Here is a 71,892-nt window from a genome sequence, read left to right on the forward strand (position 1 = left end):
AATCAATTTGACAAACTAGGAGTTTTACTTCAAAAAGAATTCGAGAGCAGAGAGAATAGTTGGGCAACTTTAGGTCAATGGAGGTAAAGATGAAACTAGATATAGTGATCTTAATTCCAAAGATTAAGGGTTTTTTTTCTCTTCAAATTAAGATGGTATATATATATAAAAAAAAAAAAGTGTACGGTGTATTGTGAATGATGATGGTTTAGGAAGTTTGGGGTTGTGTTTCTAATAAAATGTCAAAATAAAAAGTTAATAGGTGTTGTATTAAGTAGGAGATGTGTATCTAATATTTTGCAATGTGTGAATAAAATTTCTCTTTATTAAACCTACTTGTATCATGAATTCTTCCCTTTTTTAGAGTGTTCTGATAACCTGGGGGACAAATGTTTTTGTTTGAGCCCAAAAGTGACTTTGGGCTAGGTCCAAGAAGGACAAGCACCATGAACTAGCGGCCCAAGCTGGAAAGGACTCGCCTCACGCTAAGCGGGAAACCAAATGGGGATTCCCGCGAGAGCCCAAAATGGAGCCCATGACCCGAGGCGGTGAACAGTAATCATGAAGATTCCTTACCCACGTGACGATTGAAGGAAACAGCGAAGGCTTCCCTGCAAATAAGGGAATATGTTGGGCATATAGGACCACGCGATCACCTTTTATTGTAGAAAAGCAGGAATCTATCATCATGACTATATTAGTGCGCGACCATGGTGGAATTCTCGCGAGGATGAGCTTAAATAGTATACCCCAATTGCCTGCATCCAATAATTAAGGGGTCGGCTTTACTCTTATTCTAAGCATATCCAGATTAATTAAACAATTAATCTGAGATATTCGCTATGACTCCCAAGGTAATGCGTCTACAGGTCATATACTCCTGATCTAGACTAGAATATTCTACATTCTTCCAGCAAGAATAGCCTATATAAAGAGGCTAGCACGAAAGAGCAAATGACGGCCAATCAATCAATTAATCTCTACGATTATCCAAGCCTCCCCGGAGCATACTCCTTCTCTCCTATCGGTGATCACACTCCAGTCCCAGTCTCCTCGGGAGCCGACTGTTGGCGCCGCGACCACAACAGTGACGTAACCAGCCAAGTAAGGGTAACGCCCTCGCAAACTAGTTAAGCTAAAGTCACGCTTTAGCAAGCTCTCTCTACTTCCCGGTGATTTCGCTATGCTCGACCTACAACGTTGAGTATCGACTTGGTGACACAAGACAAAGTCCTCTAGCACGAGGCACAAAAGACCCCCACGACGAGGTTGGTGCTCTCCTCGTCTACAGTCGTTCGAAAGAAGTCAGGTCAAGGGACACCCCCCCCGACGACCGCACCCGACGGTGCTGGCACGCCCGCGCAAGAAAAGATAATGTTGACCAGCTATAACAAAACTGGAGCCGAACAATTTTAAAGGTTGAGAGTTACACTTGTGTATTTGGAATATGTTGTATTTTCGGATTTCAATTATTTATTGTGGAGTTGTCACGATTTGGGGAGCAGAGTGGCTCCAGGAGAATAAGGTTGGTTTAGTAGGAGTGTTGATGTGTTTTATACAAGTTTTGGGTAGTTCATTTTTAGGGGTGACTCTACCAAATTTTCGGTAGAGTTATTCCTAAGGTGGGCCCCACATGGCCACCTCAGATTTCAGGGTGAATTTTGGGGCAAGTCCTGTCATAATTTGGCCAATGAATTTAATGTTGCAGAGACAACATATAGATAGAGCAGTGCAACAAGCTTTCATGTCATTCTTCAATTTCAAATCCTATACAAAATGACTTCAATATATGGCAGTAAGAATTCCATTTTAGTACCAACGTTGTCTTTCTGCAACTAAAGGTTAGGAAGGATTAGCAAAATAACTGCATACTTGAAAGAAAGAGCGTACACCGGCTAAGTTACACGACACTAAACCAATAGTTTATGTCTCTTGATTGTGGATTCCAGCTGGCAATTTATAGGCTTCCATCATCATATAGTTTTATAATTTAAGTACTCCAATGAAAAAAGTGTAGATTTATATTGAAGTAGAAATAACTGACATAATTTTAGACGATTAATTTGACTCAAAAAACACAATTCATGGATACTAGTGAGATACAGATACGTAGCAAGAATACAACATTCAATTTAAATGAATGATCTATAATCTTATCCAGACGTATCAAATTACCAGAATAGTTCAAAAGGGTAGTCAGAACACTAGACCATAGAATGTTGAGAAGAGAAACCCATAGTTATAATCCCCATATAAAAACCAAAAATGTGTTATAAAAAAAAAAAACCAAAAATGAAGACGTTGTAGTGGGCGGGTTTCTTGGCCCGATTTTCAGCGGGCGGGTTTCTTGACCCGATCCGTTTTCTGAGTTAATAAGCCTCTGAGTTAAGAAGTCCCTACAGAGAAATGGTGGGACCCAAAACACACTTGCTTCCACTCCTGCTCCTCCTCCTCTTCCTCTCCGCCCTCTCCTTCTTCTCCTACCACCACTCCTCCCTCCTAATCTCACTTTCAAGCCCTAACCCTAACCCTAACCCTAACCTTAATCTCACTCTCCACCCCCAAATTCCCAATTTCACCTTCATCATCAAGGTCCTCGCCTACAACCGCCTCGACTCCCTCTCCCGCTGCCTCCGCTCCCTCGCCGCCGCCGACTACCTCTCCGACCGCGTCCACCTCCACCTCCACATTGACCATTTCCCCCTCTCCGACGCCGCCGACGCCGATCGCAAGCTGCAGGAGTCGCGTCGCATTCTGGACTTGGTCGATGGATTCGAGTGGAAGTTCGGCGACAAGGTCGTGCATTACCGGACTCAGAACGCGGGCCTCCAGGCCCAGTGGCTCGAGGCCTGGTGGCCCAGCTCCGATCACGAGTTCGCGTTCGTCGTGGAAGATGACTTGGAGGTGTCGCCGCTCTATTACAAGTTTCTCAAGAGTCTGATTGTGAATTACTATTACAACGCCTCCAATTCTCGTCCTTACATCTATGGAGCTTCGCTTCAGCGACCAAGGTTTGTTCCAGGTACCATCTCCTTTTCATTTTCTTTTATTTCAATGGCTGGTAATGCTGAATATATGATCTGAATTTTGTAGATTACACTAGAATATGCTACATCACAGTGATCTACATTATAGATTTCAACCTACAATTTTTAATTTCATAAAGCCTCTTCGGTTAAGCAGTTTCTTCATTGCATTTGTTGTGCTACGAAGTTTCGATTACACTCTTAGCTGTTGATGTGTTATGTTGACTTCATTGCAAGTGCATACATGTAGATAGAAAATTATGCATATGCACGCACACATCCTCATCTTTCTGCATTTGCTATCAAACAATAGCGTAGGAGGAAGTAAGCCTTGATGGTCGAAGAGCAATTACTTGAATTCAATATTTTACTGTTTTTGTAATTTAATTTTTAGTTATTTATTGATTTTATTATCAGTTGCTGAACCGATTTCGTTTTCTTTTTGGCTTCTGTTAGTGATATTGAATGAGATCAAACCCCTAACCATTCTAATCATAACCCGTTTTCCCCACCCTCTGTCATCATTTTAACTTACCCCAAGACCTGACCTTTTCCTATATAATTCCATGTTATATATTAAAGAATCCCCATGCTTTTCTGCCTTTCATTTATTGGACCCCTTGATACTGGGTTTGATCGTAAACTAATCAAAACTTTGCAAATGAAAGTCTCAATTGAACTTTTTTTTTTCCATCATAGAAACTGATTGTTTCTTCATTTGGTGTTGCTTATAGGTAAACACGGGAACAAACTACAATTGGATGACGGAACACGACTCTTTTTGTACCAACTGGTTGGCACTTGGGGTCAGCTTCTGTTTCCTAAACCTTGGAAAGAGTTCAGGTTGTGGTACGACAAACACAAGGCCAAGGGCATTAAGCCAATCCTCAATGGCATGGTACTTTCTTTTTTTTTTTTCTTTTTTCCTTTCTCTTTTGAAGAAGAATTGTGTGTGCCGATTTGTTTCTTGGTCAATTTTTAAATTTGACTTCTTACTCGGTTGAGATGTAAAATTTATGTGCAGGTAACAACTGGGTGGTATAAAAAGATGGGAGAGAAGATATGGACACCTTGGTTCATTAAATTCATTCATACTCGTGGCTATTTTAATATCTACACCAACTTTTTACATGAAAGAGCGCTTAGTGCCTCTCACAGAGATGCTGGTGTCAATTATGGGAAGACAGCTGGGCCTGATTCACATATATTGGATGAAAGTTCTCTTGATTTGAAGTTTTGGGATATGCAACCGTTGAGTGATCTCAAGTGGTATGATTTTTGTTTCAGAGAAATATTTCCTGAAAGAGTTGTTGTGAGCCTTGATGAACTTGGGTCCATTCTTGATTCTGTGCAGAAACACAACACCATTATTGTTGTTAGCCTGTTTGGGGCTAAAGAGATGGTAATAAGAAACCTACTCTGCCACTTTGAGACTCTAAATATGCTGAATTATGTACTTATTGGCCCCGAGTCTGAACTCTTGTTCGATCTGGCAAGAAGAGGACATCCAGTGATCGCTGCGAACCGCTTTCTGGACAGTGTAGGAGCACATAAATTGATTTCTATGAAGCATTTTCATGTGCACATGATCAATGAAATATTAGTCAAGGTCTATGTATTACAGAAGTGTTTACAATCTGGGTACAGTTCCTGGGTGGTGGATGGGAACATGCTTCCAGTCAGCAGAGATGCATTTGTCGAGTCTGATCACTCGTATGATTTCTATATAGGTAGAATCTCAGAACTTTTCTTTGCCAGTGGATTATCTTCTACTCGAAAGGTTTGGGATGATGATTTTATATCAAAATTCGCAAAAAAAGTGATCTCTTTTCTAGTTAAACGACAGAGCATAAGTTTCAGTTATGTAATGGCAGAGATTTTGGAACAGAAAAAAGGTGTGAGGGTGAAGAATCTTGATGAGACAAGCTTTGGTGTTAGGATCGATAACAGTAGGGTCAATCAATCTTTAGGTGATGGAAAGCAGGTGGCTTTCTGGTCACATGATATGGCTTCAGATTTAGTTCAACAACGGCTTCAGGAACTGGGTGTTTGGTCTGTGGATGACGACTTTTCTTGTAAGGCTGTTATTTGTCACCAATCATAACATCTGGTAGCAGTTATACACGAATTGGATTATTGTTTCATTGTATTCTACATTCTATCTGTAGCTGTTTGCTTTTGTAGTGTTGCAGCTCTTATTGTATTCAAACCAATTTTCCCCAGATCCATTTATCAATTAACAGGAAGATAGTGATTTTTCAACACCATATGATGTGATGATAAGCAGAACAAGGACCAATGGTAGTGATGAAGGGTCTTTTGGGGCATTGAATTTTGATTTAGAACATCAACTGTCGATTTTTATTGTTGCTTCACAACTTTCCAGAGCACAATGTGCGTGTGATACACTACAACCATGCAATTATAAGATACCAACACAACCTATTAACTTTCACCTCTTAAATTTTACTGAAAAACAAAACACAACCTAGGATGTATGATCCAATTACACTGCTTGGAAACCAGGCTTGTTGATCTGAAACCAGCTTTGAGAAGGAAACCAGCATTGAAAACTGATAATGCTCCTCTGCAACCAAATAGCGAATCCTGCAACGTAATCTTGTCCATAAGAAAACTGAAAGTCTAAAAATTGCAACAGAATGTGACAATCAAATTACTGCAAAGACCTGGTGCCTGTACCGACCTGCGAAGTCATCCGGTAGGGCAAAGCATCCTGCTGCGAAGAATGGCCTTTGAACTTTCACATGCCGGTTCTCAAAATTCTCTTCGGCAAAATATGCCCAAGAAATAGACAACATCAACTCTCATCAGTAATTAACTAATTATGCATGTTAGAACCATTAGTTCTAGGCAAAATCCCTCCAAACTCTTTCCACCTGTTTAGTGCTCAAACAAGGTCTTGACAACACACAGCCGTTGCATCCTTATCTCCAGATTTCAATGCACTGCCAAAGATGATGGCACTACAGAAGAGCATGTCCACACCATTAATTAGTCGAACATGTGGTACACCAGGAGGCTGTGGCCTTGTTCTGAAATTATTTGATGATATGGCTTTGAGGGAGCATACATACTGGTTTCTGGAGCGCAGGGCCTTCTCCAGATGGAATGCAGCATTCCATCAAGCATGTGGCTGAGTTCCTTTCCATTATAGCTCAAACTTCAAAGAGAACTCTAGAACTATACAAGGATTAAGTGCCGTAAAAAGAATTTACAGCAAACATACAGGCCAACATCAAAATTACACTTCTCACAATTCATCGACAAGGTGACAAATACTGACCAAGAAACTTCTTTTCCTTTCCAAACTCATTTACTCATTTCCTTTTTCCTTTGAAAAGTAGAAACCAGAGTTAGAAAAAGAATATCATTTGAGCCAAAGAATTCAACAGAACCCAACATGATTTACATTAACATATTATCATTTGATACTAGAAAATCAAATAATCTTTGATCCCTGAGTATAATCACCCCTCTTTCTCTACACCAGAACTAGAACTCATTCGTTCTTCTGAAAAGGCAAAACACTAAAAAAACCAACCCAATTGAATTTAAAGCTTTAAATCCTATGAACAACCGAAAATGATCCTCAAATTTCATTCTTTAAACAGTTGTGCAGATACTCCACATTAGATAAGCAGCCAAAAAAACAGATGAAACTTCAGAATCCAACATATTCTTGATTACTTTCAATCCATTTACTCAATGTATAAGGACCCAGTATATGACCAGCAAGTCAGCAACCAAATATAACCGATTTAAAAAACAAATTACTGCGCTTTGTAATATCTATTCTCATATTGCCGAAATACTTATAAACACAATTACTCAGCTTTGTTGTGAATGCATAACAGCAAAGTGGCATTATATTTAACAGAGGCTGATCCTCTATACAAATGAGATTACAGTAGATAAACTATACTTGTAAGTTTCTGTAGTAACAAACCTCTTCCTAATACATTTATGTCATAATTGTTACCATGTCATACTACCATGACACTGCTGGCCCAGTAATTTATATTCACACCATAATACAAGCCTCAAGTAGAAATTACCTAGTTTGAGATCAACTGGAAGACCATACGCCATAGTTATCAGAATCTTTGAGGTGTGTTTACCTCAAGTATCATTCTTCTTTTTCAATTTTCCAGGAAAGTTAGTTTCCAAAGCTGCATCTACTATTTTTTTTGAAAGGGGCTACATCTACTATTATATGTTCTTATTCTTGGTGGGAAAAACAAAAAGAAGGAAAAAAACAAAAAAACAAGAAGCCTTCCATTTTTTACTTTTTTGAACAGTAATTGAATATACAAAACCTGTTAACTCTTTTCGTATGAGCCAAATGCAAAGAATTCTAACCAGCAAAAAAGAAATGCTTGATAAAGTTCTGTATTATTTTTTATTTATCTATCTATCTATCAAAAGTCTAGATTTCAATCTATCCTGAATTCGGTTCCATACAAATAACTACGATCTAGCAAATATTGGCTGCGTAACTCATAAAACATATACCTTCACTCCCAACAGAGATGAGAATTAGATTATTTTTAGAACATTCTGAGGAGAGAACACCGGATAAGGTATCATCTTGCATGTGATTTCTTACACCATATTCAAGAAATATCAAACACACAGAAATGATAATTGTGCACCACAACATCAATACAAACATAAACTAGCCACCAGAATTTAGGTAACCATCAGTAGTTAACACACACACACACACACACACCCACACCCACATACAAGTCAAATCATATAATAAAGATAAAAAAAGGCTAAAGCGCTTCACGAAGTAAACAGATTTGCATAGTTATAGTTCTACTGTTTATTCTTTTTCCTTTTTCAGAAGCAAATTAACACAGTCAAGGACTTCAATATCACCAAGAAATCATATGTTTTCAACTGTTGTTAGTGACTGATATATAAACATAACTACGAACTTCAAAAGAAGCTGAAACTTAAATAACCCCAGTCCTAACCTTGTCTACAATGGTGAATTGATGTCCTTTCTCCCTACACTACTGTGCACCCTAACCTTCAGTAACAACTTTTTTCCTAACATCTACTCCACCCATGTGTCAGAAGAAAGAAATGAGTTACGGGAGGTGAGCGACCACAGATACCTAGACGCACTGTCATAGTTGGTTAATCTTCATCATAATCTTCCTCTTCCTCATCTATCCTCCTAGTCAAATTGGCAAGTTGCATGGGATCAATGGCCATCTTTTCCATGCCTGTCAAAGGCCAACCTAGAAATTCCACATGCTTCATATCAGGCGTGAACTGTGATGATTGATTAGCAGGAACAGGAACAGGTACAGAAACAGGAGCAGGAGCTGGAACAGGAACAGGAACAGCGGCTGATGTAGTTGCTGAATCCTCATTTTCATTCAAGTCCACATTCAGATCAAAATTGCGAGCTGCTGTTTCTGCACTATTGCCACCGGAAGCGTTTTCCTTTGACCCTTTATGCTCTGTTGCATCATCCAGCAACTCAAGGGGCTCATCAAGCTTGTCCTCATGCTTATCAACGTCCAAATCATCTTCATATTTCTCATTAGCTGCACTTATCTCCCTCCCTGCTGTCCGACTACCACGTGGGCGACCTCTAGGCCTGCCCCTACCCCTTCCTCTTCCTCTGCCACTTCCAATGGTGTTACCAGCATCATGCACCATCAGACTCGTCTTGGACTCATCATCAGTATCAGTGTCTTCATCATCGGCAACCGCTTTCCTCCCCCTCCCTCTGCCTCTACCCCTTCCTCTGCCACTTCCAACAGTATTACCAGCATCATTCATCATCTTACCCCTCTTGGTCTCATCATCACTCTCAGTGTCTTCATCATCGGCAGCCACTTTCCTCCTCTTTGCAACCGGACATTCCTCCCCAACAGCATCCGAGCCCCCTAGATCAGGAACCTTACTGACAATATCCTTCAAGAAATCAAAAACACTGAAGGTCTTGACACACTGTTTCAAATGCAGAGAATTCATGGTCTTGGCTCCCCTCTTGAGGGTTATGTCATAAGTCCGGTCACATAAATCCTGCAGAAACAGTTCCAAGGCTTTCGAAACCAGGAGAGGCACAGCCAAAGCTATCTTCCCAACATCCTCATCGGTTTGCATAATCTTCTTAATTCGAGCCGCGGGGAAACGAGTATCAAGCTTCTTCCTCATAGTGTCAAATTCTGAGCACCAAATCAGAAATAAGCCCCAAAAAAACAAAGGAAGTTAACTATTCTAAATCAGGACTAAAATCAAATAAGAAATTAACAAAAGCAAAGCTATTGCAAAATCAAGCCCTAGGAAAACACCAAGACTAAGAAGATTCCATACTCCTCTAAAAAACCGACATCCTAATAGAGTCTAATAGCTACATAACCATCTATGAGATTGAAAGATAAGAATCAATTGAAACATAAACCCTAGAGCCTAAACCCTAAATTAATACTCTGGAAAGCGGTAGATAGGAAAAAGAGGAGAAACCTGGAAGAGTCCGTCAGCGGTGGTTAGGGACGATCGAGAAGAAGAAGCGCACGAGAAGAAGAAGAAGCAGAGAAGTGATTAAGAAGAAGAAGAAGAAGAAGAAAAGTCATGTAAAAGAAAAAGGAGGAGGAGGAGGAAGAAGTATAAATATTTGTTGGGCGGTCAAACGACAATTTTTATTTTCCAGAATGAATGAATGGGGGAGGTGAGGTCATGCCTGATGTACGGTTTGGGCTCGGGTCTGTTTGACCTGTTGGCTGTTGCTTTGATTTTGATTGGATCCAACTGCACTAGTGTTTTCTTTCCTTTTTCTTTTTTTGGAAAAAATCATTTAGTGCTGGGCTACACTTTAACAAAATAAAAAAAGGGGAAAGAACAAAAAAGGTCAGAATGGAGTAGGTACTGCCTTAGGTAATGATAAAAAAAACTCCACCATATTTGCATATTTCCACTTCTGTCCTTTTACATTTCGACCCTGTTACTTTTACCTTTTCACTTTCATAGTTTCACTTTTACCTTTTTTACTTTTACTGTTACTGTAAGTAAAATATATATATATATATATATCTTATATAATTAAGCCAATTCTTGAGGGAATCGTTAAATTTTTGAAATACCATATATGCCCTCACATACTATAAATATTAATAAACAAATTATTTCTATATGAGGATAAGATAGTCAATAGACTAAATTATATTTGAAAAAATTGCAATACCTCCCATAAAAAAGGAGAAGCTTCCCCAAAATTAAGAGAGAAATTGCAGTAACTTTTTTAATTTAAAAAATAAAAACAAATAAAAGCCAATTGACATGTGTGGAGCACATGTTAAGGGGCTAGTATTAATTACGCAAATAGTGCTTAAGGTTAAATTTTTTAAGACCCTCAAATTGCCCCTCCTAATATATAACTCTATGGCAAATGGATTAAATAAAAGAAGGGCAAAATTGTACCTATGCAGCGGAAAAGAAGAGGATAAACACGGTTACTCCCAAACGTGGTTGAACACCGGAGAAACTGCAATACTATCAAAATCGACTCAAAGATTGCAGATTCACCTAATTGTCATTGGGTAATTTTGAGATTTTGTTTTCCAGTGATTTGGGTGTTTCATGAGGTCTCCTTGATTTATGTAGGTCTCTGTGAAGAATTTGGATGGTCTCTGGACCGGGTCAGTGAAGAAGGAAAACACAGACACAGGTGTGTTTATTGCTTTGAGTCTTAAATGTGTTCAATATTGCGTGTAATTGTGTTTTGGTTGCTTTTCGGGTGAAGGTATTGTATTGTTCTCTTCTTATGTTTATTTCCTTTCATTGAAGTGCAGATGCAGCACTTTGGCACATTTTGATGATTCTTGATACAGATGATAATCTATAAGTAGTAACGCCATTTTGTTCAGTTACTTGCTTAGTTTGATGCGCATTAGAAACCTGTGCTTACAAGGCATCTTCTTGGCTTCACCGCAGACTTTGAAGCTTTCCAAGCATACACTGCACTCCATTCCTTCGTCGGTGACGACTATCACCCTCGGCATGCCTTCTATGGATGCCTATGATGACCATCGCCACGGTAGGCTGATCAGTGAATACAAAATAATTAAAAGCTAAGATAAATTAGATAATGTCGATGAAGATGTTAATAATAATAATAATAGAAGAAAAATTTTAAAATCTTAATGAAACGTATCTTCCGCTACAATGTGGGTCGAATTAAAGACTCAAAATGTAACCCTAAATCCCTATGAAAAATACAAAATCCTAATTGAAATGGCTTTTGATGAAATTGATAGGTCAAGAGCGGTTCATCATATTCTTGAACTCTTGAAAGTTAACGAAGCCATCTCCATCGGCGTCAAATTTGGTGATCATGGTGGCACATTCCCCGACGGAGCACTTCTGCCCTAAGCCTAAGCGGTTGAGCACCTCATGAAGTTCACTAGCCGAGATCAGGCCGTTCTTGTCGAGATCGAAGACATCGAAGGCGTCACGGATATCCTTGCTTGACGCAGATCCATTCATGAGTTTTGTGAACTCCTCCAGGTCGATGTGGTCGTCGCCGTCCTTGTCGAACTCGGACATCACAGCCTGCACTCCCTCCGACTTCACCTCACACCCCAGCTCACACAAAACGTTCTTGAGCTCATCGCAAGAGATGAGTCCGTCACCATTCTCGTCGAACTTGTTGAAGACCTTCTGTACCTCTTCCATGGGTACCACCATGCCGCTGCCACTTCTTGAACTTCTGAAACTCGATGACATCGCTGAGAGAGAGTACAAATTTGATTTGGTTTCTTCTTGCTTGTTAGGAGTGTGTGAGGGTAGATATCCCACTGTTCCTATTTATAGGGCTTGATTTCAGTAATTGGTTCTGTTTGGGTTTCCTATAAGGAAAAGGGAACAGTTTCCTAATTCAAAATTAAAAGACTTTCTTGAAGGTAAATACTTTTTCTTGGTCGAAAAGAAAAAGGAAAGACGTTTTTCTTGACCTAAGAAGGCTCTGCAATTTAGGGATTCTCTCTCCAAAAAAGTATTTGATTACAACACAAACCCTTTCGGGATTCAGCATACTTTGTGCCATTGGATTGCGCTGTGATTCTTCCACCCTTCTAAAGCAAAGTGGTAATCTCTATTCAAGATTTTTTACCCTTATTTTACGTACAGATGAATATTACTAGTATGAGCGAGTAGTATCATGGCTGTAGTTCGTGTAAGATTTTTGATGAATCTTATACCTGATTCTTTTTGTTTTATTCTTTCTTTATGTTTTCATTTGGGATTGTCCCTATCGACCACTTGGCTGTCCTCAAAACTAGCTACTTTATTATAAAAGATATCAGGACTGTAATTTTAACCTTACGAGGATACATATTCCAATCTTTTAAGTCCAAACTTTTTGTTGACTTCCCTGTCCCTGTATTTCGTAGTCTTATTTCATCAGATACTTGGATTTACAATGCTCAGGAGCAACCTACTGCATCAGTTTTTCATAGCAAACATTGGAAACTTAACTCAAAAGATTGATGATGCTGAAGCAGAACCTATGCTAGATGGTGTGTACGTGGCCTATTTGGAATGTTGCATAGATGAGTTTTTGGGTTGTTTATGGACTTTTCTTCAGGTCGATTGATGAATCTATGTCTAGGATTAGTGTTTTGATAAATGCATGGTCTTCTAGTATTGAATATAGATTCATTATGTGCCCGGAGTTCATGAACTTGGAGCCAAGATCAACGTATTCTATTTAAAGCTTGCAAACCCTTCTTTGAGATATGAATGAAGAGAATTTTCCAGCAAGCTTCTGCTTCGTTTTAGGTTTTTGTGATGCAACCTAACTGTAGGTGTGATGTCTAGAGGCCTTACCAGTAGTGGCGCGATGCTAATAGTTTATCCTCATTTTGTCACCATAACTTCCTATCTTGCCTAATTTAATTACTAAGCATTTCTTAGCCAAAACAGTACAATCATATAGTTAGTTGTCTTGCATCAATGGAATAAGGAAAGAAATAAGGATATTGACTTCTTCAGACAGACCCAATGATATATATATCAAATCTGCGCGCACTTTTGGAATCTCAAAAAACAAAGGAACTTAACTATTCTAAATCAGGACTACAATCAAATAAGAAATTAACAAAAGCAAAGCTATTGCAAAATCAAGCCCTAGGAAAACACCAAGACTAAGAAGATTCATGGCTTATGGATCACACTCCTCTAAAAACCAATATTCGAAACCCTAGAGTTTGAAAGATAAGAATCAATTAAAACATAAACCCTAGAGCCTAAACCCTAAATTAATACTCTGGAAAGCGGTAGATAGGAAAAAGAAGAGTTAAGAGGAGAAATCTGGGTGAGTCCGTCAGCCGAGGTTAGGGACGATCGAGAAGATGAAGCGCACGAGAAGGAGCAGAGAAGTGAATAAGAAGCTGAAGAAGAAGAAGAAAAGTCATGTAAAAGAAAAAGGAGGAGGAAGAAGAAGAAGAAGAAGAAGAAGTATAAATATTTGTTGGGCGGTCAAACGACAATTTTTATTTTCCAGAATGCATGAATGGGGGAAGTGAGGTCATGCCTGATGCTAGGGTATGGGCTCGGGTTTTGTTTTACCCGTTTCTTTGATTGGATCCAAATGCACTAGTGTTTTCTTTCCTTTTTCTTTTTTTTGGAAAAAAAATCATTTAGTGCTGGGGCTACACTTTTATGAAATAAAAAATGGGCCGTGACCACTTACCCAGAAAAGGCCCAACATGAACCCAAACACCTCACTTAGAGTTTTTTACTCCCATTTACGATTTACCCAAACCAACAGCGGAATGACGATTTTGCCAGTACCCACGACTCGAGTAAGTTTCCTCTCAACACAATTCAAAACGCTTTGACTCTGTCTCTCTCGCTCGCTCTCTAAGTCTGGGTAAAGGACAACGATAATCTCCGAAACCGGCTAATACGATTCAAGGTCCGGCAGCGGTTGTGTTTTCTCTGTCATCGGAAGTATCGAAACAGGTAAAAATTGAATTTCTGATTTTGTTTTCCAGATTTTCAAGTTTTCTGCGAAATAGATTACATATAACTTCGATTTGAACTTGTTGATAGCTTCGATTTGGTTCATATCTGTGAAATCTATGATATTGACTTTGCATGTGCGAAAATCTGTGAAAACTACGGTTTCTGGTTCATAGGTGTGAAATACTGTTCTGAAACTTGTTTTTTTATTATAAACTGTTAATTGAGTGAAAATGCAGACTAATTGAAAGCATATTGTCGATTCCAGACCATAGGCAATAGGCACATTATTCCCCCGCAATAGACTTTGTATTGGGGGCCAATGATCACTACTCTGTTTATTAAACTGCAATATTGTGTAAATGACTGAAAATGGAGTGGTTTTTTGGTGGTCTATTGGGGGGCAATAAGCACATTATTGCCCCCCAGTGATGTTCTAACTGTGGTTATTCATTATTCATTGTAATTGGGGATTTTAAATGTATTATGTTGTTTTGTCTTTATTGAACTGCAATATTGTGTGAATGACTGAAAATGGAGTGGTTTTTTGGTGGTCTACTGGGGGTAATAGGCACATTATTGCCCCCCCCAGTGATGTTCTAACTGTGGTTCATTATTCATTGTAATTGGGGATTTGAAATGTATTATGTTATTTTGTCTTTATTGAACTGCAATATTGTGTGAATGACTGAAAATGGAGTGGTTTTTTGGCAGTCTACTGGGGGGCAATAGGCACATTATTGCCCCTAATAATGTCTTTATTGGGGGTGATGTTAGAAGGTTTGATTATAAAATGATCATTTTGGTTTCATTTCTGCACAGAATGGCGAGACCGAGATTCAACCTTTTCAGTGATTCTGAAGAAGATGTGCGCAGTTTTGAGAGCTCAGATCAAGGTACTGAGTCAACATTTGACGAGACACTGCAGAAACAAATGGAACAAATTAAAAAGAGGAAGCGACAACTGCAGAAGAATCAGAATCTGAGGACGAACAGACAACGAAAAGGTTCGAAATGAGACCAAGACAACAGCAGAAGAGGAAGACACTTGAAGAAGAAGAAGACAGTGACTCAGATGAACAAGAGTCAAAGAAAAGAAGAAAAGTGCAACCACCGAAGAGTAAAGGGAAGAAGCCAAAGAAGGGCACCAAAAAGCAGGAAGGGAAGAAGAACGAGGTCCAAAAAGCTAAAATTCACTGGAAGCAGCAGGAGTGCACCCTCAGTTCATTCTAGAGGGTGATGAACGCACACAGGGAGAGAATACCAGAAGCAACCAAGGCTCTGTTGAGGGGTACAGATTTCTGGGACATGATAGAAGCCTTCCTGGAAGACAAGATAATAGAAATACAGCTGCATAAGCATGAAGCGGACCTCGAAATAATAATGAGGCATTTCGACCGCAAGGATAATAAGTTCAAGTTTGGTGATGTTGTTACGGAAATAACAGAAGAGGACATCACAGCTTTGTTTCACCTCCCTGCCGAAGGAGATGTGTTTGGACCCAAAATGAATTGGAGCCAAACAAGATGTATTCCACGTTAACAAGAGGGTTGTCAGGGATGAGATGGAAGACTCTGCAATATTTGGAAGCCCTTTGAAAAAGCAGGCTGTCCTGAGAACGGAAGTTGAAAAAAAAAACTCATAACCGAGTTGACAAAGCTGGCAAAACAGAAAGACGGAAGAAAGATTGCAGTGTTGATGATCGCATATCTATTCAGCAAATTCTTCTTCAGCCGAACCGGGACTCAGATTACTTGGGATATGGTGGCAGTTTGTGAACGAATTGAGGCAATAAACATGTACAATTGGCCGAGGCTAATACTTGACTTCTTATTGGAAGGGATGCAGAAGTACAGGAGAAACAGTCCAGCGACCATGAACGGATGCCTGCTTCTCATTTACTACTGGTTCCTTGAGAAGACCAAGGCAAAGAACTACATCCCGGGGAAGCACAAGGAAACTCCAAGATTTGTGTGATGGTCGATAAAAGAAATATTCAACTTGGAGCAGCTTTACAAGAAGGGAAAATTTCGCAAACAGTACACCAAGTAAAAGCCACTAATAATTCTTATACATAAAGTTTCAAACCAAACATTTCGGTACACGAAATTTGAAACTCGACCCACTATCAGTACACGACGTCAATTTTTGACACCAAAATATCCATTATGCCCTCAGTTCTTTTTTTTTTTAATAATTTTTTTTTCTGTTATTTTTTTTTTCCTTCGTTTTTTCTGTTTTTTTTTTTCCTTCGTTTTTATCTCTTTGTTCTTCCTTCTTCCGGGCTCGCTTCCAACGCCGCCTTCCTCACCTCCACGCTCACTCCCTCGCTTCCAACGCTGCCCTTGCCCTCCAATTGGTGAGATTTATGGTCCTACAACTTATATTTGTAACTCAGCCAATATTTAGTCATGTGAAAAGAAAGAAAGAGATAAAAACGAAGGAAAAAAAATGAAGGAAGAAAAAAAAATAACAGAAAAAACGAAGGAAAAAAAAATAACAGAAAAAAAATGTATTAAAAAAAAAAGAACTGAGGGCATAATAGACATTTTGGTGTCAAAAATTGACGTCGTATACTGATAGTGGGTAGAGTTTCAGATTTCGTGTATCGAAATGTTTGGTTTGAAACTTTATGTATAAGAATTATTAGTGGTCTTTACTTGGTGTACTGTTTGCGAAATTTTCCCTTACAAGAATGAGAACTTGGCTGTGGTAAGCGAGGAAAATCTAATCCGAGTAGGACTAGGAATTCTAGAACCTTCTCTCCTATTACAATCATGAAACTACTCCTAGTTTGAATAGACACACATAAGTTGATTTTCCTTCAACAATTTTCGGAACATATAAATATATGAAATTGGTTAGAACACCAAATTTTAAAATATGTAAATATACATGGCGCGGGATATCTATCTAGTTCTAAATATACGAAAGACAAACTAACTGTTCACACATGTTCATGAGGCAGACGATCCCTCGTTTTGCCCTTGCTTTTTCCGCACAATTACAGGCTGCCAGTGATAAGCATAGGCGTAAGGTCTCGAACTCTTCCAGATTATGAACTGAGCCAGCGAAAGAAAGCTTGGTAGGGTATTTGAGAACGACAGTTTATATACGAATGAGGAAGAATTGGTCTGAGTTTACCCAATTCGTCGTTTTTGTGGGTTTGGGTTAGAAGCCACTGACGTCTCCATCTTCTTTCTTTCTGTTACCAAATCTAGAAACTTGAGCTTTGGAATTTAGATTGAAATCAATTCACTCTAAGGCTCTAAGGTAAGCTCAAACCCATCCATGGTGGTCATTTCGATTTGATAAACTAAGGTCTGAAATTGGGGAAGACGGGAAGAGTGGAGCTCAAGTTTGGCTGCAAATCCTTTCGGTGGGCATTGATCAAGCTTCTCAAAGGTTTATTTGGATAATCAGGTGAGTGAGAAGTGAGAACCCACTTCATATATTCCTCCATTAAATATGGAGATTGTCAAGTTGTAAGAAATACATATGTTAAAGAGTACGTTGTTGTAATTGTATGATAGCGAGGGATTAAGGAGATTGCCATCTAAAGTGGTCTGTGCTTTGGGTTCATCTGTTTCTTTTGCTTTGCCTCATTTGTTTTGGATTTGGATTTTGTGTTCATATAGTATACATCCAACACTGCCTGCATCATAAGACAGATTTTGTGGCTATTTGCTGCAGTTTGTTTGTTCGTAGCTCTGCCAACTCACTCTTGGCCTTGGCTCATCTCTATATTCAACTATATAAGATATAATTACCTTTCATTTTTGTGCATTTGGAGTTTCATTTTACAACTGTCATGGCAACCATGACAAAAGTTTAGTTTCTGCTAACGTTTCTATTAATGGTTTTCAAGATTATGAGGAGCATGTGATAGTTTATCATAATAAATTAATAATGGCTTGTATGGAATCCCTTTCTAACTTCAGTTAATTTTATTATTATGCAGCTCAATTCAAGTTTCTGTGACAGTCTAAAGACACTCAAAGAGGGTCTGCGTTGAAGGCTTTTATAAAAATTGGTTGCAGGTAGAACTGATCTCCTTTGATGCTCTTAGATATTCATTTAATATGGTGTTGGCTTCTCCAGTTCCCAAATCTGTTATTGGATATTCATGTACAATTCTATTTTAATCCTCAATGAAAATTTGAAGGCTCTTCATTGATTTTGTTAGTCTATGCATTTTTCTTTATTCTTTGCAGCTCTTACACTTTTTTTTTTAATTTTTTTTTTTTATGAAACTACAGCTCCTACATTTTGGTTGTTAGTTCCCCAACAATCTGTCCAATTTTTTGCCATCTTCAAGGTATGTCTCCCTTTCTTTATTTACATTTCGGCTAGGGTTGTGGGATTCATTTAATTGAGTAGTGAAAAGAGTGACCTTTGACTCTTTGAGCATGTTCATGAATTTTTTAGATCGGTGAATTTTTTTATTTTTTATTTTTTTGGTGTGAATCTATTTCACTGTTTCGCTGACTTTTCAGAAAAGAAGTTGACAGTGGGTTAATTGTTTTCTGACGTGTCTTTATCTTCTGTGTTGGTAGCTTTATCTATTTTTCATTGTCTTAAATTCTTGGATAGCTGTATATTTGTCTCAATTACTTGTACAAACTTCCATGATCTATTCTGATCTTAGTAATGTATTTTCTCTGTTCAACTTTTCCTTATCCTAAATAATATTAATGTTTTTCAGGGACGGGTTCGAATTTTGGCTTTAATTGTGAAGCTAATCTCTGTCTCCCCCCCATGTGGCATCAGTGGTTTGAAAGTCAAATCTACTTAGACTTTTTGAAGCAGAAATTAACTCCAATGATACCCTTGCAACCTTAAATGTTATGGAGCTTTTGTATGAGGTTGGTCATTGATTATCTACAGTTCTTCACCCCCCCGGGGGGGTCTCACTCTCTTTCTGGAGATGCGGCGCACACAATTCACATGCCTTTCTTTGAAGCTCTTTCTCTCTTAAGTTGCTCCTTTGGTGGTGCATTGACTGCATTCCATGTTTCATAATTTTTTTTTTCCCTGCAAGCTTTGCATGTTTGTATGTAGAATTCAGCAGTCTGATATGAATAAAATTTGAATATACAGACAGGAAATAGAGAAGGTCCACACAAATATTCTAGGACTAATATGTAGGACAAGTATGAAAGAAAAATGGCTCTTGCTTTTTATTGATTATTTCTGATTAAATGATATTTTGAAATACATAATTTTGTTTTAGAATTGATAAACAATTTCAAACTTCTGTGATCTTGTTTTTGTTTCGAGTCTCTTTTCCTCGATAGTTATCGTTGTGGGATTTAAATCTTGATTTTACATGTTATCAAATGATGAAGTTATCAGAGATCAAGCACGGTAGAGTTTTTTTTGTCAACAAGCACCCTTCTGCAGCTGCTTAGTTCTATAATAAGGTATATAGTTGTGCCAAATATGCTCTTATTATCAATTTCATTTTATATCATTTTTAACTTCTTAGAAACTATGATAGACACAATATTACAGCTCACATGTATGCAATTTTAGCAACCGGTCAATGGACTCAATTCTAAAATCAAGGGCGATGATGATCAGTGGAAGACTGCTGTCGAATGAGAATTACATTTTGTCTGATGAATCCAGTAAGATTTACATTCATTCTCTAGTGTTACAAATGCTTGGGGACTTTTAATTTGAAGAATTGCCATTTACATCATTTCCAGAGAAGTGATTTTCTCTTCGAAATACTATAAACTTTTGTATTCTCTTTAATATAAGATGCACTTAAGCCTTTTGCCTTCAGCATTATGACTCATTAAAAGCCTGTGTACATGTCCTAAGAGAACAATTGATTCTTACTTCACCCCTACACTTTTAAGGCACTTATAATACCATTTTCTGGCCCAGAGAGAAAGAAGCACAAATGCTCCATTAGTTGACACCCTTAAAGATGATGTAATGCTCTTTTGATAACTTCTGTTGGCCAGCTTGTTTGCTTGGTAATTTTCCATCTGAGTAGAGATGCTTGAAATTCACTAGTTGCAATTTCCCCCAACTGTCCGTAGTAGGTTGAAATAGCCACACTAACATAATCTTTTGACCACATGTTTTGCAACTTGAATATGTTTGCCATGCTGGATTGAATCTAATGCATTCTATATAGTTGCTTTATTTTTCTGCATGCAATTTATTCTCTTTGGAACATGTTGAGAATATCAAATAAAGTATAATTTTATAGGCTAAATGTTAGAGATTTGTTATTTCTGAATAATGATATAATTGTTAATTTCTTAGGAAGAGTAGTAAGCGATTGCTTGATTTTGCAGGTGCGAAGACTGTGGTATTAGCCATAGATAGAATACTTAGTTCATCAGAAACTCATGATACAGATGAATGTGAATCTGCTCTTGAAGCTCTGGGTCAAATAGGGTCATGTAAGTATGCACTACTTGCTGTACTCTTGGAAATCAAATTTTATAGTGTGGAACAAATCTATATGTTCCTTAAGAACTCAATACTGATAGCTGTTATTTCTGGGTGCTCTTAGCAATGCAAGGAGCGCAATTGCTACTGTCAAGCTCACCACCAGCTGTAAGACATGTTATCTATTCTGCCTTTGATAGGCAGGGACATGGTACACAACTGGTCAGTGCATCTACTCTTTTTACTCTCTCTCTCTCTCTCTATATATATATATATATATATATATATCACACACACACGTGTGTGTGTAGATATTTTTTTTTTCTCTTTCATCCTTTGGTTGCTTTTTTTAACTTCGTCCTCCTCTCTCTCTCTCCCCCCCCCCTCCTGTTCCTTATCCTGTATTCATTTTCCAATTGATTCAGTTTGAAAGGTTCTGCCATGTGTGTGTGTGTGTGTGGCTGTCTGGCAATTACTAGTGAATTCGGCTTCAGCTAACCTTTTATTCTTGGATCCTTGATTGTGAGTGATAACTAATCTATTAGTCTTTATCATCAATGTATTTATGCATTAAAAGTAGGGAGGAGAATAAGTAGTCGTTGAAATAAGGTATTGGTCATGGTTTACACCTCTCCAAAAAAGTAATACAAGGTTATGAACGCTTAAAGATAGCAAGTGAGGAATATGCTATATTATGATTCCTGTTAGCTGTTGACAATGAAATAGCTGCTTACTAGTTAAAATAAAAATGGGGGAGTGTCATACTTAAAAGCTAAATGATTTGAATCATACCCAGTGTTTATGAGGGCCACATATGTCTCGTGCTTTATGGACTCTACAGTACTTGTGCCATCCTTAGGTACAGAGAGTATATCATCTTTGTTTCTGCTACTCATACAGAGCTATCTTTAATCTTTTGGAGCTCGATTTCATTCATCGGTGTATCCACTATTCTGCTGACTTTTTTCTTTGCCAAAATAAGATGGATATTTGGATTGTAAAGAGGGGAATCAAAGATGTTTCCTAATAGTATACTGAGTACAGTTTTATTTTTTTTTATTTTGTATTTTTTGTACTTTGTGCAATTCTTGATGATGATCAGAGATAGTACCTGTTGTACTTTACCTTGTTTGACACTTCTTTGATGTTCTATTTTTATTTTTATGGCAAATACAGGCTGCCTTGCATGCCCTTGCAAACATCTCTGGAGAAACTCAATCTAAGAACAGCATAATACTGACTAGTGATGCATAAGAAAGCCTACGACGCTTGATTTATGAAACCGCATCCAAGAGCTCAAAGTTGACACCATCAGTGAGCAGTTTTTTTGTCCTCTCTTACTTTTTTAACCATAAGCACTGTTTGATATTATTATTCCAGTCAAGAAGCCCCTGGCACTTGAGTGCAGGTGGCCTGTGCAAAAGTTGGGTCTGTTTGATCGAGTCAAAAAGTGTTATCTATCAAATCACTTCAAGATTATTATAATTTGATACTTGGGAGTTGTACTCAGTTCTGGATGCAATTGACAGGGTATATTCCTCTCAGTTTTCCAACAGGATCCAGAGACTCGTTTGGCGGTGAGGTTTCTAAAAGCATGAATTATGGGTCTTTTTGTTTGTGTTTTTTCTTTTCCTTTAGGAATGCATCAGCTATTAAATTTTATGAACAGGGAATTAGTTTATTGACCCCAGTTAGGCCACCGTTTTTATATAATGACTATTAAGCAGATATTCTAATTGGAGCTATGTGGAAGTACCTTTCAATTATGTTAATAGATCATCTGAAACTATGATATTTACTTTTACTGGACTTTCCTTTGTTTGTATTGCTTGTTATGCTAATCGCTCTTCACAACACACTACCTCTTAAAATTGTGGAATCAAGGATATGCTGATGCTTCATATGTGGCAATTTAGATAGAGAATGGAAATAGATATGACATAAAAAAGTTCACCTTACTGAAAATATAAAGGTTTGCCGTGTTTTGTTATTTATGGTGGATGTATTATTGCAGGGTTATAGAGTGCTGACTGGGTTGGCGGCTCGCCCATGGTGCCTCATGGAGATTTGCTCAAAGCAAGAGATAATAAATATAGTGACTGATGCCGCTACTGAAACCACAAAACTAGGTCCTTCTCTTTCATAGTCCTTTTTTTTTTTTTTTTAGCGCAGTTTCCCTTTCATAGACTGTAATACTTGTCGAGTTATCACCTTTGCCTGCAGATTGTGTGTATAGTTGCAATTCTTATAATGAGATAGTGATTACATGAAATTGGGTTTTCCTTGATAAGTTGAAGCGAATCAGCGCCTTCCTAAAATAGGTGCCTTCCTCTGAAATTGCTATTAAACTGTGCTTCCAGCTGATGGCACATTGACACTGGTGTAATATTGAATTATGAAAATAAAACCAATACCTATCTGGATGAGCTGAATTTATAATTTGTGGTCACTGCACGTCTGCACTAAATGTGCTCTCAAGAGTGAAATTGACAGGATACACACCCATTTCATGACCACAGCACCAGAATCTCTTTAATTTTTTCCTGTATGACAACGTAGACGTTTTTTTTTTTCTTCGTTTAATTTGAGTTGTATATTTCAAAATTTACCAGATCATATGTTTTCTGGTTCTCTATTAGACTCAAATTACTGCTCCTCTCTTCTTTTCGATTTCGAAAGTCAACTGTGTGAAATAATTTTCTTCGAACTAATATTATAAACGAAATTTTTTGTTCAGGCATGGAAGCAAGATATCATTGTTGCAAGGCTATCCATATGGCTTTTAACATGTCAAATAAACTTTCAAGCGACCCAGCGCTTGGTGGGATTGCGGCAAAGGTCAGCTCTATACTAATCACTTTTCTTTCCTTTTGCTTAAATAAGAGTGGGAAAAGTTTTCTGGATCCCTAACTAATTTAGTTCGGCCAGTCAGACGTAACGCATACAAGCTGGAGCATAAATCATGTTACGAATATATAATGTATTCTAGTTAGGAGTCTTCTGTATATGTGGATTGGCTTATGTGGGTTAGAGTTGCTAAGCCATCAAAAGGGATTATAGTAGAACAGAAAACTAAAATTGCTAAAATAATTGGTCATTAACAGCAAGTGTTCTTTCTTTATAACCTATATAAGAATCAGTCTTTCTAATCTTCTGTAAGCAACCAATCAATTGATTCAATTATGCTGCCTTGAGTATTTTCTCTTATGAAGGTTGGAACATTGCATAGGAATACTTAGAAATGTTGTTTGTCTGTTACTATGCATGTTGTTTTCTAGTCTTTTTTTGTGCTCAGATGTTATGCACGCTGAATTGTTCAAAATGTGTATATATGAATATTAGGAGAGGATATGCGATCTCAACACATGGTTAGTAATAATTGTCAACAGTTCAGTTGGATAGGAATACTGATCTGTTACGTTTATTTAGTTGGAGATTTACTACTACAATGTGACACATACGCTATATTTAGGTTACTTCTTTGTTTTTTTTTTAGCTTAAATTCTGGGCATTAGTACTAAGTTCTATGAGCTATTGCTGAGTTGGTATAGAAGAAAAAAAAGTGTGAATCAGGATGTAGGGTGCTGTCACTTTTATGATGAATCTATTTGTGTTGGATAAGAATAACTACACTTCATTCAAAGATCTTTTTGTACTCTTTTGTTCCTGTAAGTTGGTAATTGTTATTTGTTGAGCCTCAAAATTGGGGAGAAAGAAGTTTCTGTTCATTCTTTTGTTTCAGACTCCTATACTAAGTTGAGGGTTTCACTCTGACACTGGCATATTGATATGTTAGAGGATTATGTGTGCTCCACAATAGTTATCGTGCATCAGTTAATATGTAGGAATGACCTTTGTGCTTTTCATCACTATAACCTTTCCTGATTCATGGCATGACTTGGCTTTTCACTTTATCTGAGATATTGGCTCAATGGTTGTTGGTTGTTTGATCTATTCAGCCACTTAAAAGTGATATCCGTCTGTTACTATGCATGTTGCTTTCTAGTCTTTTTTTGTGGTCAGATGTTTGCACGCTGAATTGTTCAAAATGTGTATATATGAATGTTGAGAGAGGATTTGCCATCTCAACACATGGTTAGTAATAATTGTTAACAGTTCAGTTGGATAGGAATACTGATTTGTCACGTTTAATTGGTTGATGACCGTCGTGTTATATGCCTAGTTGCAAAATTATTTTGTATTTCCACATAATTGATGTGGATCTCTTTAGTGATGTTACTAGCGAGGAAATGAATATATTAGTATTGCAGGAGTTCATTTTTCTAAATTCATGATTCATGAACACCAATGATTTGTTTTCTTGACTACCTTTTCCAGGTTTTGGAAGCTTTAGACGTGCTCAAGAAGAAACCAGATGCTCAGGCTGAAGAAGTTCTTTCAATTGAGAAGCTTATCGGCGAGGCATACTCCATCATTGACAAAGCAGTGAAGGTTGGAACATTGCATAGGAATACTGGAGCACGCAGAAAGTCTCGATTGGCCAGAAGAAAGAAGGCTGTAGAGATCCAAAAAGGCTGGTATACCCCGGCTGATTCTGAAGTTACTGCCTGAGGGAACAAAACCCCTTTGTTGGGTCATATTCTTTTGTTTCCTTACTGTTAAATTTCTTTTGTCATACAATCTTTCCTTTTCAATCTCTGTATCTTTCCATATATATGGTACAACTGTAGTCTTCGTTCTTTTGGTATTCAAAATGTTGATGAGCCAAATAGTGTCTATTGATTTTTGCTGCAAAAGCACATTTCAGATAGAAGGGAGATTAAAGAAGAAAAATGTAACAAGAGAGAGAGAAACAGCAAGGATTTCACTGAGTGGTTTACTTGATTAACAATTTTAGCTTAATGGCTTGTACGTATAACAGATGGATGTACTGCATTGCATTATTTTTATACTCACAAAGAAATTCATCACAGTAACAACATGCGATCGACTTCGATCTCTAATACATGTACTGCATTACATTTTATTCACACTTAGAAAATGACCAGAGCTACAATGAGCCCCTTTAGTTTTGGTTGGTTAGGTCCAAATCCACGCTTCACTAGGAGAAGAGGTTTGGTTCTTGATTCTGTCTTTCAGCATCTAGGTGTAGCAGCTAAGTTGCTGAAAAGCTCGATGGAACCAATTCTTCTTTGTAGTTGTAGATGCAGCTGTAGTTGTTGACGCTGTAGCCGTAGTTTTGCCAGTAGCTACCATAGACCCTACACTGCTATAGATATATTCCATGGTTCACATGGCCATTAGATTCGTCATGAACTTGTGGAAGTGCTCCGAGGTAAGAAATAGCAGCTGCTTTTTTCTTGTGCCAGAGGTAACACTAACTTACCAGGGGCGGAGCCACATTGGGACGAGTGGGGGCAGTGGAAAATTGTTGGGTGGGTTACTATCATGTTTAATGTTGATGTATTTGCTGCTTCTCTTACTATTCTGTTAACCTTGGGTTTCACAAGCTTGGTTTTGGCGTGGAATATGGCTAAGGATGAGAATGCACACCACCTGTTCGACTTGAGAGGTTTAGGCCCCTTTTTTGGAGGTTTTTCCTCTTGTTTCATATGGCTAAGGATCAATATCCAAATAGTAGCCTTGCTGCTACTGCAGATTGCATAATGGTACTATTTGCAGCCTTGCTGCTACGTACTGCCTGGAACCGAAAGCCCGGAAATTTTTTTGCCCCCATTTATATACCTGCTTCCTGCCTCCGCCCCTGAGTATAAGTGATTTTGAAAAGAGGGAAATCATTACTGACCTAAAAAAACTTCATTACTTAATGATCTAGCCTTTCTCTCTCTTCTTCTTCTCAGTTTGCTTAATGAAGAAGGTTTTTTTTTTTTTTTTTTTCTTCTAAATATCAGTAAGTCGGTTCCGCTAGTAAGTCGGTTCCGCTTGCTTTGTACGCAATCTCAGTTTCTATAAATCCATCCTCCCAAACACTAGTCAGTAACATCGTAGGCTAAAGATCTAGCCTTTCTCTCTCTTCTTCTTCTCAGTTTGCTTAATGAAGAAGGGTTTTTTTTTTTTTTCTTCTAAATATCAGTAAGTCGGTTCCGCCTGCTTTTGTACGCAATCTCAGTGTCACGCCCCGAATTTTAAATACAATTAAAATCCGAAACATGAATTATACAACTTAATAGAATAAACGTCCTGAATTTTTTTCTCACAACAACCACACTTCACACCTCTTAATAATACATCTCACAATTTACAAAGCTGTAAACTGAAACAAAAACTCTAACCCGCACGATCTCCGCCTTGATCTTCCTGACCTGTAGGATTTCCCGCTACACCATTTGAATTTAATAGTGCACCGGGAATTGGCAACAACACAAAACCCGGTAAGCTTTAAAGAAATCTTTAAAGCTCGTATGAGTAAACAAGAAAGAACTGTTGATTTTAAATTACAATTCTTATAACTCAACAACACAACCAACAATCTCAACATCCACGACGCAAACGTCAAACCAATTCAATATCACCACTTTGGTCCTATCTCACAACACTATCACCACTTTGGTCCCATCCCATAACACGTTAGAGCTCTAACTGCCTCGTTACCTCTGACACCTTGGCCTAGGGTCAAGCAACGGCAAAAAATACTTCGGTTAACACTATAACCGTCGCGCTTTGGACATCCCCGTCCTCAGCACCATATACTTCGGTTAATAATAAACCGTCGCGCTTTGGACATCCCCGTCCTCAGCACACAACTTCGGTTAATAATAAACCGTCGCACCTTGGACATCCCCGTCCTCAGTACACAACTTCGGTTAATAATAAACCGTCGCACCTTGGACATCCCCGTCCTCAGTACACAAACACTCCGGTTATCCTTAACCGTCGAACTTCGGACACCTCGTCCTCAGAATCCTACTTTCTCCAACTCTATACATCCTCCAATGTAAATCTTGAATATTAACAAGAACTCATCAATCATGTTCATCACATAAAAATATGGTAAGTCACATGTCAATTCATAATAATTTAATCATCCCAATTCCACACTCTTCAATGTCACACCATTCACATATAATCACGTAAATATATATATACGTAATTATCCGCTCAGGGATAATCACTAATACCAACTATAGTTCACATGCAATAAAACTGAGAAATTCATTTGTATAGTAAAAATCATTTTACTTACCCATGGACCGTAGTTGATCAAGTCCATATGATTTTAAAACAAATATTTATTCCATAAATATTTTCACGCAATTACGACAAAATAAGGTAATTAAATTTATTCGGTTCGTAATATGAACCACGTGAGGTTTACTCACCTCTAATCCAGCTGCGTCTTCTAAAAAGCCAAATACATCAATCCGAATCGTCCACCAAATCAATCCGTCGATAACCTAATCCAATAATGATCTTAACTTAGCCAACAACTCATAAATGTAATTAAACGACGATCCAACGGTCAGATCTGAATATAATGATGATCCAACGGTCGGATTCAAATTAAACGATGATCCAACGGTCGGATCTGAATTTAATGATGATCCAACGGTCGGATCCTCACGGATCGCCCTTAGGATCATCCTCCAAAATTATCACGAAGATCCAACGGTCAGATCTTCCTGAATCGCCCTTACTAACATCTCCACAAAATTATATGAAAATCCGACGGTCGGATTCTCACGAATCGCCTTCCGAATAACTATTTCTCAATTATACGAAGATCCAACGGTCGGATCTTCGCCCGTGACCTCACAAAGTCATCGGGACAGTCATACGATCAACATACTAAAATTTGAAGTAAAACCGATGGTCTGATCTTCACAGATCGTAAACCGAAGATAAAACGTAAAAAAAAACCGTAAATAGTAACGTAAAAACGTAAATCCACTATTTATCAACTTTTTCTAACATGACCATGTTATATATCAAAACGCTCGTAAGGATGCGTAGATCATCACCTAGATAATAAAAACTCAAAATATGGTCGAATACGCCGCCACAAGCGGCGGTCAGTGGGCGGTCAACGGCGGTCAACGCGGCGGTCAACCACCTCCGATGCAAAAGTCGTCAACTACAAACTTGTTCAAAATGACGAGTTGATCCACTTTCATAACTAGCATGAAGTCTGAAAACGAAAGGAAGTGGTCGGAAATTACCTAGAACAGTCGAGGTGGCCGGAAAATTTCCAGAATCCGGCGAAATTTGCAGAATCCGGCAAGGCTTGATTTCGACGTCAAAACTTCAATTTCAGGCTTCGATTCCTTCTAGAGAGTTGTTAAGAAACTCAAGACGAACGCATTGGTTCAAGAATCACAGAAAAATATGGTCTGTAGCTCGAGATATACCGATCGAAAGCTTCGGTGGTCGGAAAATTTGCAGAATTTTGCAGAATCCGGCGAGGGCTCCGATCGACGTAAAAACTTCAATTTCAGGCCTCGATGCCTTCTAGAGAGTTGTTAACAACATCAAGGGGAACCCACTGGAAAAAGAATCAATCAAAACGATGCACTACAGCTCGAGATATACCGATCGAAGCTTCGGTTTTCGATTTGATCGGGTCTGGCTTCCAGCCGCCACCACGAGTAGCGCCGCCGTGCAAGGCCACTTCTGGGAGCTTCAGGACGTTGAGGCGAGCTCGTGGGTGAAGTTTGGTGAGGATTGTTGGCCGGTAGCTTGAGATATCAAGCTTGGAACCAAAACGAGCTCAAACCGGGCGGAGCTTCCCGCCGCCGCTGGTGGCCGTGTCGTGGTTCAAGGCTGCCACCTGCAGCTGCGCAAGGTCGAGGCGAAGCTATAGGAAGTGTTCTGGTCTTGATTGGTGGCCGGTGGAGTGAGAGAGAGTTTGGAGAAGTTTTGCTCTGTTTTGGGTGGTTTCGGACGTGAGAGAGAGAGAATTCGTTTCTTAGCTTAATTGATTCGTTCTTCCACTCATGCATAATCATGTTAAAGCACCGGCCTTCAAATTATGCAATTGTCCACTAACCTTAAATCACGGAACCGGTGTTTGCCACCAAATTGTTTGATTAAAAAAAACTAGGTTATTACAATCTACCCTCCTTAAAGAAATTTCGTCCCGAAATTTAAGCGCAAGTTAATTACTCTCGATTACAGTTAACCTAACCATCGAATCTCCATCTTTCCCAAAACTGTAGTAATCTACAAAACCACAGCCCTTTGTATAAAAATACATTCCTATGGCCACTAAATCCTTTCATCACAAACGTAAACTCACACAACGAGAATTCACAAATGAAATCCTCATCCCCACTTAAGTCATCAACATGACATTCCTTCACCGCATCATTTCTCAAAATTACAACACAACAATTGCCTCAAGCAACCCACACTCAAATCACCACGTGGCATTGCACATATAGCTGTTTTCACACAGATCGTCATCCTGTACTGGCATACAAGCACAGTAAACACTCCCACAAAGCGTTTCGCTTCTCAATTAGCATCACTCAAAACAAATCATTCTCAAAAGCACGCCAATAAAACATGTCACCCAGTGATGATGACTTGGGCTTGCTCAATCCTTGGGCTAAGCATTAGGGCTGGCCAATTGGGCCGAAGAAACCGAACCATCCACATTTAGAACCGGCTCGAACCAATTTGGGTTTAACATTTGGGCCTACCATTTGGGCCGAACAATTGGGCCTACCAATCGGGCCGAACAATTGGGCTTACTATTTGGGCCTACCAACTTCCAGCTCGGCTACGGTATGAAATTGTACATACCGTATATACGTATGCATACCGTACAGACCGTATATACGTATGCATACCGTACAGACCGTATATACGTATGCATACCGTACAGACCGTATATACGTATGCATACTGTACAACTGTATATAAGTATACATACCGTACAGACCGTATATACGTATGTATACCGTACATACCGTATATACGTCCGTATATCAAGCATATACAAGATCCAAAAATATTTGTAAGAGGTAAGGTTCGAACTCCCGACCTCGAACACGAAGGTTTTGCTCCCAACCACTGAAGCAAGAGCTGCCTTCATTAATATATGCTCACATGTTATATTTATTATGTCATAAGCGACATAAATAAAATAACGGGGAAGGCAAGGCTCGAAACCTCAACCTGCTGCACGAAACCTTTGTCCCCAACCACTGGAGCACAAGCTGTGCTTAATATAATGTGTACAAATGTTATACTTATTATGTCATAAGCGAACATAATAAAAATAAACGAGAGGCAAGGTTCGAACCTCTGACCTCTTGTACAAGAGCCTTGCTCTTCAACCACTAGAGCACCAGCTGCTCTCGTTACTATCCATGCAACTTCTTTTATTTATTCTATCATAAGCGATAGAATAACAACAAACTGTCGGTACACTCCACGTGCCACGACACGTCTCTTCCGTGATTTACGGAAAGCAAATCACTTTCGGCTAAAGCTGTCTGCCACAGCGTCTCGAGGTTCGGCCTGTCCCCTTACACGCTCTCCACGCGCCAACAACTTTTCCGGGTTTTCGGATGACTTTAATCCAACGCGTAGATTGAATCTCAGAGATCGTCCATCCAACGGTGGAGATCTGCTCACCTCGTTCTATAAATAGGTGCATCCTGGAGAAAAACTGTTCACACCAAAGAAAAGAAATTTTTCCCAGCCAATCTCTCTCAAACTCTTCAGCCTTCCTCTCGAAACTCAAATCCTTTCTTCATCAATTTCAATCCTTCTCTTCTGATCTTCTCTCCCATCTAGTTGATTCAATCCCATCTTTCCTCTGAACTTTCAGATCTTCAATCTTTTCCTCCAAATCTTCAATCCTTCTTTCTCAGATCTTTTCTTCCATTTGAAGATTCGATCTCATCTTTCCTCTGAGAATCTCAGATCTCCAATCACCAGTTCAACAACTCCAATCCTTCTAACAAAATCTCCCTCAAACACTCAACAACTTCGTTCTTCAATTTACACTTCCTCTCAACTCATCACCATGGAACCACGAACTCTGCAACTAATGGAACTTCAAACCCAGCAACAAATGGAACTACAAGCCCAGCAACAAATGGAACTACAAGCCCAGCAACCCACCGAGGAGGAAGGAAGCAACCAAGCAGCCGGGAGTAGTGCCAACACGCCTATCAGGCCAGCCAATAACCGGTGGACTCCCACACCAGCTCAACTAAGAATCCTTCAGGGGCTCTACTATGACAAGGGAGTTAAGTACCTAACTATAGAGCAGATTCAGGAGATTTGTCTCCATCTGAAACAGTATGGGCAGATTGAGGACAAGAACGTCTTTTTTTTGGTTTTAGAACCTCAAGGCTCGAGAGAAGCAGAAGAAGAGGTTAAATCAGGGCGTTCAGGTGCCCAAGGTAACTAGTTCTTCTGGTGTTGGTGGATCCATCGATCTCAATTTTGGGCCCACTAGTTCTACTGATGCTGGTGGATCCATCGACATCAATTTTGGGTCCACTAGTTCTACCGATGATGGTAGATCCATTAATCTCAACTTTAGTTCCACCGATTCTACTGGTAATGAAGGATTTCTTGATATAAATTTTGTTTCGTATTCTTCCTCACACTTCAACACTAATACCAGTACAACTCTTTTGGCACAACAGGAGGACAAACATCCCTGCAACAACGAGGAGGAGATCACCAGGAGGTTGAAACTCTTCCTCTGTTCCCCGTGCACGGCGAGGACGTCTTTGGTAACCCGAAGACTACTTCCGAGGAAGGTAGCGCATTTGGTCACTATTCTGGTGGCTCAGGCGGTTACCACAGTGGCTCAAACGTTTCTCTTGAGCTCAGCCTCAATCCAACCGGAGCTGCTGACTAGGCTTAGTATAGCATAGTCCTCGTTTCCCTTTTTGTAATATAAAATCAATAAGATTGCATGTATGTCGTTTCTTCTTTTTGTTAAACCAACAACAACACCAAGGATCAACCTTGGTCACCCAATACTATTTTCAAAACCATTGACAACTCTGCTGCACACATCAATCATAATGATTTATCACAAACAATCAATTAAGTTGCACAGAGGTCAAGCTAGTATCCTCTGAGTCAAACCAAACACAATAATTTCGTCGCTAGAATTAGGGATTAATAAAGCTAAACACTTCCTGAGTTAACTAGGAAAACTCACATCCTTAGAGTTACTCGTGCTAGTCTTATAAAATCTCAACCATTCCCTCTAAAACATGCTCCATCAAACTTACCATAATTCAACCCTAAGATTTCACGATTCATACATCGAATCAACTCCATACCGCATAGTAATTCACTTGAACCACTATGGATACCCAATCATGTCACTATCATCAATACCCAAAATTGTATTTAACCATTTCACCTAAAATCCATAACCATAGAAACACACTCTCGTCCAAGATCATTAACAAAGAGTTGATTCTAATTCTCCCCATTATCTATCAACTAAAAATCAAACTCTATTTCAAAACTTTAAGTGTCCCGTCTACATAAACTTAAAACACAAAACAACCTCAAATATATAGTCGTTCGTCTCAATCACTCAAACACGAGATCAAACTCCTTTCTCACAACTTAAACCCTGCTCATCAACTTACAAACACATGGAAGAATTAACCACAATAATTCATTCCCAAACCGCAATACTACCCACCACTCCACATGAGTCAAGAATCAAATCAAAAACATCTGTATATCCAACCTAATAAGGCAAAAATTCCATCAATTCATACTCGTATCCACACTAGGTACGTGCATAGGCCAACATCATGCCTTCAACCAAACACCTCAACATCCAAAAGAACCTCACTTCCATAAAACAATCACCCTAACTCAATAGAGTTAAATCCGAAGGTTTCCATCCCTTAAAGATTATAACTCGCGGTAACTGAACTTATTCAAATACGAACCTACAAGACAACTCTGTAGTTCTAAGTACTACTCCTTCGAATATTCAACACCTAAGAAATATAGTATGCTTGGCTAATACACGTATAACACTTAAAACACAGTATAAGTCAAATACAAGTCCATATTAACCAAGTCAATACTACAGGGAAGGTGTTAACGTTCCTAAAACGACTTAGCGGCCTAAACAACTTCCAACACTCACACATACCCAATGACTTAGCCAATACCGAAGAGCGCACGATGGGGATCCGCTGCAGACGGGCCATCACTCGGAAGGTATTGACACGTCACCAAATATGTACCTTACGCTCTGATACCAAACTGTCACGCCCCGAATTTTAAATACAATTAAAATCCGAAACATGAATTATACAACTTAATAGAATAAACGTCCTGAATTTTTTTCTCACAACAACCACACTTCACACCTCTTAATAATACATCTCACAATTTACAAAGCTGTAAACTGAAACAAAAACTCTAACCCGCACGATCTCCGCCTTGATCTTCCTGACCTGTAGGATTTCCCGCTACACCATTTGAATTTAATAGTGCACCGGGAATTGGCAACAACACAAAACCCGGTAAGCTTTAAAGAAATCTTTAAAGCTCGTATGAGTAAACAAGAAAGAACTGTTGATTTTAAATTACAATTCTTATAACTCAACAACACAACCAACAATCTCAACATCCACGACGCAAACGTCAAACCAATTCAATATCACCACTTTGGTCCTATCTCACAACACTATCACCACTTTGGTCCCATCCCATAACACGTTAGAGCTCTAACTGCCTCGTTACCTCTGACACCTTGGCCTAGGGTCAAGCAACGGCAAAAAATACTTCGGTTAACACTATAACCGTCGCGCTTTGGACATCCCCGTCCTCAGCACCATATACTTCGGTTAATAATAAACCGTCGCGCTTTGGACATCCCCGTCCTCAGCACACAACTTCGGTTAATAATAAACCGTCGCACCTTGGACATCCCCGTCCTCAGTACACAACTTCGGTTAATAATAAACCGTCGCACCTTGGACATCCCCGTCCTCAGTACACAAACACTCCGGTTATCCTTAACCGTCGAACTTCGGACACCTCGTCCTCAGAATCCTACTTTCTCCAACTCTATACATCCTCCAATGTAAATCTTGAATATTAACAAGAACTCATCAATCATGTTCATCACATAAAAATATGGTAAGTCACATGTCAATTCATAATAATTTAATCATCCCAATTCCACACTCTTCAATGTCACACCATTCACATATAATCACGTAAATATATATATACGTAATTATCCGCTCAGGGATAATCACTAATACCAACTATAGTTCACATGCAATAAAACTGAGAAATTCATTTGTATAGTAAAAATCATTTTACTTACCCATGGACCGTAGTTGATCAAGTCCATATGATTTTAAAACAAATATTTATTCCATAAATATTTTCACGCAATTACGACAAAATAAGGTAATTAAATTTATTCGGTTCGTAATATGAACCACGTGAGGTTTACTCACCTCTAATCCAGCTGCGTCTTCTAAAAAGCCAAATACATCAATCCGAATCGTCCACCAAATCAATCCGTCGATAACCTAATCCAATAATGATCTTAACTTAGCCAACAACTCATAAATGTAATTAAACGACGATCCAACGGTCAGATCTGAATATAATGATGATCCAACGGTCGGATTCAAATTAAACGATGATCCAACGGTCGGATCTGAATTTAATGATGATCCAACGGTCGGATCCTCACGGATCGCCCTTAGGATCATCCTCCAAAATTATCACGAAGATCCAACGGTCAGATCTTCCTGAATCGCCCTTACTAACATCTCCACAAAATTATATGAAAATCCGACGGTCGGATTCTCACGAATCGCCTTCCGAATAACTATTTCTCAATTATACGAAGATCCAACGGTCGGATCTTCGCCCGTGACCTCACAAAGTCATCGGGACAGTCATACGATCAACATACTAAAATTTGAAGTAAAACCGATGGTCTGATCTTCACAGATCGTAAACCGAAGATAAAACGTAAAAAAAAACCGTAAATAGTAACGTAAAAACGTAAATCCACTATTTATCAACTTTTTCTAACATGACCATGTTATATATCAAAACGCTCGTAAGGATGCGTAGATCATCACCTAGATAATAAAAACTCAAAATATGGTCGAATACGCCGCCACAAGCGGCGGTCAGTGGGCGGTCAACGGCGGTCAACGCGGCGGTCAACCACCTCCGATGCAAAAGTCGTCAACTACAAACTTGTTCAAAATGACGAGTTGATCCACTTTCATAACTAGCATGAAGTCTGAAAACGAAAGGAAGTGGTCGGAAATTACCTAGAACAGTCGAGGTGGCCGGAAAATTTCCAGAATCCGGCGAAATTTGCAGAATCCGGCAAGGCTTGATTTCGACGTCAAAACTTCAATTTCAGGCTTCGATTCCTTCTAGAGAGTTGTTAAGAAACTCAAGACGAACGCATTGGTTCAAGAATCACAGAAAAATATGGTCTGTAGCTCGAGATATACCGATCGAAAGCTTCGGTGGTCGGAAAATTTGCAGAATTTTGCAGAATCCGGCGAGGGCTCCGATCGACGTAAAAACTTCAATTTCAGGCCTCGATGCCTTCTAGAGAGTTGTTAACAACATCAAGGGGAACCCACTGGAAAAAGAATCAATCAAAACGATGCACTACAGCTCGAGATATACCGATCGAAGCTTCGGTTTTCGATTTGATCGGGTCTGGCTTCCAGCCGCCACCACGAGTAGCGCCGCCGTGCAAGGCCACTTCTGGGAGCTTCAGGACGTTGAGGCGAGCTCGTGGGTGAAGTTTGGTGAGGATTGTTGGCCGGTAGCTTGAGATATCAAGCTTGGAACCAAAACGAGCTCAAACCGGGCGGAGCTTCCCGCCGCCGCTGGTGGCCGTGTCGTGGTTCAAGGCTGCCACCTGCAGCTGCGCAAGGTCGAGGCGAAGCTATAGGAAGTGTTCTGGTCTTGATTGGTGGCCGGTGGAGTGAGAGAGAGTTTGGAGAAGTTTTGCTCTGTTTTGGGTGGTTTCGGACGTGAGAGAGAGAGAATTCGTTTCTTAGCTTAATTGATTCGTTCTTCCACTCATGCATAATCATGTTAAAGCACCGGCCTTCAAATTATGCAATTGTCCACTAACCTTAAATCACGGAACCGGTGTTTGCCACCAAATTGTTTGATTAAAAAAAACTAGGTTATTACACTCAGTTTCTATAAATTCATCCTCCCAAACAATAGTCAGTAACATCGTAGGCTAAAGATCTAGCATTTCTCTCTTCTTCTTCTCGCTCTCTCTCTCTCTCTCTCTAAGCCCTCTTCTATTCAACGAAGGCTTTCTAGGGTTTGAGGTACTCGCGCTCATCTTCTTCTTCAACGGCTCTGGCAACAAGATCCAGGCTTTAATTGGGTTCCTGCGAGTTAGTCTCTAAATCTCTAAAGTCGGTTCCCCTAGTAAGTCGGTTCTCGTACGCGTAGGGCAAAGCAATTCTTTTACCAGCAAAAGAATTAGGTCTTTTCATTCATGGAGGGTGGTGGTATGCTTCTTCCAGGCCAACGGTTTTGCCCCATGGAAGATGAGCTACTCATGTTCTACCTTAAGCCTAAGGTGAACGGGATGCAAGTGCCCGGCAACGAAGACGTCATCTGCGAGATGGATCTTTACGGTGACCAAGATCCTTGGAAAATATGGGAAAGATTTGAAGCAAGAAGAGCCAACGACTTGAGGAGGAACAAAGATCTCTACTTCTTCACCCAAAAGAAGAAGAAGACTGCAAGAAGCTCACGTGCAAGCAGAACAGTTGGGAGTGGCGGTACTTGGAGAGGCCTAAACGCAGCAAAGGAGATATATCTTCTTGATCAGAATCAGCAGCCAACATCTACTCTTCTTGGTTTCAAGAAAACCTACACCTACAAGAACAAGGGCTCTGTGCATCATGGTTGCTGGATCATGTATGAGTTTGAACTTGATAAGTCACAACTCCTGCACAAGAAACAAGTAGACAAGAATGAATACGTTCTTTGTTTACTTAGGAAGAATGATGCACTACCGGAAAAGAAGAGAAAAAGGCAAGAAAAAGAGGAGATGCTTGAAGATTATGTCGTGGACGACGATGGAGATAACATCGATCCTGAATGGGTTATTGAGGAGCCGAGAGAGAGACGACAACGTCTTCTACCATACACTGATCAAGAAGAGAATATGGGACTCCAACAATTCGAGGCTGATCAAGGAGAATCGCCCTTGGAGTTGGCTGAATTAGAAAAGTGGTTTGATGCAGAATTTTATGCTGAAAATGTTGCCTCGCTAGTTGATGACAATTCAGGACTGCAACAATTGGAATCTGAATCTCAACTAGGAGAAGAAAATCTGGAGCAGCAAATGGGAGCTGAAGCCAATGTGGATGGAGAGAACTTGAGTGACGCTATGCTTGGTGAAAACTGGCCTATGTCTTTTTTGGAAGATCTAATGATTGATGAGCAGCCAAATACCATGGAAGTAGGAGAGTGGAATGCCTGCTTATTCAGATTTTGAGCACTTTGCATTTTAGTTAACAGTTTTTCTCTTTTACATCGATATCTAAGAGAATCGATTCATGTATATTTCATGGGGTTAAGGCATTAAGTCCCCCCCATTGTATCTTCAACTAATAATATGGGTGTGAGGGCCAAACCCCCAGCTAGACTGGGTTCCAGGCCTCGTTAAAAAAATTTCTGTCTCCTTCACATGAAAATACAATATCTGACCAAAACATAGGCTGAGGATAAAACACGATGTGAAATTTGAGAATCTAGACTTTTAGAGCTAGTGAACCATGGATTCATTACCACTGTTCTGCAGTGTAAAATGGAATACAGTGGTAACTATCAATTTCATTTTAGATGCCATTGCTCGTTAATTGAAAGCCGAATCGTGTTCCACAAATTTACTTGTTCTTATATCGATCATACAAATTACATATGTCTTAAACATCTTTCAACAGAAATTGGAAAAGCAAAGACATAAGAATGAAAGATTTTTGAGTAGCAAAGACTAAATTGCGGCCAATTCTCCAGACTCCAGAGGAACCACATAGGATGCAGCTGAGTAACTTTAACTTTCAAGCACAAAATAGAGCATGTAACTGATATCTGCTTGAATGCTCACATCAAGTATACTAGTAGAGTCATTTTACTCCTTGATATCTCCCTGTATTTAGAAAGAGAATATTACTGATAAGGCCTGATAGAAGATTCATTTAAAAGCAAATACTGCTACATTTCAGAGTCCATGTTGCATTACATGAAGATAAAGTCAAAATATTGATAAATAAAAATCTGTATCAAACTATCAATACTCTTTCATTAAACACCTATTTTGTTAGCCATCAATATCACTTTAAGAATTCAAAGGCCATGCAAAACCGTCTCTAAATTGCATACGTGAGAGTCGGGAGATCATTGTATTGAGCGTGGAACTGGAGGAACTGTGTGAAGAAGGAAGAATCTGGTTACTGGTTAGAAATTGGAACTGGAGGAACTTTGTGAAGAAAGGAAGAATCTGGTCAGAATTGCCCGTAGTGTAATTAAGCTGCTGTACTGGCACCAAGCCTCAGGACCAAGTCTACGATTGCTCGACCATTCTTATTGGATCCTCTTCTAGTTTGTGTTTTGATTTTCGTCCCGACTACAGCAGCAGTAGGAGCACCTTCTGCAGCCTTTCCTTTGGCCGCTGCCTTTGCATCAGTAACTGCTATGTTTTCACTCTCTTTCAAGTTCATAGTAGGATTTTTAAAATGTGAGAGATAGTTTGAAGAAAATTGGCAAGGAATGAATTACATTTATATAGGGTATGGCGAGAATACAGTTAATAGGTTAGTTTAATCCCATATATAGTGATGTGTTATATGTATGTAGAGGAACAAGAGTTGTTGCGAAATGCTTACATTCTCCACTTTGGGAAAAATCATGAACCAAATATGTATGAAGGGTAAATATGATGTAATACACCATGCTTGTCTCATGTATAGATGCGGCACTTACTATGTTAGTACATTGGCTTCATTGACAAAAGCCACCACATGAGTTATGTAACCAGATAGTTAACCAAACCTAGTCGTAGACTTGTAGTAGTGGTACTAGCTACTTGTCACAGGACGTTCCTTTACCTTGGACTTTTAGAGTCATAAATCCATCCCGGTTAACAAGAGGATCAGGTTCATGATCACCACATAATTCATTCGTTACAGGTATAATTCGATCGATCATATTGCAGACATGAAATTGGCAACTCTAATAGTCGATCGAAGTGTTCCAAGCCAAGCTAATACGATGAGGTGTCATGATCAAGATATCTTGGTCTGCGAAACCGTGGAGAACTCACCCATTAGTCCATTACAATTTACAAAAGTAGATTATAAATCGTAGCGTGCTTACTTTGACTTTAATACTCCACCTAATTACAATTAAGTCCACGCTATGGGACTCAACATAAAAAGCCAACACAATGATTTGGACGGAAACATTTCATTCCACGTTGATTAGCGTGGAAACGTGAAGAGTCTAGCTAATGAAAGACCGCTTCCTTCAAATCTTTGCAAATATTATACTTCCTTTTGAGTATGTCAAGTTCAAATCTTTGCAAATAATATTTGCTCTTTGTAAATCAATTTAACAATTGATGAAGATCGTATATTTAGAGGGGAGAAAAATAGTAAGTGCTTATCGTACATGGAAACTAATATTGTGGGATTGCATGATTAGTGGTACTTTATTTACGAGTTACGACATAGAATTCCTACATTATCAGTTATGGGTAAAGGGTTTTATACAAAAGACCATTTTCTGATATAGGCTTCCAAATGACTATAATGCAAGCCACACTGTTTCAATAATATGTGCACATATTGTAAATTTTTCCTATATATAGTCAAATAAGACAAGATTGAGAGAATGAATTTTCTGATATGTAATTACACCCATTCTGTGGTGTATATAAACAGATTACAATCGTACTACAACGTACTACAACTATTGTGTACTACTGTACTACACAACATATACAAGGTAAGTAGTTACAACAATATCTTCCCTTGTGCTCTATTCCTAATAGGGAACGATGACTCACAGTAACACTCCCCCTCAAGTTGGCGCATATACATCAACCATGCCCAACTTGCTTAGTGAGTCATAAAACGCCTTTCTGGAAACTCTTTTGGTAAGTACATCCGCAAGTTGCTCTTCAGTTGGAACAAAAGGAAAGCTAATAATTTTGGCATCTAGCTTCTCCTTTATAAAGTGACGATCAACCTCCACATGTTTAGTACGATCATGCTGTACTGGATTCTGTGATATGTCAATCGCTGCCTTGTTGTCACTGTAATACCCGGTTGTTTCTTTAATCAAAGCAAACAGTGTGCTTTACTTTCATGATTCGATTACTTTAACTTTAATGATTATGCTAGGTTAATTGTTTGTGTTGATCGACATTGCCGACATTCTCTCTCTCCCTCACTCACACTCTCCCTCTCTCCCACTCACACTCTCACTCTCTCTATCAGCCGAACCCAGCAAGAAAAACAGAGCAACCATTCACCTGCCGACCTCTCTCTCCTCAGGCCACCTCAAGACGTCGGACCACCTCCAGTAGCTTCGCCTAGACCTTACGCAGCTGCCGGTGGCATCCTTGCGCCGCAACATGGACTGTAGTGACGGCGGAGGACCTGGCTCCGTTTGAGCCGATTTCGAATCAATCTCAATATCTTGAGCTACAAGCCACCAATACTCTTGATTCTTGGCTCATATGATTCGCATCAACTTTCTGAACAAGCACCAAGAAGAACCAGACCTGAATCGACCATTTTCACGTTCGTCGGAGCTCGACCGGTTTTTGATCGAAAATCAAAACCTTTCGATCGTGATATCTCGAGTTGTAGTGCATCGTTTTGATTGATTCTTGAACCAGTGGGTTTGCCTTGATGTTCTTAACAACTCTCTAGAAGGAATCGAGGCCTGAAATTGAAGTTTTTACGTCGAAATCTTGGCTCGCCGGTTTCTGCATTTCTTCGCCGGTTTCTGGAAAATTTCCGGCCACCTTCAACTGTTCTAGGTAATTTTCGACCACTTCCTTTCGTTTTTAGACTTCATGCTAGTTAGGAAAGTGGTTAGGCTTGATGAGATAAAGAGGAGCAGCCCGGCCCCGACACCATTGGCGGTGGTCGGCGGCGGCTCTGCAACTAACTCCGGCGGCCCTTTCCGGCCACCTCCGGGGATCAAAAATATGGTTTCTGTACATTTTCAGATTCTATATTTCAATACGATCATTTCGATATATTATACGCAATTTTTGGATATCGTATGATTAAGTTATGAATTTTTAAGTTTAGATCGATTTCGATCGTTAGATTTGTGATCTGTGAAGTTAGGACCGTCAGATGGACTTGTAGTTTTGATATGATGATCTTATGACTGTCCCAGTGGCTTTGTGTGGTCATGGGCGAAGATCCGACCGTTGGATCTTCGTATAAATGCAAAACAGTGATTAGGGAGGCGATTCGTGAGAATCCTTCCGTCGGATTTTCGTATAAATTTGTGAAGATGTTAGTAAGGACGATTCAGGAAGATCCGACCGTTGGATCTTCGTGATGATTTTTGGGGGGTGATCCTAAAGGCGATCCGTGAGGATCCGACCGTTGGATCATCATTTAATTTCGATCCGACCGTTGGATTGTCGTTTGAGTATGTTTTTGAGCTATTGGCTAAGTTAAGGTCATGTGTGATTAGGTGATTGACGGTCTCCCTTGGGTGAACGATTTCGGTGTGTATTGTGTTGAATTGAAGACGCAGCGGGAATATCGAGGTGAGTAAATCGCACATGGTTCATTCACGAACCGAAATTCGGTGATTTTATTTAATTGGGAAATTGTGGAAATTGTTTTATGAAAATAAATATTTGTTTTAAATTATATGGACTTGATCGACTATGGTCCATAGGTAAGTAAAATGTATTTAAACTATAAAAATGAATTTCTAGATTTTATTGCATGTGAACTATAGTTGGTATTAGTGGTCACTCTTGTGTGGGTGACTACGTATATATATATTTACGTGGAATATATATTGGATGGTGTGACATCGGGTGAAGTATTGATGTGATTTACTGAGTTATATTTTGAGCATTACCCTTTGGAATATGTGATTTATCTTAGATGTTGTGTTGTCTATGATAATGGGTAATTGAGTAAAGTGCGATAGTTGAGTCGTTGAGATGAATTAAATGAGGAGTCGAGTGAATTGAGGAAAGCAGTCATTCGTAAGGTGAACCTTGGCCCAGGTGACACTTTACGATACAGTTAGAGCTCTAGTCTGTCTGCCATCATACTGCTTGGGGGATAAACGAGTTATCATATGCCCTTGGGTATGACATGACATACTGAATGGGGTGATTAATATAATTAATCCTAAGCCTGTAAGTATGATATACTGAATGGGGTGATTAATATAATTAATCATAAGCCTGTAAGTATAATATACTGCATGGGATGATTTATATAAATAAATCATAAGCCTGTGAGTATATATTGAGTAAGAAGTTGTTTATTTTTGAGTAGTCATGATGAGATGTGAGTTGATTGATGCTTGAAGTGACGTTGTACACTTCAATTCTTATGCAAAACAAAATTAAAATGTGCTTGAGTTGATTGTGTTACTTTAAATCGTGCAATCCTTTCATTTACTCATACGAGCTTTGCAAAAAGCTTACCGGGTTTGTATTGTTGCAATCCCGGTACACTATTCAAACGGTGTAGCGGGTAATCCTGCAGGTCAGGAGAATCAGGGCGGTGATCGAGCGGGTTAGAGTATTTGTTATAGTTTTACAGCATTTGTAATAGTGAGGTGAGTTAAGCTCATCGAGCCTTACAATTTGATTTGGTGAGAGTGTGTTGTAATAATTAACTTGAGGATTTGATTTATTGTAATATTGAGAGGTGTGAAGTGTAGTTGTTTGTGAGAAAAAAATTCAGGACGTTAATTGTAATTGTTATTATTCATGTTTCGGATTTGAATTGATTATTCAAAATTCGGGGCGTGACAGTCACAATACAACTGCATGGAATTTTTGAGTTTGAAGCCCAGATCACGTAACAGATTTCTCAGCCATAACAACTCACACACTCCGTGAGCCATACCTCTATACTCGGCCTCAGCACTAGAACGTGCCACAACTTTCTGTTTCTTACTCTTCCATGTAACCAAATTACCTCCCACAAAGGTAAAGTATCCAGATGTCGACCTCATGTGTGTGATATTTCCAGCCCAATCTGCATCTGTGAAGCCATAAACCTCAAGAATATTGTTGTGTTTAGAAAACAGTACTCCTCTTCCTGGAGCTGACTTTAAGTATTTCAAAATCCGCATAACAGCATCCATGTGACTTTCACTCGGATTATGCATGAACTGACTCACCACACTCACTGCATATGCAACGTCTGGTCTAGTATGAGCTAGATAAATCAAGCGCCCAACTAACCTCTGATAGCGAGCTCGATCAGTAGGTACCTGATCTGGATACTCAGCTAAACAATGATTCTGCTCAATAGGAGTATCAAAAGGTTTGCAATCCAACAAACCTGTCTCTGTCAACAAGTCCAGAACGTACTTCCTCTGGCACAGATAGATTCCTTCTCTCCCCCTGGCTACCTCAATCCCTAAGAAGTACTTGAGTTCACCCAAGTCCTTCATCTCAAACTCAGAGGCTAGCTGTCTCTGTAGTCTATCCATCTCAACAATATCATTGCCAATAATTACCATATCATCCACATAAATAATTAGATCTGTTACCTTCCCTTGTTGATGCTTGAGGAACAAGGTATAGTCTGAGTTGCTCTGTCTGTAACCAACCTTCCGCATGAATTGTGAAAATCTTCCAAACCAAGCACGAGGTGACTGTTTGAGACCATACAGGGATTTTCTCAATCTGCAGACAAAATCACCAGGAGAAGCAACTACATACCCAGGTGGAAGGCTCATGTACACTTCCTCGGCTAACTCTCCATGAAGAAATGCATTCTTGACATCAAACTATCGGAGTGGCCAGTTTAAACTTGCAGCAAATGAGAGCAGAACCCGAATAGTGTTCATCTTGGCAACAGGGGCAAATGTTTCATCATAGTCTATACCATACGTCTGAGTAAACCCCTTTGCTACAAGGCGTGCTTTGTACCGATTCACTGATCCATCTGCATTATGCTTCACGGTAAACACCCAACGACAACCTACAACCTTCTTGCCTAGTGGTGGAGGCACAAGTTGCCAGGTATTGTTCTTCTGCAACTCCTCCATCTCTTCCTCCATTGCCTTCCTCCACTTTGGATCCCCCAATGTATCCTGCACTTTGTTAGGTACTGATACAACAGATATTTGATTCACAAATGATTCATATGACTTAGACAACCTCCTAGTGGACATATAATTGGCTACTGGGTATTTTGATTTGGCAGTAAGAGTAGGTTCATATCTTTTGGCTGATTGACCCCGAGTGGTCCTATTTGGTAACACATATGGCTCAACATTAGACTCACTACTACTAGTACTAGTGGGTGGACATACCTCAAATGAGTGATCTTCAGTACCAGGAAGTTGTGAGTCAGGGGTAGAAGCGATGGCAGGAGGGGCAGTTGTGTCTTCAACTTCATTTTCCTGGATGTTTGGAGCTACTGCTTCAAGAGGTGGCGAGCTGAGGCTCTCAACTGGATCTGTCAAAATATCTCCTGCCTATGTGACTTCTTCTTCTTCTCCTTCTGATTCCTCCCCTTCTCCATGATACAGTTCTTCAAAATATGAATTCTCCCCCTGAAGAGCTGTATCTGAAGAGGAAAAATAACTCATGTCCTCAAAGAAGGTAACATCCATAGTGACATAGTACTTCCTGGTAGGTGGATGATAGCACTTGTACCCCTTCTGATACCCTCCGTAGCCAACAAACACACACTTAAGTGCCCGGGCATCCAACTTAGACCTCTGGTTTTTAGGAACATGGACAAAGGCAACACAACCAAAGACACGAGCTGGAAGATTATGAAATGAAGGCAAGGAGACATGGGATGCAAGAACCTCAAATGGAATTTTTCCCTGAAGGACGCTAGATGGAAGACGATTGATAAGATGGGAGGAAGCATGTACAGCATCGCCCCAAAGATACTTAGGCATATGAGCACTAAAGAGAAGGGCACGAGCCATATCAAGTAAATGACGGTTTTTCCTTTCAGACACTCCATTTTGTTCTGGTGTTTGTGGACATGTAGTTTGGTGAACAATCCCATGGGTTGTAAAAAACTCTTGGAAAACATGATTAACATATTCCCCCCCATTGTCAGAACGAAGGACTTTAATGGTGCTATGGTATTGTGTTTGAACGAGAGTACGAAAAGTTTGAAAAGCTGGAAAGACTTCATCTTTGGTTTTGAGAAGAGCAACCCATGACAATCTCGTACAATCATCAATAAATAACACAAAATAGCGCATACTCGACACAGTGGGCTCTCTAGATGGCCCCCAAACATCAGAATGAATCAACTCAAAAGGAGCAACACTTTTATTAGAAATACTAGGAGAATAAGTAGAACGATGACTCTTGGCCAAAACACACGTTTCACAATGTAAAGTAGACTCATCCATACCAATAAACAAAGTAGGCATGGTTTTTCTCATAAGACTAAAAGAGGGATGCCCTAAACGGCGATGCCACAACCAGATTTCACTTAGCTTATCAGAACTCGAAGTCAAAGCGGCGCGGGACTGTGCTCCTGGTTTCTCTCCTGCGTATGTCTGATCCAGATGGAACAACCTGTCCCTCAGATACCCCCGACCAATTAGCTCCCTGGTGAGAAGGTCCTGAAAAATCACATACATAAGATAAAAGGTTACGGAGCAATGAGACTCAGTATTCAACTGGGGAACAGATATCAAATGGTGAGACAAGTCAGGTACATATAACACATTATGAAGTTCTAAGGTGGGAGTAATACGAACTGACCCTGACCCTAACACATGAAAGGCCTCACCATTGGCATTGGTTACATAGGACACTGGTGGGGAAGACAATTTAGTAAAATATGATTTGTCATAAGTCATATGATCGGAGGCACCAGAATCAATAATCCATGTATCAGAACCAACAAAGTTAGAAACCTTTAAAGCCATACCAATTTTACCTCGACCAGCTATAGAGGCTGTAGGAGTAGCTCCACCGGTTGTGTGATGATCTTGGCCAACCACTCCATAGAAATCCGGTTCTTGGACCAATTGAACAGCAGCTGCTCTCGCCTTAGGACGATAACCTTGCTTTTTAGGTTTAAGGTGTGGGTTCAACTTCCAACAAGTCTCCCGAACATGCCCAAGGTCGTTGCAATAAGAACATTGAGGACGAGGGCGGTTGGTGAAGCCTTGTGGGGAACCTTGCTGATGAAGTGGGGCTGAACTCTGCTGTTGAAGGAAAGGTGTCGGTGGCTTGGCCTGAATGGTGAGGCTAGATTCTTCAACCTGTGCATGTTTGACACTCTCTTGCTGAGACTCATCCTTGCGAATGTATGTAAAAGTTGTGTTCAAACTAGGAGGGTCAGTCATTCTGAGCAATTCTCCCTTAGCACTGCTATGCTTCTCATCAAGCCCTCTTAGGAAGACATGGACCCTTTCTAGTTCTTTCTCCTTCTGGTACCACACAAGATCTTCCTGATTCTTGATCTTGCAAGGACGCTTCTGATCAATTTCAGCCCATACATTCTTCAGCTTGGTGAAATACACAGCTACTAGTTGCCCATTTTGTTGCATACTAGCAGCTTTACACATCAATTCATGAACCTGTATAAAATCAGACTCGTTGGTATACAAATCCCCCAATGTCTTCCATATTGTTTCAGCAGTCTCACACCCTTCCACCAACTGTAACACATCTTCAGTCATGGCTTTGAACAAGAGGGCCATCACAGATCCATCATCGTCCTCCCATTTAACATAGGCATCCACATCTTCCTCACCAGGAGCTTTGGTTGCTCCATTTACATGCCCCATCTTATGTATGCCACGAAGATGGACAGACATAATCTTCTTCCATGTTCGAAAATTGGTGCCATTGAGTTTTGGACCACCAAAGGAACCACCATCTGAACTTCGAACAGAAACCTCAATCTTTTGGACCTCATTGATCTTAGAACTCTGTCCTTCACTATCAACACCACCCATTGCACTAATACAATAGAAAAACACACAAATCCCAAAGTACGCAGCGGAAATAAGAAGGATAGAAGGCTCCAAAATAACAATAACAGAACCCTTTTTTTTTTTTTTTTAGGGTAAACCTGTTGTTGACCGAGTGAGGCGGGTTGACTCTGACAGAGTTGACCGAGTGAAGCGGGTTGACTCTGACCGAGTGAAGCGGGTTGACTTTGACCGAGTGAGGCCGAGTTGACCGTCTGCAGCTAGTCTGACCGAGTGAGGCGAGCAACCGGATGAGCGACGAACTAACGAGATCGCTCTCTGGTGTTGGAGACGAAGGCAGCCTCGACAGTGGGACAGTGGGCTGAGGACGGCGGGGCAACACGAAGACGCCGGAGATGAATTAGGTGACCGACGAACTGAAGGTGGATCGGTGCACTTGCTTGGCCGGACGAACTGCAGAGATCGGTGCGTGGAGACTGAGCAACACGACCCAAAGACGCGGGATCGGGAGGAGCGGGAGCGACGCGACCCGAAGATGCGGACGGCGATCTGGCCGACGATCTGGGTGCTATCCAGCGACGCCGGGAACTGACTGGAGAGATAACGGCGATCTGGAAGGATGAAGCCGTGCTTTTGTGAGAGGCAAACGTCAGCTGACGTCGATTGGAGATGAGACCCTGACAAAAGATGTTTTAAGACAATTTTCCTCTAATTAAGAGAAAAACAAAAGAGACAAAGTCCTTTTTTGGATCTTTGCTCTGATACCAAGTCAAATAAGACAAGATTGAGAGAATGAATTTTTTGATATGTAATTACACCCATTCTGTGGTGTATATAAACAGATTACAATCGTACTACAACGTACTACAACTATTGTGTACTACTGTACTACACAACATATACAAGGTAAGTAGTTACAACAATATCTTCCCTTGTGCTCTATTCCTAATAGGGAACGATGACTCACACTAACATATATAATATATTTTTGACATATTGTTCATCTTTTCCAATGGAGCGATCGAGGTTACTATATATGCTAGATTGCTAGTGAAACATGCAGTAGCAATCGGATGAAACAGGAACGGTGGACATAAATTACAATCACATATACAGTTAGAATTATTTATTTGAACTGAAAACATAGAAACTGAGATAGAATCTAATGACTGTCAACAGTGGCGTATCCAGGATTTGAGTATGGGGTGGGCTGGATTTAAGTGCATAAAAATTTTTCAAGCTCGTAAATTTTTTTTCTTTTGAGGTTTAGAACCCAGTGGGAGGCTCATCCTCATGCCTTTAATATTATCATTCAAAACATAAAACCCCTTAAATTAAAAGTTACAAGCATAAACTTGTTGTAAAATAATAAAAACTAACTGAATCGTACCCTCCGAGGCCCACTCATTTCAAACTCAGCAATCACACGAAATAAATTTTGATGGTTTAGTTTCTCACAATGGTGATGCTGCTGCTGGCTTCATTCGCAACAGATGATAATGGAAACCCAATTATTGATGGATCAAGAAGAATTGGTCATACAAAAATATCCGGCTTTATGTAAGTTACGGCTCTACAGAGAGAGAGGGGGAGCTTTTGTTTCAAACTCAAGGCATCAACTGTGGATGTGAGTGTAAATTTTTTTCTTTTTTCTCAAAAACGTAATACTTGTTTGGAGTAGAAAATTACTTTTGTAATCTTGATCAGGCATCAATAATCTGGATGTTGTTGCAAACTTGCAATGGCATTCACACCAAGCTCGAGATATGTTGAAATCAGAATAAATCGTAGATTGTTTTGCCTCAGCTTTCTCCAGAGATGTGATTAAGGTAGCCTTTCTCTCAGCCTTCTTTGTTCCTCAGTAACTATTGTATCAATTTTCGGGGATGAAAATTCTTCAGTTGAGTTGCTGATACAGTTTTCAATTTGCAAATCGAGGAATTAGTGGAAGTATGAATCAAAGATTGTTCAAGCATATGGATGCCACCCACATGATATACCGTTTTATTTCATATTGTTTAGTAAACCAAGAGAATAAAGACCACGAAATAAGTGCAGAGAAAGTGATAAAACGTTAGTAGAATGCTGTGTTGCTTAGGAGGTGAAACATTTAGCTCCTGGCATTTACAACAAAGCAACAACCATTCCATTTACTCAAGAAAATCATTATCATTGGCATCAGTAAAAGCTCCAATTCATATGACATCACTTTGTCAACTTGGATCATTGACCAATTCATTTTTCCAGTCAATTTGAAAGCACTGTATAAGAATGGTGAAATAATGGACTCTGGTTAGGCACAGAAATGGAATTGACAAATGAAAAGAAAGCAAGGGTGAGAAGCTAAACATAATACAGTGGAAAGCTTAATTTAGTTTTACAGATTAAAGCTGCTGATGATATAAACTAGCCTACATTTTACTTGCTGTATTGATATTCTAGCCATAGACAAATTCATAAACACTAAACCTCACTGCATAGGGGATTTCATCCCACCTTGCATATCAAAACCAAACGCAAGCATGAAAACTGAAAGCACCAGAAGAACCCAAAGACCATAATCATCATTCTGCTGCAGCCTGTCCATTCTCATTGCCCTCTGTTTTCATCTCTGGCGATGTATCTAACTCTGTGCGAACCTCTTTCTTGTCTTCGGAGACGAGGGTATCAGAAGAATCGATGGGGTCATGCTGAACTGCATCCTCCGTCCCATTTCTAGAGTCTGAACTGTTGGCAGTCTTGCCGGATTCACTTGTGCCATTCAACTCTTTGTTCTTGGTGGCCACTTCATTCTTTATTTCCTCATTCTTGTTGGCATCTTCATTCTTCAATTCTTCATTCTTTGTGGCATCCGTAGACTCCTTTATTGTTGAAGACCTGGAGTCATCCTCCAGTTGAGCTGTGCCATTAGATCTTAAGATCTTTTCGGACACATTACTCTCTACCTTATTGCTAGAAACTGTTGAATTAGAATCTGAGTGATAATTATCAGAAATTGTGTTATTAGTCTATTCCACAACCAAGGTTTCTCCGGCAATTCCCTCTCTAGTAGTCATACCATCCAATGTACCATTTTGAGAGTGAGCTGACACAGATACAGTTTCTGTTCCATTTGCCTGGTTGACTTCCAGTGAGTTGTTGCTTGATTCTGTACTCACATTTGTCGAGTTATTGTCTGCTTCTGGTATATCACCGGACTGTACTTTCATAGTTGCATTTAAAACTGAGCTGTCCACAGGATTGGACAAATTTTCATCAACTTTCTCTTCACTTGCAGCCACACTTACAGTGCCATTTTCGGCCGTACTACCATCCAACAATCTTGAATTGTTTTGGTTTCCATTTACATCCTCAGCGTAATTAGATTTTATCTCCTTTTCCAGAGAGCTGCTTCCAGAGTTCTCATTTCCACTTTCTGAACTTACTTTCTCAGTTTCAGCGCTTATAACTTGGGCATCATGGGTCACTGCACTAGAAGCATCATCCCCCTTGTAATGTTCCTCTCGTGCCTCATGAGCATTCTTATCACCTCCGTTGTTGCCTTGATCGTCTGATGAGTTATCATTTTCTGCTCGACCTTCTCTCTCTTCCCTCTCATTCCGGTCACCATCCTTCTCATCACCATCATCTTCTCTTTCTTTCTCTTCATCTAAAATGTCTTCTTCATGGTCAATTTTTCCTTCTTTTCTCTCTTGCTCATTTTCATCTATCTCATCATCTCCAGCTCCTCCCTCATCTTCTGTATCATCATTCTTGCTTTCCTCCTCCTCTTGCTCTTCTACATCATGCTTCAGATCCTCTTCTTCTTGCTCTTCTACTTCATGTTTTTGATCTTCTTCTTCTCGCCCTTCTACCTCATGCTTCTCTTCTTCGTCTCCTGCAGTTTCTTCTTCCTCCTCTTCCTCTTGTTTCACATTTTTACTGACGTCCTTGTGAGGAAGGTCTTTCCTCCCAAGTTTCAGAAGCTCACCTTCACTCTGGGATCTGATTGAGGCTTTTGCAGCTTTCTCATCCAACACCAATTTCTTATCATGGGAATGCTTAAGCTGATAAAGCAACCAAAAGCAAACCCCAAGGAGCAGGGCAATCTGCAAAATATGCTTCACCTTGATTTGTTTGGTTCTGTGATTCCTACTTGGCGGCTTCTTCAACATGATGTACACTTATCCTAGCAGTACCCTACCCCAAACTTGACTTCTCCCTGCATACATGCGAGTTTGAGAAACCTGCCTATATGATAAGTCTAATACACTCCAGAAGTCTAATAAATCCATATCATAAGAGTATAACTCTGCGATGCAAATCACTATGTTTTTTCTACTTTTAACAACGGTTAAATATCAACAGCATACAATGCAAAAGGATATACCAAATATGGCCATCTAATAAATCTTGAACTGTCACAATGTCTTGATTATCATTATGAAATTGACATTCACATTCCTCTAGAAACCTAATGTTAAAACACATCTAATTTGCCTCAACTTGGATACTGAACACCTTACAATCCTAATCTACACCAATTGGAGATCACAAAAGGGAAAGAGATACAGAACACCTCACAATCTTACATACACTAATTGGAGATCACAAAAGGAAAAGAAAATTACAAAAAGACAAAAGACAAAAGCCCCATTTCCTTCTCATAAGAAAGCTACAATCTTTGTTCAAAAAAGAAAACCCAATCCCAAAAATTTGGTGTGAACCACAAAAAAAAAAAGTGAACTTCAGAATGGCAATCCTAACTGGGCAACAAAGCAAAGCAAACCCCAGAACCCCCTTGAAGCAAACACTACCAGAAATCATCAATCAGAGAGATTGAAAAACCCATTTTACTCATCTATTTGCAAAACCCACCATCCAAAACAGAAAATCATAAGCATCAGAATGCTTTTGCAACAACAGGAGCGGTAGATATTCAAAAAATTAGAGAAATTACTGTACCATAAAAAATGGGAAATTGGGATTGAGTAATTGAACAGAACCCACCCTTGAATGGGGAACAAGAGGAAATGCGATAGATGTAGGAAGAAGAAAGTACCTGAGAAGCAAGCGGTGGGAGTCAAAGCGTTGAGTTGGAAATTTGCACCAGTGTGAGAGAAAAAGACTTTAAGGTAGTGAGAGAGTGAGCGAGCTTCTGTACTTTAGTGGAGACTGACTTCACCAGATCCCACTCCAAACAAGTGTAACCAATAAAATGAGGAAATCTAGTTGTTACTAGTTATTTTCAAAAAAAAAAAAAAAAGGGTTATTTCCTAAAAATTCACAATTTAAAAAGAAAATTAAAATGACAAATAAGAGAATGTTAGTGCTTCTTTTTAGAGCCAAACAAGGCTAGATATATTTTGGATTATGTTATAAGCTTGAGTTGATTACTTGTTCACAAATTTGATCACTTCGTAGTTGAACTGATTAATTGAAAAAGGAATAAAAAGCTGGATAGATAAAATTCTATTTGCTTAATGTGCAAAAACATGAAATTAGGGTTGAAACTCTATAATACCTTTAAACTTTTTGACAATAGAAATTAGGTACCTATAAATTAACAGGCTGGTGCCTTCAAAATATGTCAAAAGTTTCTCGTTGTCAAGTTCAAAAATGTGATTTGAGGATCTGGTGCAGTTTTATAAGTGTGTTTTCTTTTATTACTTAAGATATTTTTTTATTGAATGTGTTAGCCGTCATAAAAATTTCAGCTAGGTATACAAAATAGGAATCACATCCTAAAGTGTGACAGAATGATCACTATCTAAGTACTCTTATATTTCCAACATGAATCTCTAACAAGAACAAAATAAAATAAAAAATAGCAAGTACCAAAACATGAATCACTACCTTATGTAGAGGGCATTTCCATAAATATAATTGCCACTGTTAGAACAATGGATCAATTATTTCTCATAAATGATAACTATATTCATAGTATATGTGTGGAATATAATTACACAGAAATTATATGTAGAGCAAGTATATACTGCAGATATAGCAATATCCACATATGTGATATGTATATACTTGTTTACATATTACATAACTGGATGGTTAAAATACGACCAAATTGAGTGAATCAATAGAATTCATTGACTTGTAATCTTTTAAAAGGCTTTTTCGGTAATGTTATATTTTTCCCTACACGTTTTGTAGATATCGATATGGGAGTTCGTCCTACAGAATATAACTCTTTGTTCCAAGGTGTTGCAGTAATGCCTTGAAATGTCAATCCACGTTTCTCTCAAAAGTTTTAAAATGGAAGTGGAAGAAGAGTTCAAAATTGATGCAAGGATTGGAGCAGCCATTGTAATTAATCCTTATATAGAGATTCAATGCTTCAGTTTTCTCCTAACAGTAACAACTTTTCAAGCCATCTTCACTTTAAAATTTTCGCTTCAAGCTTTCTTCTTCTTCACAAAAGAGATGGTTAGAGCTCCTACAAGGCTATAACAGTATATGATAATTATGGTTCAAAGGTCAGCTCCATATATAGGCTCCATGATGGGAGCATGCATGTTAACGATCGCGAGGTTAATTTCTTGCCCGTTAATAGCAACGGCAACCTAGCTTTCCTCGTTCCCATCACAGAGCAAGATGAGACAGTAGTTATAGTTAGCGAATGCACGCCAGGCTCAAGAGCAAATCTAAACATTTGGGCACACAAAGTTAGCCCCTCAAGTGTGAACAAAAAGGGAGTTAGTTGTGGAGTACTGTATGGAGTAACCAACTAGGCTAGAGTTTGGTGCCACACAGCCAAACGAACGCATGCCCACCCGAATGTCTTTGGTGGAGATCCCAAAACAGCCTTCGCAGCCATGTTCAAACAAACCACACGTTTTGCAAGCACCCTACCATTTCCAACGTTTTCACCGAAGGAGTACCATAATACTGATAATAGGCAGCTAAAAGAGACTAGTGTAGACGTGTTCACATACTTGAGCGTGACAGCCACGTCCATGTGGAGCGAGTGACTCCAGCGTGGGGCGTATTCTGACTCTTTGCGCGCTCTCCAGACGAAGGCTTTTAGAAGACCAGCGCATAGACGTACACTTCTGCAGACGTGACTCTCTGAGCCAGAGTCAGTGTAACTGCTGGCACTGACTCCCATCGACCCCGGACACTTATAAATAGGGGGTTCACTCCTCATTTGCGCGGTACTGATTTGCTACCTTTTACTTTCCCACCTAAAATTAATGTATCCTGCGCTCTTTGAGCGTTGAAGGAGCGAAGTCCGGACAATTTCGGACTTCCTCTTAACGACTTCGACCTTTCCTTACAGCCTTCGATGAGCAGGATGCGTAGCGGGAAGATAGGCGGAAGGCATCCGCAGATCCAGTCTACATCGAAAGCACCCCTAAACAACTAGCATATATACCATATATAAGCTAAGCGCCTACATACATGATCTCTTTTTCATAATATTGTTGAAAGAATCTTTTTTAGCTGAACCTATATGATCAATTTTGCAAAGACGAAATGGGACTATTAGACTAGTTATAATACATCCAATAGAACATGAAGATTCATTGCTGGCTTTGCTTGACGTTTTTCAGCATGTAACTTTGGCAAACCAAGTTGAATTAATTGATTGCTATAAGGGAATGGATAGATTTAATTCAAGCACTGCGGCTTGATAATGTCATTATCGAAAGCTAGTGAGTCCTCAGTAGTCCAAGCAATCTCTTCTACAATTCCAAATTCGTCCAATATGGGAATGTGCTTGATGATTTTCTAGCATTCTAGCAAGTATCGCCTCTGTTCCTGACTTCCTGTGGTAATATTTTCATATGCTCGTCAGTCTTGCAATAATGTTGCTCATGGGCTTGCTAGCTAGTTTTGCTTTTGAATCCAATGTATACCTTGACCGACCCGTATACTCACTCTCCAGAAATTATACTAGATGCATCACTAACGAATAACCATCGTCAATGATTTCATAAAATTTATAGTTCTTCTGTTAAAAAAATATATCTAACAGTTATTGTGGGGTCAATAAGGAGATATTTATCTAGGAAGAGATCACCTTAACGGAGATATCTAGTCAAAGCGGGAATATCTAGTCGAGATAGAAATATCCGATCGAGGCGGAAATGTTTGGTTGAGGTGGAAATACATAATTGAGGCGGGAATATCTAGTCGAGGAGAAAATAAGTAGTTGTTGAAGAGGATCTCAATAGGAAGGAACCCTTCAAATAGGATCTGAGTGAGGAGAGATTTGCTCAAGAAAAAGACCGGAGTGAGGTACAATCCCTTTGAGATACAATCTATTTGAGACTCAATCCCTTCGAAGGATAATCCTCTCACAACGAATCCAAATGAGACAGAATTGATCCGCGGATTATTAGCTATGAATGATTAGGAATCAGGATACAGGAACCCCCGTGACCAAAAACAAAACAGTCATGGAGCTTCTTACCCTTGCGGCCGAAGCGATATAACTGCTCCATTTGTTATTAATTGTGCAGCTCCCTTGGTCAAAACCTCCATACAAGTACCTATGCATGGGAAAATGTAAGTATATTGGACTCTCACCATTCAACACATACTTTCCCAAGGCAAATAGGAGATCAGAAGTTGCAAAGGATTAGGAGAGTAATTCTCCTGCTTTTCCGGTGACTCAAGACGTTTGCAGTATCGGATCACTAAGAGAAGATCAAGGAGGATCATCTCACTAATCTTGAGTTAAAGGTGGTATTCATTCCATATTACCTTGCATGTAGAATTGATATGCATATCAGTTAAATTGATTTAATATGCTTATCTGCATTAAAAGGTTTTTAAAGATGCATATCAAATCCTTTCAAAAAAAAAAAAAGATGCATATCAAATAGCGATTGGATTTTGCTAATAGTTAGAAAGTATTGAGTGTTGATACAAATCAGTTTTAAAAGCCTTCCTTGTTTATCTTATTTAATATGAAAAGGAGATTTGATTGAGGGGGAGTCTTGCTCCTCTATAAAAGGCTTTGAAACTGATTTCATTAGATAGAGTTTTTTTGTGTATCAAAATTGTTCTTCTGTGTGCTGCACATGTTTACTCGAATCTTTTACTGAAGAAAAACTCTCAATGCTTGTTTCATATATTCTCTTGCATACTCTATCATTTCCATAATTTGTTCTCAAGATCAATGAGATGATCGAGTGCAAGGAAGATTGAAGATTGTCTTGTTTACATGTTGTGTTGCTTAAGTCAGAAGTTAGAACAGTTGTAAAACAAGTTAGCACTTGGCTAATTGAAAGTGATTGTTTTGAACAACACTACTTGTATACTGTAAACTTGATTGTTTCATATTGGATTGATTTTTCGTGTTGGCTACGTCAAAAGCCACACAGTGAAGTTTCCTCAGTGGAGAGGTTTACACTGCGTTAGCAAATCCTGTGTATTTCTTGGTAAATTAAGCCATTTTTTGTCAAGCAGTTCTATCGATCATATTGCAATATTGTTCTGTTTGGTATTGTCATTTGGCATCAGAGAGGGTTCTAGAACTTTCTAGTGATCCCAGGGGAGATGAAACATTCACGTGATAGGGCTGCAGGTGGATCAGTCAACAGTCTTCCATGGTTTGATGGGGGTTGTGAAAAGTACACACAGTGGAAGATCTACATGAAATCCTACCTCTTTGCACAAGACGAGCATGTTTGGAACATTGTTGAAAATGGCTGGAAGACTCCGGTGGTTCCTACCAAAAGTGAAGGCTCTTCCACAAGCATTCCAAAACCAAGGAAAGACTGGACAGAAGAAGGGGTGCGCGATCTTCAATCGGATTTCAAAGCCAAAAATAGCATATTCACAGCTCTATCTGAACGAGAAAAACTGAGGATCAGTCATTGTGATACCGCTAAGCAAGCTTGGGATTTACTTCAGACAACCTATGAAGGTAATAAAAAGGTACGGGCTCAAAAACTGCGAAGTCTGATTTATGAGTTTGAAACTATGGCTATGGGGGGATGATGAGACTGTAGATGACTTTCATGGTAGAATTCTAAAAATTGCTGGTCAGTGTCGTAGCTTGGGAACACCATTTGAAGATGACAAACTTGTCAAGAAAATACTGAGGGCTTTGCCTGAAAAATTTCATTCCAAAGTTACTAGTATTGAGGATTCTTTTGACATTGAAGTATATCCACTTGACGACCTCATCGGAAATCTCAAAACTTATGAGATGAGATTGAAGCCTGAGAAGAAAAAATAAGGGTGTGGCCTTCAAGGCAGTTAAAGGAGTAGAAGAGGAAGAGTAGACACTGGATCTTGCTCTATTGACAAAGGAATTTAAAAAAATTCTCAAAAACAAGAACTCATCCAGAAATCCTAATACTCCTAGGAAAAATTCTTATAATGGCAGTAACAGCAGTGATTACAATGGCAAGAGTGGGAAAGGAAGTTTCAAGGGAACTCACTCAGGAAAAACTAAGTGTTATGAGTGCGGTGGCTACAGTCATATTTCTACTGATTGTGGAAATAGAAAGCATGGAAATAGCAACAACAAATCTCTTCTCTCAACCTGGAGTGATGATGAGTCTCAGGAAGTGGAAAATGTGGCTTTTGTATCATCACTTCTACCTGATTCTGATAGTGACGAAGCTTTCTCTGATGATGAAACAAATATCCGCTGCAGACAACTCTACAAAGCTTCGAAGGCGACTCTGCTTAGAAACTTGAGTTTGGAAAAAGAAGTTGAATTCCTGAGAACTGAAAAAGAAAAAGTGGAGCACATATTGGAAACCTCACAATCTGCATGGGAACTGGAAAGAAGCAAACTTGCAAGGTGACCAAGAGTCTTCAACATGGAAGACTGAAAGGACTGAGTGTCTCAACAGGATCAAAATGCTAGAACTGGATGTTAAAGGACAACAAGTTTTGAACTTGGAATTGTTAGCTAAAAATGAGTCCTTGCAAGATGAGTTAAAATTGACTCAAGAAAGATTCGCCAAGTTCAATGTAAGTTCTAGTTCAATGTCTAAATTGCTTGGATCAGGAAAACCTCCTCATGACACTTGTGGGTTAGGGTACACTGGAGAGAGCTCCAAAAGTACTAAGTTTGTAAGAGCATCAAGATCATCTGTAGAAAAGAAAGAAGCCTCCATTGATGATCATGTGACAAGCATGAAGAATCGGAAGGAAGGTCAACCAACACCGAATTATCAGGTAAAACTTGACCAAGAGTCCCCCACTGGTCAAAACAGGTACACTAACCCTAGAACTTGTATTCCTACTTGTCATCATTGTGGTAAGATAGGCCATATCAGACCTAGATATAATGAAAGATTGTCAAACTCACAGGTTGATCAAGAAAAGTGTACTGTTGAATTCCTTAAGTGTGAACTTAAAAAACAAAAGGACCTCATTAACAAACTAGCTGAAATGTTCTCTAAGAAAGATTTTCAAACGAAAAAAAAGAAAAGATGTCTGGACCAAGAAAAATGAAAGTAAATGTCTTCTGGCTCGTGCTAATGAATTTGATGCTACATGTCTTTTTGCTTGTGCAAGTACAGCTCAACAAAATATTCACATTGAGACAACTTGTTTGGTAGCTTTGACTGCCTTAGCAGACAAGCGATGAGATTTTTGGTATGTTGACAGTGGTTGCTCTAGACATATGACTGGAGACAAAACCTGGTTTGCTTCCTTTGAGGATGAAAACACAACTGGGTCAGTCACCTTTGGAGATGGGAGGAAAGCAAATATACTAGCTCGAGGCACTGTTAACACTCCAGGTATACCTAATCTCAAAAATGTATTATTTGTTGAAGGCTTAACTGCTAATTTAATCAGTGTCAGCCATTTGGTTGATGACTATGAAGATGTGTGGTTTAACAAACAGAGATGTTTGGTCTTAAATCAGAAAGGAGAAGGTATCATGGGAGGTAAGAGATCTTTTGATAACTGTTATCATATTTGAGCTAATGAATCTTTTAGCTTGCAGTCCTGTCTGTCTGTAAGATCCACAGAGGAAACCTTTGAACTTTGGCACAGAAGGATGGGACATGTAAACTATCAGGACTTGCTAAAGTTATCTTCCAATCAATGTGTCAGAGGTCTGCCAAATTTAAAGGGTAAAACTGACAAGATATGTGGGGATTGCAAGATTGGAAAGCAAACCAAGGCACCTCACAAGGTGGTGAATTCTGCAACAACCACAAAGGTATTAAAACTGTTACACATGGATCTCATGGGACCAGCTCAATCTGAAAGTATTGGAGGTAAGAGCTATATGCTAGTAGTTGTGGATGATTTCTCAAGATATACATGGGTCAATTTCTTAAAAGATAAGACTGAAACATTTGAGTCATTTAAAAACTTGAGTCAAAAATTGATCATTGAAAAGCAGTCATACAATACTTGCATAGTTAGAGTAAGGTCAGATAATGGTACTGAATTTAAGAATGCTACATTTTCTAACTATTTTCATGAGCTTGGTGTGTCACATGAGTTCTCAGCTCCAATCACTCCACAACAGAATGGCATTGTGGAAAGGAAAAATAGGGTATTACTGGACATGGCTCGAGTTATGTTACATGTTGCAGGTTTAAGCACAAACTTTGGGCTGAAGCTATCAGCACTGCATGTTATACAATAAATAGAGTCTTCTTCAGACCAGGTACTGATCAAACAGCTTATGAGCTGTGGAAAGGTAAGAAGCCAAATGTTGGACACTTACATGTGTTTGGAAAGTCCCTGCTATATTTTACGAGATAGAGAGCACCTTGGTAAGTTTGATGCTAGAAGTGATGATGGTGTTTTCTTGGGATATTCTATGAATAGTAGGCTTATAGGGTTTATAACAAAAGAACTCGAGTTGTTATGGAATCCATTAATGTCTCTATTGATGATCAATGTATGAAACTGGAAGAATCTTTTGCATATGCATCTTCTACCTCTTCCTCAGTGCCTCTCATATCAAGCAATGAAGTTCAGACTGATGAAGAGGAGCTCACTGATAGTATTTTTGAACCAGCTCCGACAATGAGAAGAGGATTCAAGCAAGTTCAGAAAGATCATTCCAGTCAGGACATCATTGGCAATGTAACTGATGGACTGACAACTAGAAGGCAAGCTGCAGCACAAGTAAGTCAAGATGAGGTAAGTCGCGGAAATGCATTATTATGTTTTATCACTGAAAATCTGCTCAGTATGAATGTCATATCTCATTTTGGTTTCGTGTCTTTGATTAAACCAAAAAATGTGAAGGAAGCCTTGTTGGATGATCACTGGATTAGTGCTATGCAGGAAGAGCTGAATCAATTTACTAGAAATGATGTGTGGTACTTGGTACCTCGACCTAGAAATTGCAATGTCATAGGAACCAAGTGGATCTTTAGAAACAAAAGTGATGAAAAGGGAAATGTGGTTAGAAATAAAGCTAGGCTTGTGGCTCAGGGGTATTCACAGGTCGAGGGTCTTGATTTTGATGAAACTTTTGCTTCTGTTGCACCATTAGAGTCTGTGAGATTACTTTTGTATGTGGCTTGTCATCTCAGGTTCAAACTGTTCCAAATGGATGTCAAAACTACGTTTCTCAATGGTATTTTACAAGAGGAAGTATATGTGGAACAACCTCAGGGTTTTAAAGATCCACATCATTCAGAACATGTGTACATGCTCAAGAAAACCCTGTATGGACTTAAACAGGCTCCTCGTGTCAGGACCCACCCCGGAATTACCCTCCTAACTCCAAGATGGACCTGCGGGGCCCACTTTTCGGGAAAATTCGACAGAACTTCCCCTAAAAGTGGGCAACCCTAAACCTGCTGAAAACACTTCTAAGTATAAAAAAAATTTCAATGCTTGAAGCCACCCTGCTTCCTAGCAACAATCTGCAAATTTCCAAGTAAAAACACCATATTACACAAACATAACCACTTATATAAATTACAACCCAGCAATTCAAATCTTTCAACTTCCTCCAATATTATACAACTCCCATACACTCATAATTATACAAATGTATAAATCCAACCTTTTAAGGTAATCAGAGCAATCTATAGAACACACTCTAAATATGATACATAAGGTAGGTTAATAGATAACCTACTGAGGATAGATGGCAAAGGTGCTGCTAGCCTCCACTCCTAAGCCGGTCAGCAACGCTGCGATCTGGGCAATTGAAACCAAAGGGCCCAGGGGGAAAGTACATAAAAACGTTAGCGTGAGTGGACAAAATAAATAAGCATAACGGAAGAAAAGTTTATACTTTCCCACAGATTTAAATTTATAAAATCTCAATGCATGCAACATTTATAAAACATATCTCTTTAAACTCAAAACTCGTGAAAAACATACCATCCCCGCTGGTTAAAAGAAATCGGACTAGCCCCACTAGTCAAGTAACGATAAAATATGGGGAAGAAATTTCACCATACGAAAGAAGGGAGCCTCCCAGGCTCGGGTCGGAGTGTCCCACACTCTGGAGCATCTCATGCTCTGCTCTTACTCACCCACAAACACATAGTAAGCAGGGAGGAGTACTAATAGGCTAGCTAGCAATAAAATATGACGACCCAGGTATGGTGGGTAAAAACTATTCAAAACCAATAAATCTATAAGGTTTCCCCATGCCCCACAAATAAAGAAAAACACGGGTACGATTCCCAACCGTACCAAGAAATTCTCGTAAAACGTCGTATAAATCAACAGTGTGTCCCACACGCTAAGAAAATAATTAGATTAACAATAAGGCATTCCCAATGCCAAAACCGAAAGTCGATAAATAAATATGAAGATTTACTCCATCAAAAACTCAATTCGAAAATAAAGTCTCAAATCGACGAATATAAATATAATAAAAATAGTATAAATCTGGAAATCACATCGGAAATAATAATTCGTCGAATAGGATTATAAATCATAACCAACTTCGGAAACCAATCAATATCGAAAGTAATTATATGGGATAAAGCGAAATCAATCTTCGAAAATAAATCATATGCTCGAAATGTAATATGTCAATTAAATAGAGCATACAGTAATAAATAAGTGCATGCATCATTTATTTGAAAACAAAAGTCCACTCACAGTGTACGACTAAGCCTGCTGTCGATCCGAACCCTCCTCGAGGGAATCCTCCTCACATCCTGTACAATATAATGTTCGTAAACCCATAATTACTGGATGGAAAACTAAATTACGATAAATAAAAACCAAACCCTAACATTGTCTTTATATGCCCAAAATCTCCCAAACTTCTTCACTAATGTCATTCCCTTAATGTATGGGCTTAAGGGCCGAATCAAGGAAATCCGGTGGATAGATTCCTCGTAATTCAATTAACAATTTCCACCCTTGAACAATATATCAAAATCCATACTCACACTTCTCCAAAATTCACCAAACTTCACATACAAGCTCTACAACATCTCTACAATTTAATGGGCTAAAAACTGAAATTAAAACACTGTCCTACACGCCTCCACGCGCCACCAACAGTGGCAGCGCGTGGGCCCCACTCGCCGGCGGCCACCACCTCCGATGGCCATCAAATTCTAGCAGCACCACCTACTCAATAGACCCAACATTTTTCACAACTACAACAAGTTCCAATTTTATCTTGAAGGGCTCCAAACTGGCCGGTGAAGTTTTTTTCAGAAAAACCCAAGAACCCTAGATATTGCAATTGAGATATTGCAATTGTCAATCCGGCCTCCACACAGCAAATTGGAATGCAAGACCTTAGGGGAAATGATCCTTGGCAAAAACCCGACCTTCGATGTCCGTTTGGTGACCGGAGGTGGCCGGAATCGCCGGAAATCGACGAAAACTCCAAACTGCAGCTGTGAAGAATTTTGCTTCGATCCGAGGTTTCTTGGCCAAATCGTCACAACCCAAGGCCGCTAGGGTGCAGGGAGGAAGGAGGCGCTCTTGTGGTGGCCGGCTGTTCGTCGGTTGGTGGCCGGACGGTGAAAAATCGAGAGGGAGGCAGAGTGACCGAAAGGGAAAGAGAGAGTTCGGGGGAGAGGAGAGAGAAGAGGGTGGGTTTCCAGTTTTGGAAACCTACCACAGTAATTTCTTCTTTTATAACCAAATGTTACCATGAATAGTAATATTTACATTTTCGGCCATAACTTTCACATACTAAGTCCAAATTTTACGCACCACATATGCACGCGCTCGGTTTAAAGTCCTCTACAACTTTCATGAAGGAAATTTTCTCATAAACGGCCCCGAACAAAAGTCAACCTTTTAGGGCCACTAAAGTATCGATAAAAAGTAAAAATTGAAAGTAATCGACACTTACCGTCTAAATAGTGAGTAAATCGTTAATTCTAGGTTCGGGACGTAACAATCTCCCCCCCCTTACAAAAATTTCGACCTCGAAATTAACATACCTGTTAGCAAATAAGTGAGGATACTGCTGTCTCATTTGCTCTTCCGGCTCCCAAGTAGCTTCTTCTACCATATGATTACTCCAAAGCACCTTGACTAAGGGTATTGTTTTGTTCCTGAGTATCTGCTCCCTTCTATCAAGTATTTGAACCGGTTTTTCCTCATATGTTAAGTCTTCCCTCAATCGGATAGGTTGCTCTTGTAGAACATGAGAGGGATCAGCAACGTACTTGCGAAGCATGGAGACATGGAAGACATCATGTACTCTGGATAATCTTGGAGGTAGTGCTAAACGATAAGCAACTGCACCAATCCGCTCCGTGATTTCATACGGTCCGATGTATCTAGGGCTAAGCTTCCCGCATTTCCCAAATCTTACAATACCCTTCCATGGAGATAGCTTCAAGAATACCCAGTCACCTACTTGAAACTCCAAATCTTTCCTCCTGTTATCTACATAACTCTTTTGTCTACTCTGAGCCGTTTTAAGTTTTTCCTTGATCACTTTGACCTTTTCAGTCGTAATTTGTACCAATTCTGGACCAATAAGTTTCCATTCTCCTACCTCATTCCAACATAGAGGGGTACGACATTGTTTGCCATAAAGGGCTTCATAAGGAGCCATGCCAATGCTGGAGTGATAACTATTATTATACGCAAACTCTATCAATGCGACATGATTATCCCAACTCCCCTTGAATTGCAAAACACAAGCTCTCAACATGTCTTCCAGTGTTTGAATGGTCCTTTCCGTCTGTCCATCTGTTTGCGGGTGAAATGCGGTACTAAACTGAGACTGAGTGCCCAAAGCCTCCATCAGCTCACGCCAGAACTTTGAAGTGAAGCGAGGGTCTCGGTCAGAAGTAATAGAGACGGGTGTGCCGTGGAGTTTCACTATCTCATTCATGTATAACTCTGCATATTTATCCATTTTATAAGTCTTGCTGACAGGTAAGAAATGTGCAGATTTAGTAAGTCGGTCCACAATTACCCAAATGCTATCATGACCATTACGAGTACGTGGTAACCCTGATACGAAGTCCATAGTAATGTGCTCCCACTTCCATTCTGGTATCGGTAATGGCTGTAATAAACCTGAGGGTTTTTGTCTTTCTGCTTTCACTTGTTGACACACTAGACATCTTCTTACATAAGCTGCAATTTCCCTCTTCATGTTAGGCCACCAGTAGTATTCCTTAAGAGTCCGATACATTTTGGTTCCGCCAGGATGCATGGCATAAGCAGAACTATGAGCCTCCTCTAGTATTTCCTGTTTAAGATCATCCTGATCAGGTACACAGATTCTACTCCCGAACATCAAAGCTCCATCCCCTCTGATAATGAAGTCTACTCTAGCTCCATTCTCCACTGCCCCTCTCAATTCTTCTAGAGCTTCATCATGAAATTGCGCCTCTCGTACTTTGTCAATAAGGATTGGCCTCACATGGAAACTGGCTATTAGGGCTGCAGATTCATTGGTCACTCCTAAATTAACTCCTGTAGCACGCAATTCATAAAGAAGTGGAACCCGGACTGTTCTCAAATGTGACAAGGAAGGGGAGGGTAACAGGGAAGGATAGGATTTCCTACTAAGAGCGTCAGCTACCACATTGGCCCTTCCCGGATGATACTCGATCGTACAATCATAATCTTTAATCAACTCCAACCATCTTCTTTGCCTCAGATTTATCTCTTTTTGTGTAAGTAAATATTGAAGACTCTTGTGGTCCGTAAAGATTTGACATCGAGCTCCATACAAATAGTGTCTCCAAAGTTTAAGTGCAAGTACTACCGCAGCTAATTCAAGGTCATGTGTCGGGTAATTTAACTCATGCGGCTTCAATTGTCTAGAGGCATAGGCAATCACTTTTCCATGTTGCATCAAAACACAACCCAAGCCTTGCCTTGAAGCGTCACTGTATACCACATACTCCCCACTATCATCAGGCAAAGCTAGGATCGGAGCACTAGTTAAACGCCTCTTGAGCTCTTGAAAACTTTGCTCACACTCCTCTGACCAAATAAACTTTACACCCTTCCTAGTCAATTAGTAAGAGGAGTTGCAATCCTTGAGAAATCTTGTACGAATCGCCGATAATAACCTGCCAAACCCAAGAAACTGCGAATCTTTGTCACAGTAGTAGGTCTTTCCCAATTTAACACCGCTTCTACCTTCTGAGGGTCCACACTAATACCTTCTGCAGAAACAATATAACCCAAGAATCCTATACTGTTAAGCCAAAATTCACATTTATTGAACTTCGCATACAACTGGGCCTCCCTCAAGGTTCGTAATACAATTCTTAGATGTTTGGCATGTTGACTATCGTTCTTGGAGTACACCAAAATATTATCGATAAACACAATCACGAAACGATCAAGGTAAGGGCGGAACACTCGATTCATGAGGTCCATAAAAGCTGCAGGAGCATTAGTTAACCCAAACGGCATTACTCTGAATTCATAGTGGCCATAACGTGATCGAAAAGCAGTCTTGGGTATATCAGACTCCCTTATCCGCAACTGATGATAACCCGATCTCAAATCGATTTTAGAAAAGATCTTGGCTCCCCTCAACTGATCAAATAGATCGTCTATGCGAGGCAAAGGGTATTTATTCTTCACGGTAACCCTATTCAACTTCCGATAATCAATGCACAACCTCAAAGAGCCATCCTTCTTCTTAACAAATAAAACCGGGGCACCCCAAGGAGACACACTAGATTGGATGAATCCTTTATCCACTAGTTCTTGTAACTGAGTCTTCAACTCTTTTAATTCAGCTGGGGCCATCCGGTATGGTGCCAAAGATATGGGTGTGGTGCCAGGGAGTAAATCAATAGTAAAATCTATCTCCCTAACAGGGGGTAAACCAGGTAATTCATCAGGAAATACATCTGGAAATTTCCTAACCACTGGTATATCTCTAATACTCAACTCCTCCCTGTTGGTATCCACCACATGTGCCAGATAAGCCTGACTCCCCTTGTTCAACAGCTTCTCAGCGGTCAAAGCGGAAATCATACAAGAAGCTAGAACATTACGATCACCCTGAAAAGTAATTATTGGCTTCCCTGGACTTTGAAAAACCACAATCTTACGAAAGCAATCAATATTGGCCCGGTGAGTCGCTAAAAACTCCATCCCCAAGATTACATCAAATTCAACAAGATCTAAAGGAATTAAATCAACTTCCAAATTAACACCCTCAATCAAAACACCACAACCTCTAAAAACCCACTCTATTTTAAGCGATGCTCCCGCAGGCAATAATACGTACCACTCACCAACAAGGAGCGATGATGGCACATTCGCAAAACATGCAAATCTACTCGACATAAAAGAATGCGAAGCACCAGGATCAATTAAAGTATAAGCAGGCTGACCAAATACAGACAACGTACCAATAATAACATCAGGTGAGTCGCGACCCTCCTGCTGAGTCATGGCATGCAACCTAGCATGAGTGGTGGGACGTCCTCTCTGACTCCTACCCCGCTGCGGGCTACCACGAGCTGCTGAACTGATACGGGCACCTCTAGTAGAAGCAACGGTACCACCAGTAGATGTACCAGCAGATGACTGACCAGCGGCCTGAAAAGGGGTAGATGCAACTCTCTGGGTCAATAGAGGGCAATCCCTCCTAAAGTGATCCCGCTGTCCACACTCAAAGCACCTAACTGACTGGTATTGCCCAAACTGGGCTGGCTGACTAGCTGGAGTCCTGTGCTGACTACTAGAACCAGCCCTGCTCTGCCCAAACTGGCGTCCACCAAACTGTCCCCGAGTGAATCTCCTGATACGCCCCCCGCGTCTAAAACGAGATCTGGCACTAGATCCACTACTATGTCCACTACCTACTGAAGATCCGGACCCAGAAGTGGAAGCAGCCTTCTTGGATGGACCCTGATTGGGGCCACCCAAATCTCGAGGTCGGACACCAGACAGAAACATGGTCTCAAGTCGCAGAGCAGCATTAACTGCCTCAAAGTAAGTATCGAATGGCACTCCTGTCAACTGCAGACGATAATCACCCCCCAATCCATCAACAAACCTGTAGATCCGCTCTCTCTCAGTGCCAACCAAATCAGGCACAAACTGGGCTAGCTGGGTGAACCGCTGCTCAAACTCCGTCACAGTCTTGTCCCCTTTCTCTAAATGTAAGAACTCATACTTCATCCTGTCACGGATAGCTGTACCATAATACCGCCCAGTAAAATGTTCCTTAAACTGTTCCCAAGTGATTGGGCCTTCATTCTCTAAATCCCTGCTGGTCATATTCCACCAGTCAAAAGCCACACTATCAAGAAAATCCACTGCTAAACCCACTTTTCGGTCCTCTTGGCAATGAATCTGAGTAAAGACCCTCTCCATTTTGTTCAGCCAATTTTGAGCATCCATAGCATCAGGAGCATGGGAGAAGCTATAAGCTCCATGCCTTTTCGCTCGCTCCATGGTAAAATCGGTTTTGGAGCCCGGAAGCGCTGCAGTCAACTGCTGAACAATACGTCCCAAAGCTTCCGCTATTCCTCCAGGAGCATTCTCATCTCCTGGAATGGGAGGGGTCTCCCCGCGATTCCGGCGTCTAGGAGGCATAGCACCTGAGATTAAAAAGAATTAGATAACTCACACCAAAGGTACTAAGAAAACTACCTTATACACTTGAAGAACATACTAGCATCGAAGAGCACATGATGGGGATCCGCCGCGGTCGAGCCATCACTCGGAAGATACTAGACGTCCTCAAATATATAAAGTAGTATAATTGACAGGAAACGGAAAACCTAATGCTCTGATACCAACTGTCCACTCACAGTGTACGACTAAGCCTGTCGTCGATCCGAACCCTCCTCGAGGGAATCCTCCTCACGTCCTGTACAATATAATGTTCGTAAACCCATAATTACTGGATGGAAAACTAAATTACGATAAATAAAAACCAAACCCTAACATTGTCTTTATATGCCCAAAATCTCCCAAACTTCTTCACTAATGTCATTCCCTTAATGTATGGGCTTTAGGGCCGAATCAAGGAAATCCGGTGGATAGATTCCTCGTAATTCAATTAACAATTTCCACTCTTGAACAATATATCAAAATCCATACTCACACTTCTCCAAAATTCACCAAACTTCACATACAAGCTCTACAACATCTCTACAATTTAATGGGCTAAAAACTGAAATTAAAACACTGCCCTACACGCCTCCACGCGCCACCAACAGTGGCAGCGCGTGGGCCCCACTCGCCGGCGGCCACCACCTCAGATGGCCATCAAATTCTGGCAGCACCACCTACTCAATAGACCCAACATTTTTCACAACTACAACAAGTTCCAATTTTACCTTGAAGGGCTCCAAACTGGCCGGTGAAGTTTTTTTCCAGAAAAACCCAAGAACCCTAGATATTGCAATTGTCAATCCAGCCTCCACACAGCAAATTGGAATGCAAGACCTTAGGGGAAATGATCCTTGGCAAAAACCCGACCTTCGATGTCCGTTTGGTGAGCGGAATCGCCGGAAATCGACGAAAACTCCAAACTGCAGCTGTGAAGAATTTTGCTTCGATCCGAGGTTTCTTGGCCAAATCGTCACAACCCAAGGCCGCTAGAGTGCAGGGAGGAAGGAGGCGCTCTTGTGGTGGCCGGCTGTTCGCCGGTTGGTGGCCGGACGGTGAAAAATCGAGGGGGAGGCAGAGTGACCGAAAGGGAAAGAGAGAGTTCGGGGGAGAGGAGAGAGAAGAGGGTGGGTTTCAAGTTTTGGAAACCTACCACAGTAATTTCTTCTTTTATAACCAAATGTTACCATGAATAGTAATATTTACATTTTCGGCCATAACTTTCACATACTAAGTCCAAATCTTACGCACCACATATGCACGCGCTCGGTTTAAAGTCCTCTACAACTTTCATGAAGGAAATTTTCTCATAAACGGCCCTAAACAAAAGTCAACCTTTTAGGGCCACTAAGTATCGATAAAAAGTAAAAATTGAAAGTAATCGACACTTACCGTCTAAATAGTGAGTAAATCGTTAATTCTAGGTTCGGGACGTAACACCTCGTGCCTGGTATGAAAGGCTCTCAAATTATCTTGTGGAAAAAAGATATTCTAGGGGTTCCATATATTGATAAGACCTTGTTTGTGAAACATAAAAACTCTGATGTTATTATTGCTCAAGTATATGTTGATAACATTGTTTTTGGCTCTACATCTAGGCACCTAGTTAAAGAATTTCAGTCAATCATGGAAAGTGAATTTGAAATGAGTATGTGTGGTGAGCTAACATTTTTCCTTGGATTACAAGTAAAACAGCTTAACACAGGTTTATTTCTTTCTCAAACCAAATATGCTGAAAATCTGATCAAGAAATTTGGTCTTCAATCCAAGAAGGTGGTAACCAATCCCATGAGCACCACTACAAAGTTGAGCGAAGATCAAGATGGGAAATCAGTTGATTCCATACTCTATAGAAGCATGATTGGCAGGTTGCTCTATCTCACTACCAGTAGGCCCGATATCTCCTACAGTGTGGGAGTGTGTGCTCGATTTCAAGAAAATCCTAAAGAATCTCATTTAGAAGCTATTAAAAGGATCATCTGATATGTTGCCGGTACAGTTACCTGTGGTATTTTCTATACCTTTGACACTAATGTGGAAATTGCAGGATACTTTGATGCTGACTAGGGAGGGAACTTGAAGGACAGAAAAAGCACATCTGGGGGATGCTTCTTCATTGGCAACAATCTGGTTGCTTGGCATAGTAAGAAACAAAAACTGCATTTCCCTATCTACTGCTGAGGCTGAGTATGTTGCAGCTGGGAGTTGCTGCACACAAATGCTTTGGATGAAACAAATGCTCCATGACTACAACTGGGAGATGAATCTTGTTCGTATTCTGCATGCGTGATTCTCGGTTACTTAATTGTCATAAATTCTCTCCTTCTTGGAGAAGCTATGTTGAATCGGCGTGACCCTTGATTTTCTCTAATCCTACTAGTTGTCTATATCTAGTCGGTCTGTCTCTCTCGGATTTCACCTTCTTCTCTAAGTGTGCAGACTATACACCGCCTCATCTGCTCATCATGGTTCGTACCATGATCACCTCTCACATTGGTGGCAACCGCCGCCTTCCTCCTCCAGAGGAGGGCCGCCAGGCCGCTGTAAGGGCCGACATTCCTCATCCTGGAGCGCCTCATCCTTCTCGGGAATGAAGTCAGAGTCCTCCTCCTCATTCTCGTCTGTCTTCTCATCTCCCTACTGCAGCGTCTTCCTTTGCCTTGTCTCCTCCGGTTTCTCTGGACAGTCTTCGCGACACCATCCTGGTGGTTGACTGGCGGATCGCTTGCCTTACTAATGACATGGATGATATGCACTCCCTCCTGGTCCGCACTCACCACACTCTGACCAACCTCACCCGGGAGGTCCGGAACATGCAGCGCCACCCTCCAGGGTTTGGCCCTCCTAGTCCGTCCATCGCTGTCAAGGAAGAAGATGCCCAGGAGGACTGCACTGCTTCCATGGATAACGAGGAGTTCCAGGACACCGTGACCAAGCTGATGGAGGATTTTGATGTGCCTTCCCATTCAAAGGGGGAGAAGTAAAAACTTTTCATCTTTTCTTTTCTGCATGATAACTTTTGATGGAGAATATTTTTACTCTTTGGTTTTGGGTTGTAAGTGCATAAGCACAGATTGTTTTGAATGCTTATTTTTGTTTTTGATAATTAGGTTTTTATTTGGGCTGCTTGAATCTGGAAAAGGATGGAAATTGATTCCTTATTTCAAGCAGCACTTTTTGACTATGTCTGTTTCTAGTTTCTGTTCATCTATGATATCTAATCTGCAGGACGAAAAGGTGGCAAAGTTATGTGTTGAACGGGAATGCCCAAAGGGGGAGAATGTAAGTATATTGGACTATCACCATTCAACACATACTTTCCCAAGGCAAATAGGAGATCAGAAGTTGCAAAGGATTAGGAGAGTAATTCTCCTGCTTTTCCGGTGACTCAAGACGTTTGCAGAAT

General features: G+C 40.0%; 5 protein-coding genes, 2 long non-coding RNA genes and 1 pseudogene across 12 annotated transcripts; 4 read left to right on the forward strand and 4 right to left on the reverse strand.

Annotated features, from left to right (window-relative positions):
• The first annotated feature begins 2,404 nt into the window (after nucleotides 1–2,404).
• Nucleotides 2,405–5,290, forward strand: LOC133714162 (uncharacterized). Its single transcript, XM_062140235.1, has 4 exons — nucleotides 2,405–3,022; nucleotides 3,761–3,924; nucleotides 4,051–4,756; nucleotides 4,901–5,290. The coding sequence occupies exons 1-4, from the start codon at nucleotides 2,407–2,409 to the stop codon at nucleotides 5,128–5,130; spliced, it is 1,716 nt and encodes a 571-aa protein (XP_061996219.1). The 5' UTR covers nucleotides 2,405–2,406; the 3' UTR covers nucleotides 5,131–5,290.
• A 2,500-nt stretch (nucleotides 5,291–7,790) lies between these two features.
• LOC133714163 (uncharacterized) lies at nucleotides 7,791–13,463 on the reverse strand. Of its 2 annotated transcripts, XM_062140237.1 has the most exons (3): nucleotides 13,439–13,463; nucleotides 9,537–9,598; nucleotides 7,791–9,238 (listed from the first exon to the last, which is right to left on the reverse strand). In XM_062140237.1, the coding sequence occupies exon 3, from the start codon at nucleotides 9,225–9,227 to the stop codon at nucleotides 8,196–8,198; it is 1,032 nt and encodes a 343-aa protein (XP_061996221.1). In that variant the 5' UTR covers nucleotides 9,228–9,238; nucleotides 9,537–9,598; nucleotides 13,439–13,463; the 3' UTR covers nucleotides 7,791–8,195. The 2 variants fall into 2 exon arrangements, with proteins under 2 accessions (XP_061996221.1, XP_061996220.1); XM_062140236.1 differs by lacking the exon at nucleotides 13,439–13,463 and having other exon boundaries at nucleotides 9,537–9,720.
• On the reverse strand, nucleotides 11,328–11,744 carry LOC133714842 (probable calcium-binding protein CML27). Its single transcript, XM_062141101.1, has one exon. The coding sequence runs from the start codon at nucleotides 11,742–11,744 to the stop codon at nucleotides 11,328–11,330; it is 417 nt and encodes a 138-aa protein (XP_061997085.1).
• Nucleotides 13,464–17,053: 3,590 nt separating the features above from the next.
• LOC133713584 (uncharacterized) lies at nucleotides 17,054–25,336 on the forward strand (annotated as a pseudogene).
• Nucleotides 25,337–26,541: 1,205 nt separating this feature from the next.
• LOC133715804 (uncharacterized) lies at nucleotides 26,542–36,568 on the reverse strand. Of its 3 annotated transcripts, XR_009849214.1 has the most exons (4): nucleotides 35,681–36,568; nucleotides 34,844–34,918; nucleotides 27,746–27,820; nucleotides 26,542–26,743 (listed from the first exon to the last, which is right to left on the reverse strand). It is a non-coding gene; the product is annotated as an uncharacterized LOC133715804 (long non-coding RNA). The 3 variants fall into 3 exon arrangements; XR_009849213.1 differs by lacking the exons at nucleotides 34,844–34,918; nucleotides 35,681–36,568 and adding an exon at nucleotides 28,583–29,492; XR_009849212.1 differs by lacking the exons at nucleotides 26,542–26,743; nucleotides 27,746–27,820 and adding an exon at nucleotides 30,522–33,841.
• A 320-nt stretch (nucleotides 36,569–36,888) lies between these two features.
• On the forward strand, nucleotides 36,889–37,899 carry LOC133716379 (NAC domain containing protein 52-like). The gene has a single exon (XM_062143089.1). It carries the CDS (start codon nucleotides 36,889–36,891, stop codon nucleotides 37,897–37,899), a length of 1,011 nt encoding a protein of 336 aa, XP_061999073.1.
• Nucleotides 37,900–41,046: 3,147 nt separating this feature from the next.
• On the forward strand, nucleotides 41,047–43,356 carry LOC133713848 (uncharacterized). The gene is made up of 3 exons (XR_009848281.1): nucleotides 41,047–41,451; nucleotides 42,126–42,201; nucleotides 43,151–43,356. It is a non-coding gene; the product is annotated as an uncharacterized LOC133713848 (long non-coding RNA).
• A 6,527-nt stretch (nucleotides 43,357–49,883) lies between these two features.
• LOC133717838 (uncharacterized) lies at nucleotides 49,884–52,738 on the reverse strand. Of its 3 annotated transcripts, none has more exons than XM_062144580.1 (2): nucleotides 52,600–52,738; nucleotides 49,884–51,759 (listed from the first exon to the last, which is right to left on the reverse strand). In XM_062144580.1, the coding sequence occupies exon 2, from the start codon at nucleotides 51,710–51,712 to the stop codon at nucleotides 50,567–50,569; it is 1,146 nt and encodes a 381-aa protein (XP_062000564.1). In that variant the 5' UTR covers nucleotides 51,713–51,759; nucleotides 52,600–52,738; the 3' UTR covers nucleotides 49,884–50,566. The 3 variants fall into 3 exon arrangements, with proteins under 3 accessions (XP_062000564.1, XP_062000565.1, XP_062000566.1); XM_062144581.1 differs by having other exon boundaries at nucleotides 49,884–51,784; nucleotides 52,600–52,699; XM_062144582.1 differs by lacking the exon at nucleotides 52,600–52,738 and adding an exon at nucleotides 52,503–52,574.
• Between the last annotated feature and the right edge of the window lie 19,154 nt (nucleotides 52,739–71,892).

This window comes from Rosa rugosa, chromosome 6, assembly GCF_958449725.1.
Source record: "Rosa rugosa chromosome 6, drRosRugo1.1, whole genome shotgun sequence".
Lineage (NCBI taxonomy): Eukaryota > Viridiplantae > Streptophyta > Magnoliopsida > Rosales > Rosaceae > Rosa > Rosa rugosa.

Coding starts and splice junctions, on each gene's coding strand:
- LOC133714162 (XM_062140235.1), top strand. CDS start 2,407: ATGGTGGGACCCAAAACACACTTGCTTCCACTCCTGCTCCTCCTCCTC. Junction 3,925..4,050: donor AGCCAATCCTCAATGGCATG/GTACTTTCTTTT, acceptor ATTTATGTGCAG/GTAACAACTGGGTGGTATAA. Junction 4,757..4,900: donor CTCGTATGATTTCTATATAG/GTAGAATCTCAG, acceptor ATGTAATGGCAG/AGATTTTGGAACAGAAAAAA.
- LOC133714163 (XM_062140237.1), bottom strand. CDS start 9,227: ATGAGGAAGAAGCTTGATACTCGTTTCCCCGCGGCTCGAATTAAGAAG.
- LOC133714842 (XM_062141101.1), bottom strand. CDS start 11,744: ATGGAAGAGGTACAGAAGGTCTTCAACAAGTTCGACGAGAATGGTGAC.
- LOC133716379 (XM_062143089.1), top strand. CDS start 36,889: ATGGAGGGTGGTGGTATGCTTCTTCCAGGCCAACGGTTTTGCCCCATG.
- LOC133717838 (XM_062144580.1), bottom strand. CDS start 51,712: ATGTTGAAGAAGCCGCCAAGTAGGAATCACAGAACCAAACAAATCAAG.